Consider the following 71061-nt stretch of genomic DNA (forward strand, 5'->3'; position numbering starts at 1 on the left):
ACTCGGGCAATAGGAACGGCTTGAAAAAACGAGAGGAAAGGAGGCCTCTGCCCTCCACCGTCTTCCAATCTGGTAGAGGAGGCGAGGCTGGTTTAAGAAACCGAATTAACCCCCAAAGCAGTGTGCCACACGCAGGGCAGAGGCCAGGGCAGTGGACGCAGACTAAGGGGACAGCCGTGCGGGGTGGGGGTGTTTGAGAAGTACGTGTTTGTGCAGTAGACGGAGGAAAACGCTTGCCCCGGATTCCTCTCGAGGACGTCCTTCCCCTGTTTGCACGGCAGAAACGCCCTGAGGAGCCCCTCGGGGTAGCGAGTGAGGCCCAGGTGGCTACAGACGGTCCCTGATTGCGCACGGGCACGGGGCGGCATCTGAGGTCACTAGGCGACCACCGAGGATTCGTCGAGATGGGGACACCAACCAAAGAAGAAGCGAGGGGGACGTGTTCGGGGAGAGCATTGTGTTTGAGGCCCCCTCCTTGTGACGATGCAAATCTCCAGAACAGAAACACACAAACCACAAAGCAATCGCGGCAGCGGATCACACGTGACCTGGAGCACGGGCGCGTCACGCCTGTGAGCCCTGACAGCCTCCCGCTGTGCCGTATCACAGCAATGCCTGTCAAACACGCTGCCGTCAAAGCCATCGCCTCCCCTGACACGTGACACTGCTCTGAGAGTTATCTTCCCGACACTTGGGGGTGAGGCATGTCAGGGGTGTACCATCCCCGCTTACAAATCTTTAGTGGCTCCCTGAACCCCCTCATCTGGAGTGTGTGACGTCGGCAGCCCGGCCCTTACTCATTCTGCAGGTGCCTGGCGTGGCCCTTCTGTCTGGTTCCCAAACTCCCGGCACAGACTCCATGCCAAGTGCCCGGGCGGCCCTCCTGGCCAGAGCCAAATATCGTGTGCCCCTCCCAGCGCGTTACTCGCCACTGACCGCCCAGCACGCTACGTCACGAGACGACCACGCTGCTGTGTCCCCCCGTCCCCCTGGATTTCTTCCCTCTCCTTTGTTTTAAGCCCCAGCGGACTTTCTAATTGGCGTAGTGCTGGGGTTCAGAACTGTGAGACACAGTTGCCTGGCTCTGACCCCCAGCTTCACTGTTTGTGGGCTGTGTGACTTCGGGAAGGTCACTTAAACTCTCTGTGCCTTGATTTGCTCATTTGTAAAGTGGCCCCCTCCCCCAGAGGCTTGAGAGGATCGAATGGGATAACGAGAGGTTCCGAGGTCCCGGCGGGCACTTCGCGACCGCTCTGTGGATGTTGGCTCTCGCTCGTCTCCACTCTCAGCGGTTCCTGGGTCCAAAGTCTCTTTCGTCTTTCTTGCTGGTGAACTCTGTCAGGGCCCAGCTCGAGAATCACCTCCTCCAGGAAGCCTGCCTCGATCCTCCACTCCCAGAGCAGCTCAGTCCTACGAGAACTCCCCGACTCTACCTCACGGCACGTGTGGGCAACAGAAGCACCTGAGGGTCACTTGGGTGCTAGACGAGGACTTCTGGAGGCCACAGGCTCTGGGCAGGCCCCACCGAGCTGCCCAATGCTGAAGGCTCGGTAGCTTAGACCCTGTCCCCGCTGGGGCACCCCGTGGGGAGCTTGTGGCCGTCAAGGCCCATCGTGGTCTATTTCTGTCCCCTCCTCTCTCCGTGAAGAGACTCTGTCTCCCATCCCTAACTGAGCACCATCTGGTTCTCTGCCCGCACCTCTGGGTGAAGTCACCGGTCCTTCCCCCTGGGAATTTGGAACCCGATTTGCAAACTTCACTGCAGCCCTTGCAGCCCGTCTACCGGGCTGTCGTGGCCATCGGATAGGGCTCTGTGCCCCCCTGTACCCCTCTTAGGACAAAGACCCGACCTTTCCCATCGTTTTAATTCATGCGCTCAGACACGTGAACTTGCTGGGTCTGGACGTGATGCTAAGCCCATCCTCGGGGGGCCTGACTGTCTACGGGGAGAGCCAAGTTCAAGATGGTTGCAGTTCTGAGTCGCTATGGGCTCCGGTGGGAACTTCACTGCAGAACTCCAGGGAGCAGGCAGAGGGGGTCCCAGCCGAGCCCTGGAGGAGGGGCAGGAAGGCACCCCAGAACCAGCCCGAGTGATAGAGAGGACTAATTGCAGGGAGCTGGGGTGGGTGCTGGAGGGAAAGGGAACACACATGGGCGGGGAGGCGAGCACACAGGCTTGATCCTGCTCCCCTGGGTGCAAGGGACGCTGAACACCTGCATCTGTGCCTGGCAAGGAGCCCGCACTCACACATCGTTAGCTGTTGGATCTGTCGGTCACTTAGTAACTTCGTTAAGCATTTCACATGGATTATCCTGTGACATTCGCCCTCATATGGCAGGAAAGATTGTGCCAGGAAAACTGAAATCGAGCCGAAAGCCCCTAGGAAGTCCTCCTTATACAGGTAAAGAGGACGGGGTTTCCGGCCGGGCCGCGGGGAGCCCATGCAGTGGGGGGCATCGAGGCACGTGTTGGGAGCTATAAAAACAATACTTTTTCTCCCACCTTCTAAGTTCTTCTAGCCGGGCTAAGAATCAAATTGACAGAGAGAAACTAACGGGTGAAATCAAATTTAATACCCACACATGGGGAATTCACACAGGCATGAAAATTCTGAAAACACTGGAGTAAAATTGGGTACGTATGTGCCATTCTGGACAGAGAAGGGGAAGGCAGTGGTGGGATCTCAGAGGAAGCAGGAAATGACAGGCAGCTGAAGAAGAGAGGATCGTAAACTCCTGCCTCAAACCCAGAAACAGTGGGGCCCAAGGGGGCCTCGAATGCAGGCCGCTCACCGCCTTCCGGCCCGCCATGCTCAATTCCAGGCGGGCTAACGAGAGCGCGCCCCGTTTCCCTCCCGGAGCTGGTCTTTCCCTCTGACTCTCTTGGGCGGGAACGCGGAGGGTCAAGATTCTTTCTGAGTCTTTTGTTTCTTAATGACCGGCTTAAAATCGATATCTCAAAGGGCACAGTCTGGGCGGTGGCACAGCTTCAGTCCGCTTCATGCATCTTCGACGGCCCCTTTCCCCCTCAGCCCCGACGTGCATTCTTCACACGATCGAGGGCTTGCTTTTATTTTATTTTATTTTTTATTTTATTTATTTTTTAACTTTAAAAGAAAGCAAAAGAGACATAGCTCCCAGATTAAGAGCGTTAGTAGTTTCGTCTTTTGTTTTTGTTGGTTTGCTTAGTGCTGAGGTCGGGGAACAGCGTTTGCTGTTCCCCCTCATGCGGTGGAAAGGGAAGTGCCCTGTGCTGGTTTTGCTGCTATTAAGTCTCTGCAAAAGGACCATCGATGTTGCCAGTGATGCTGGGAAGCCTGAGTCTCCAGGACCAGCTCAGGCCGGCTGCCGGCTACCCGCTCCTGGCCGGTGAGAAGGGAGGCGACTGCTCCGTCTCCTCCGCTCCCCACTCTGCCCCCAGGCTGCTCCTGGCAAGTGGCTCTGATGTCTAGTCAATTTTTCTCGGAGATGAGTGACGAATAAAGGACAGAGCTTCCGCCTCCCCTGTCCTCCGGCCAAGTCTCCCAGTCCTGGGTCCTCGGCAACACCACTGCAAAGCTCCCCATGCCACCCCCTCCCCCGCCCCCGCTCCCTCGCTTCACCCTAATGCGCAGCCCGCGGATTATTCCAGAAATGGGTTTCCTTTCAAGCCCGCTGTCAGTTTCTTTCAGGTGGCTCAGGCGACGTGTGGATCCTTCAGTCAGCCACTGTGCCTTCAGTGACCCAGAACTGAAGATGCCGGGGGCTCCCTGGCTCCGGGGCAGGGACACGAGGCGGGCGAGGGGGCTTCTGCACACCCCCTTGTCTTTCTCCGACAGCCCACCTCCCCAGGAAGGCCCAGGCATCCCTGCCCCCACTCCACCCCCCATCTAAGCCCCAGGCTTTGACCCCACTGTCCTTGGAGTGTCTGGGGTGGGGCAGGGAACGCATTCCACACGAGGGTTGTTATCCAGCCAGGAGGGCGAGTTCCTGTCCACTCCTGGGAGCTCTCTGCGTCCCAGCCCCCCAATCCCAGGTTCAGGTCCCAGGTTTATGAGCTTTCCTCTTCGGATCCTTCTGGAACGAAATGGCACACGTTCTCTCTCTGTTAAACAGAGAGGAGGCGTTCCTGCTCAGACCTGGAGTGCCTTTGACCTGGAGGAAGCTTTCGAGCTGGGAGGAGGGAAGCCAGAGTCACTTTCATCAAGCCTCCGCTGTCACCACTGTACCCAGCGCGCCGGGGGATTAATTCCCCGTATGTCACCTTCTCAAAGAACACAGAGCCGCCACGGGTGAGACGGATCCCTAAATGCCCCTCATTAGAGAAAGGACACGTGGAACTAAATCATCGCCCAGCCTGTCCCCTCTGAAACACTTGTGTTTCGCGACTCCCTGAATAAAGGAAGGTGATCTCGCCTTTGGTCAGAGCATTGGTGGACCTTCTCTTCCCGGTCATTTGGGTCGCTTTGAGTCGATTTCTGGGAATGTGACAGGGATGAGAGGACAAATATGAATTATGAGTGGTGACGATTTTCTTCCGCCTTGCTGGCTGCCCCGCCTCCGGAGGAGGAGAGATTGTGGCTCGGTTCGCAGGGCCACCTCTCGTGGTGGGATGATGAGGGAAAGACAGGGCAGGCACGTGGAAAGGACGCAGGAGGCCTGGCTGGCTGGATTTGAGAGAATTCTTGGAGAGTGGAGACTTCGGATCCTGCCCTGCGTGCGTGTGTCCATGTGTGTGCGCACGTGTGTATGTGTGTGCATGTGTCTGTGTGTGCACGTGTATGCGTAGAACCATGTGTGTGTGTTAACATCATAAAAGACATGTGCACGCGTGCACGCCGCTGCGTGCACGTGTATGTGTGTGCTGCCATGCGAATGTGTGTGCATGCGCGCCGCAGGTATGCTGCAAAGCGACGCAGGCATGTGCGCAGGTAGACCGCATAAGGTAACATGTGTAATATGACACAAACTGCCTGGAGACTCCCTTCCCTATTTTCCTGTGCTACCCACTTTCAGCTTCTCCAAGAGTGGCCATTTAGATTTGTCAGTACCTCAGAGACTTAGTCTTCTTTTTGCCTCCTGATTCTTGCACGGCCTGCCTCAAGGCGCCGCCTCCAGCTTCCCTTCCACCCCCCCCAGCTCCTTGCGCCAGACCCCCGCCCAAGCCTCCCGCCTTTCCTTCCCCACTGCAGCTACAAGGCGCTGTTCTTTGTCTTCAGGCCATCCTGCCTTGCTTACAAATATTTCTCCCCGCGAGATCCCGAAGCTTTAAAGGATCACGCGAAAGGCATCTCCGCTTTACCCGGCTCCTCTCAGCGATACTTCCCCATGGGAGGGCGTCGCACTGCCAGGCTCTTCCGGTCCAGCGCCCCAAATACAAAACCTCCGCCGGTCTCTCCATCCCCTGGGCTCGTCTCCTCCCAGCGCCGTCCGAGATCCGAAGTCGCTCGCTCGCTGCTTAGCCTCCCCCAGGCCGCTCAGCCCGCACTCCCCACGAAGCTCCCCATCCTGCGGTCACCAAGGAGACGGCTTCGCATCCCGTGGCGGTTGCCAGTCCTCAGCCAGCTCCACGCTGGATGGCTTCCTTCTTCCTCTCTTCTCCCGGCGTCGAGGAAACCGCGGTCTGGTTTTCTTCATGCCTCTGACGGCGACTTCGCAACCCGTCCTGCTCCACGAATGTGGCTTTCTTAGGGCTCCATCCCAGGCCCTCCCCTCGTGGCTCCCTGGGTCCTGTCGCGGCTTCCCTTACCAGGTGAGGTCGGGTCCCAGCGCCGTAGCTCCCGCCCGCTTCCCCACCTGAGCTCCTCACCTGCCTGTCCGGCGGCCTAGCGAGCACCTCTACCCACGCTCGCTGATGCTTCTGCCCGTCATGCCGCCAGAAATCCTGGCGTCGCCCTCGATGCCCCGTTTCCCCTCACTTCATATCCCGTCAGAGGTGGCCCCTAAATATCTCCTAAGTCTAAGCACCCTCTTCTCCTCCACTGCGACCACCCTCGGTTTGTCTTCTGCGACAGCCACGGTTTGCTTTGCCTGGATCAGCGTAGATCCTGTCCGCCTTGTCACCGCCTCTAAACTTCTCCACCTCGGGGCCAAGGCGGGTGATGTCTTCCCGGTCGGAAACCTGGTCATGGGACAGTCTTATGTATCTCCCCCACCCCTCAGTGGCTTCCTGTCGCTTCCGCATAATGACCACGGTTGCTAACAGACGGCAGGGCGCGGCCTGCTCTGCTCTGACTTGGCCCCGTGGCCCCCTCCCACCCCCACGCCCACCCTCCTTGAGCTCAGATCCCCTCCGTTCCTCACAGGGCACCGTTGAGAGGGAAAAGGGGTGAAACAGGACTGTTTGGGGAAAGCTGTGTGATCCCCCCACGCCGGGGTGACTCACTGCGACCTGCCCCGGGGCCTTTGCTCGTCCGTCTCATCGTCCCAGGATGCTCCGGCCAGTTCCAGCCCAGCCTCCAGCTCTCCTTTCCTTCTCAGGAAAGCCGTTCTTGACTCCCTACCTGCCATGCCGCTGCGGCACGCCTTCACAGCACCGCCTATGAAGCAGCCTCTGTGGTGTCACCAAGCCCGCCCCTGAGGGTCCTCGCCACTGCAGTCATGTGGCTGATGAGTAAGCGCCCCGGAGTCAGGATCTGCGTCAGGGTGTGGCCCCTCGGGTGTGTCTCCAGCAGGCAGCTCGGACCGACATGTCACAGCTAAACAGTGTGAGTGAGTGGACACGGCAGGTCACCGTCGGGAGACGCTTATCCATCGGAGCCTCACGTTTCCGCACGTCCGCCTCGTTTCTGTCGATTCGAGGGTTTCCATACGCGAACAGTCTTGGAAGATAGAGATGATGCCTTCCCAGCAAAGGACAGCGTGCCAGTGACCCGCCGCAGTGAAGACAATGCCTCCCTCTGGGGGACCGGCCGGGCGCCTCCCACCTGTCCTCTGAGGTGGACGCCTGCTTCTGTGACATAACGGACTGTGTGTGCAGGTGTGACCTGGCTCTTCCCAGATCGCCCCATGCGGACTGGGGCTCGGGTACCCAGTGGCGAAGATGCCGCCATCTGGCTGTGACTGTGAGTGACGAGCTGTCCTTCACCTCTGGCACAGGACTGTGGGTCTTCTGCCAGCATCCGTGATCGTCGCGTCTTGGCTAGAACCTCAGACCTGTCACGGTTCTGGATGTTAATCAGAGTACTTGTATTTCATTCACCCTGCGTATTTTTTGGATGTCGGTGTCAAGAACGGAAGCGCGTGACGGCCTCCGGCACCAGGCCCCGTTATTCCTGCCACACGAACTGCATCCCTGTGGTCGATCGCTGCTGGGAGGTGATCGGGAGCACGTGACGGTCTTGTCGACCGTCTCTCCTATGTCCTCTCTTGTCTGTTCTCTTTTATTCCTTCGAATTTTGTGATTTTCCCCGCTCCGAGATCAAAATCCACGTTCTATTCCCTCTCCAGTGGTCAAACTAATCTCTTCTGCAGTGTTAACTGAATTTTATAGGGGGCTCTTAACGAGGAAAAGCATTCAAGATTTAGTAACGTATAGTAGAAAAGCTGTGGATCAGAAACGAGGAGACGTCACTTTTAGATCTGTCCGGGCGTAACGAGTCGCCGGAACCTGGGCAGCTCGTGAAACTCCAGTTCCCTCACTCTTCATTCATTCATTCATTCATTCATTCATTCATTCACTCAACAGTCACTCTTCGAGTAGTTTGAACTAAGCGACGTTGTTTATGCAGTGGCCTTCGATGGGACCCAGGCCCTGATGAGGGTGAGGGGAGAACTAGAGGTGCCAACACAGCGTGAACGGCGTGACGGCAGAGGAACGCCTGGAGTGCCACGCAGGGCCTTGGGGGCGGGCACAAGGGCGAGAGCGGCAGAGTCAGCTGCTCCCGCAGCCAGGGCCTGAGCTGAGTCTGGTGGGGCAAGGGATTGGCCACAAAGGGGTTTTAATCAAAAGGAGAAAGTCCCGACAGTTCCTGGTGGCCCTTCCCCAAGCTCTGCCTCTGCAGGAAATTTCCCCCAAAGCTTTAGCAGAGAGTCCTTATCGCTTCCGGGGCCACAGCGAGTGTACCTGGCAGGAAGCCGGAGAGCGACACAGGGAGGGGCCCAGGGATCCACCTCCGCCCACAGTGCAGACTTCCTGTCTGCCAAGAGGGGATCACGTTAGGGTCCCCGGCAGGGTGGAGGTGGGAAGGAGAGTGCTCGGCACAGCCCTTGGCACGTGGCAAACATCCAAGTGACTGTGTCGAAACCGAGGGAATGATTTGGAAGTTATTTAGGCACTTTGTGTTTCGCCTCTTTGAGTACATGACCTTCTGCCCAGTTGGCCCAGGACGCCCATCTGCCTGGGGTGGGAGGAGGGAGGGGGGCTAGGAACATCTCAGGCTCTTGTAGGGAGGCACAGGTCACTCTCAGTGTGTAACGTGCATGATCGGGTTGGGCAGCGGGAGGTTAGCCTTGAAAGGCAGGATAGTATCTCGAGTTAGGAGGACAAATTCTTTCTTTCCCCATCTCGAATCTTCTCCCATTGACACTCTCATCACAGCCTCCAGAAGAAGACCAGGGCAGTTCAGGACATCTGGTGAGAAGATGCAAGGCTGTCATCGTTATTTACGTCTATGTGCGTCAATAAAAAGAGTTTAAAAGCCTCAGTGGCGGGGGGTTGGCTTCCCCACCCGGAAGCCTGAAGGAAGACAGCTATGCCGCCCCCAAACATCCCCCCTGCTCCTGTTCTTCAAAGAAGCATATGCTGGAAAATGACCGTTTTGAAAATATCCATATCTTACCAGGTAGAAAAAAATATTTACTATCTCTTACTAATTTCAGAGAGGTACAAAGCAATCCCAAGAATTTGGAAGCATTCCAGAAGCTTTTAGATGAATCTTTGGAGCCCATAGGGGCTGAGCTCACGAACAGGTCCACCGACCTACATCTTTAAAAGGAAAGTGTATCGTTTTAAAATTAGCCGGATTCCAGCCTCATCGAAATAGTATTGTGCTTCCGAGGAGATGGCACAGGGCTAGACGTGATTATTGGAAGTGTACAAGTCTGCCAATCATCCCTCCATGGGCGTTAAGGCATTCTTTCGTGTTCTTTGCTTATTTGTTGGTTGTGCAAATGGAAACGGACTCAGGTCTGAGCACCCGGAGTTGAGTGGCAAAGACCCGACGAGGCATCTCATCTTATTCCTCTGTTTTCCTCCTAAGGGGATGACATGTGGCCGTGGTGTGCATTCAGAAGATAAGGAGACGATCAGCATTAAATATATGAGGCATTTCCTCCTAGCCTGGAAATTTGAAATGTCATTTCTTTTCTTTCCAAAATAATATTTGACATATTTCGAAAAGCCAAAAATCACCACCAGGCTTAAACTGAAAAATAACAGTGTTGCCCCATCCAACCTTAACTAAGAACAGAGGCAAACGCTTAGAAGTCTTTGCCCGTTTGTTCTGCCTTTTTTTTTTTTTTTTAATTTTCATATTTCTGAATCATAGGTTGTAAATGTAATTTTTTGAGTTGGGAAGATGAGGACTCAGTGCTTTTATGCCCTACACCCACCTCCACCCCCATGCAGTAAACACTTCTCAGAACATTCCCCCAGCTCTCTCTCTCTCTCTTTTTTTTACATTTTAAAACATTTTATTAAATTTATTGGGGTGAAATTATGTAATCACAACAATGTAAATGTCGCTCACAGAAACACCATGTTTCCTTTTGTGATTGCCAGGAGTGCTCCGTGTCGAATATTTGGGATTCTCCCTTCGGGGTACATGGTAGGACTTCTTTCCTGCTCCCTGTGAATTTAGGGGGAGTCATGTAACAAGATCTGGCCCACAAACTCCAGAGCACTTCGCCGCTGGCGTGAAATTCTCCGGAGCTCTCTGTGCATCTGGCTGGGCTCGCCTCCGAAGTTTGAGAAGTAGAACGCTCCACCAGCCTGGGTCCTTTGGGGACTGTCATGAGAAGAGCCCCTTGACAACTGATAGTGAACACGCTGCATAAGCAAAAAGTAGAATTGTATTGTTTTAGGCTCCTGCAGGTTGAGGGATGTTCGTTACCACACTGTAACCAGAGTTTTTCTAACTGATAATGCCTTCTAGAACAGATGTTTATTTTTCCTGGCAATAACAATGCTTTGTTTAAAAAGTTTGCTTAATTTTCTCTGTACTCATCAGAAATGCAACTCAGACTCTCCACTAAAAGCAGAAATATCTTCTCCGTATTCTTTATCAGTGACTCTATTAATTTCATCTTTTTTTCTGGATCTCTTCATGCAAGGGTTGATCTCTAGCCTCCTGCACAATTGCCTTCCTGGGGGTCCACTCTCGCCCTCTACTGTGGAGCGTAAGTCCCCTGCTTTCTACAACTCAGGTTGGTAAAGACTATGAGTCACTACCCCAACTTCCAGTCTCCCAGCTAATGGGTCACATTTCCTAGTCTCCCTTGTAGTAAGGTAGCTTTGTAACTTACTTTCGGCCAATGAGATGTAAGCAGTAATTTGTATGTGACCTTTCAAAAGTGTCCTTAAAGAGAAGAGGCTCCTCCTTCTTCGCCCTTTCCTTCATTAAGCTCCATGGACTAGACTGTGAGGGCTGGAGCTCTAGCAGCCATTTTGGACATAATAACAAGGATATCTTGAAAGAGTCTATGTCCCTGACAGTGGGGGCCACCAAAGAAGCCCTGGACCTCTTATCACGACACTTTTTTTTTTTTTTAATGTGAGAAATAAACTTCTATCTTATTTAACTGATATTGAATTTTTGGTCAAGTGAAGATGAAGCTGATTCAAACCGACCCTTCTATTCATTTAGCTAATCCCTTCGTTTTGGTGAAGCACATCCTCTTATCATGGCTTGGTCAGGAAATAGAAGTGACTCTATATTTTAGGCATAAAGGGTTTTATACAATAAAGAAATTGTTAAGTCATTACTTTGTGACTTTTATCAAAATTAATTCCCAATGCATCGAATAAGTCAAGTGTAAAAGGGAATCATAATACATAGGTAAATATTTATATGATTTTAAACTGGAGGAAGATCTTCTAAAGATGGCACTAGCAGAGACCAAAGACAAGTTGAGCGGGTTTAAAACAAAAATCAAATCTTTTATAGGACACAAAACACCGAAAACAAAGTTGAAAGAATAAAAACGAATAGGAAGCCGTAACTGAAACTCAGGGCTGCTGATCGAAGCTTCTCCTCGTTAACTAGGGCTTCTCACCCTTGGCACCGCTGGCATTTTGAGTGGGATAATTCTTTGTGTTGGGGACTGTCCTGTGCACTGTGAGGTGTTCAGAAGCATCCCCGGCCTCCACCCACTAGATGCTCAGTAGCGCCGTCTCCCCTGGCTGCTGACAACTGAAAATGTCTCCGGACATTGCCACATGTCCTTGAGGGCAAGCTCACCCTCGGCTGAGGACCAGTGGGTGTCACACTGGAGTGTGCATCAGAATCACCTGGAGGACTCAAAAAACCCAGGCGGCTGGATCTTCTCCCCAGGGTTTCTGATGTGGTAGGTCTGGGATGGGTTTGACAGTTTGCATTTTCAGTAAGTTCCCGGCTGCAGCTGCTGGTCTGGGCGTCACACTTTGAGAACCTCTGATCTGTACGACTTTGCTTGCAAATAAACATGTCATCCCCCTGGAAAAAAAAGTAACAATACTATTGACATTTCCAGGACATGGAAGGGTTGTGACTGCAGGCAGTCAAGGTACATCTTAACAGGAGAGTTTAGGAGTTTAGAAAGCCTGTTATCACAAAAAATTGGATGATAGCCACAAAATTTGTGGTTTATTCATCAGATAAAGATTTGGGTTACATTTGCTCTAAACTTAGTGATTTTCCCACAAAATATTACTCTAGAGATAACCAAATGAAAGAAAACAAATTCAAGAGAGGTGATAAAGATGATAACAATAAATCTTAGTCTATGATATTCATGCCCACCCATCTTTATTCAGCCTTCCTCAATTGCTTCTTAAGCTTCCTGTGATGAATTTTACATAAATTTCCATGGGCTACATATATATAAAAAGCTATGAGACGCTCTTCACTTAGTGCCACATGATTTTTAATACCTCGACTAAAGAATTTTTGTTGGAATAGCAGAAAGCGGCCGGAGTTAATGCTGTACAATTCCCGCAGATAGCAGAAAGAATGATGGACGAAATCATTACGGCCTGGATATCAGTGGATGGCTTATATTTAATCTTAGGGTTTATTAGACATGACGGAACTCTGCAGAGGCATTTTTAGATCATCACTTTTTAGTGCTAATCAGCGCCTGCTCTGCATGCCCGTTGCCAATGTTTATTGTAGGCAAGTGAATCTGAGAAATAGCAGGATCTCTGAAGGCACCGGCAGGCTCCAAGCAGATCGATAGTCCTATGCTGGCAACGTTGTTTTATTGCTGTCTCCTTAAATCTTCTCCACTCTTTCGCAATTACTTTTATTATTACCGCTCACTTAATGAGACCCTGGAGTGTGGAGCCAGATGGTGCCGATAGTTAAATCCGGAAGACTCTAATGGAACCGAGTTCAAACCGGGTTAAGAGCAATAGAATTCGAAATTTTCGTGGTCGCCATCTCACGGCATCCCGCTGTTCACCTCTTCTGCACCAGAGACGACGGCAGGCTCCCGACAGAAAGACTTGGATTAAGGTTCAGAGAGACCAAGTGTGCTCGCTCGCTCGCTCATTCATTCATGCATTGATTCATTCCCTTGTTCCTTCGGCAAAGATTTAATTATGTTCCTATCTGGGGGTCGCAGGGTCGCGTAAACGAGGCAGCCACGGTCTCGCCTCACAGAGCTCGCGGTTTCCTAGAAGAGAAAGACAACATCAAACAGAAAAGCAAGGTCACAGCGCGCTGCGACCGGTGCCAGGAGGGAAGAAGCGGAGAGCCGACATCGCGAGAGAGGATCACGGGTTGGGGTGGGCGGCGAGGGAAGCTCTCGAGGGCGCTCTTTACGCTAAGACCCAAATGATGGAAGGAGCCGATTGGAGGAAAGCAAGGGGATTGTCCTTGTTGTTGGAAGGAATAGCATGTGCCAAAGCCAATGAATGGAAGCCACTTGGTGTCCCCGAGGAACTGTAAGGACACCTGGACAGCTGCAACCCACTGAGGGGAGGAGGGGGCCTGAAATGAGGCCAGAAGCTTCTAGATGCAGAGGTGTCGCGTGGCGCCAATGGGCATTTAGACACTGAGGTTACGCGGAGATTTTAAGACACCTTCATGCCGGTGTGCCGATGCGCGGGACTTGCAGAAAGAACACTTTCTGGGCCCAGGAGGGAAACACCCACGAGCTGGATCGCACGTGAGGTCAGAAGCGTGATTCTAAACCTTTGTGCAGAGAGCAGACAGAACAGAGGCAATATTTTCATTAATAAAGTGGCCTGACGTAGTAGCGATCATTTAAAATTTTCATCACGGCATTTCCGGTAAGGCACATCCGCCGTGTTAAGTCCACCTGCCTCTCTCCTCCTCCCACTCAGGGCGGTAGCGATTCCCGGCCTCTGGCGAGCATCCTCTCTGACACTGCATCCTTCGGTCGATGGCTGCAATCCCCTCCCCACGGGTTTCCTTTCTGCTCTTTCTTCCCGGCCCGGGGCTCTTTCTTTCCTGCTGAACGCTTCTGCATCTGTCAAAGCCCAGTTCAAGACACCACCACCTGGGGACCGAGGTCAGGAGGAGTGCGTGAACTGCCAACGTCCCCGTCATCTCCAAGAAATCTTAAAGCAATTACACATCCCTTGTTGGCACTTACGTTTGCCGCGTTTAAGCAGGTGAGCTGGATGATTAGTCCATTCAGAGGTCCCTGGACCTGTGGCCTTATTCACAGCAGACGCTAAAAATTACTTATCGAATCGAATTCTTGTTAGCAGTTACCATTTATTGAGCAATTCATTTTCCAAGCGCTCTTTCAAGGCTTTGTGATTTAATCTTTATGTGATGATTAATTTTACGTGTCAGCCTGGCCGTGGTGTCCTGATATTTGGTCAAATATTATTCCGGATGTTTCTCGGAAGAGATTTTAAAGATGAGACTAACATTTAAATCAATAGACTTTGAATAAAGCATGTTACTCCCTACAACATGGATGGGCTTCATCCAATCAGTCAAAGACCTTCATAGGCAACTTAGTAGGTCTTAGTAGGCCCGAGCAGGAGGGGATTCTGCCAGCAGACTGCATCTCTTCCCTGGGTCTCCAGCCTACAGGCCCATTCTCTGAAGATTTTGGACTTGCCAGAGCTCTGGCACTGCGTTGGCCAATTCCTTAAAATAAATCTCTATCTATCTGTATATATATCTATCAGAGTATAAATTTATATATAAATACCTATAATATATATCTATCACATCTATAAGCATATAAATGTATGAAACATAAACATATAAACCTAATATATGTTATAATGTATAACATATTTAAACACGATACGTATGCAAACATCCTGTTGGTTCTGTCTCTCTGGGGAACCCTGACATCGTACCATTTACATCGTACCATTTACGCCCCCTTTACAGGTGGGGGGGTTGAGGTTCAGAGAGGCCGAGTGCCGTGACCGAGGGCGCACTCCCAGAGACGATGGCGCCAAGAATGGCCAGGTCTTTCTGAGCCACAGCACAGTACAGCTTCCGACGCGTGAATTCGAAGAATGAGAACAGAATGACCTGCATGTAACACAAACTGTATTTACCGTAAAGTATCTCTGTGTTTTGATGATTCGCGAACTACCTCGGGATTTTATGGTCCGTGAGAATCATCATATGCAAATGCCCTATTATCCAGGCGAAATGCGAAACTACCCTTAGCAGAGAAGGTTGGGAGACAGGACGGCGTGTCACAGTGTTTTATTGTATACGCCCCTGCTAGGTGTATGGAAGCCTCCTCTAGATTAAATTATCTCCTTTGCAGTTATAATTTCCAGAAAGATCTTGACATAGCCACACGCTTTTCATAAACAGTCGATTGCAAGATCTTTAGGAACACGAGCGGGAACTAACAGACAGCAAAAATTAATCATTTTGTTGAAAAGAAAATTAAAATGGAGAGAATTCAGCTGTACGTGAGGATAAACTTAAGACCGAGGAAAAACAAACTGTGCTCAGGAGTCCCCGAGTCTCTCAATATCTTTGCCGTGGGCTAAAGTCCCATGTCGAGGTCAAAACTTCAAACTTGGCCTCAAACTGGCATGCGTCCACAGGAAAGGGCCCCAGTAAACATTTGCCGTGGGATCAATCGTTTCTGGTAAAGCTGCAGACTGCGCCAGAGAGAGCAAAGCAGGTCACATTGGCTGAAGACCTGCCTCAGGAGGACCTGTCACCCCCGAGCGCACAGGTGCAGTCTCCCTGGCTCTGAACTACACTCACTCTTCCCAGAATGGAGCAGGTAGTGCTGAGGATGGTGCTAGTGTTTGTCCTTGGAACACACCGCTGGCCCTGCACAGGTAAGGGACTCAACGACAAGGCCCCCGCCCTCAACCCACGTCGCCGTCCCTCCTCGTGAACCCGGGCTCACTGTGCCCCGTGTGCTTGTGTGTCCAGCTTTCCCGGTGTATGACTACGACCTGTCCTCCCTGCGGGAAGCGCTCAACGCCTCTGTGGCCAAGGTGAACTCTCAGGCCCTGAGCCCGTACCTGTTCCGGGCGTTCAGAAGCTCCCTCAGAAGAGTAAGTAGACATGCTCCCTTCGCCATGAATCCGCCCTGCCTTCCGGCTTGCTTTCCCTTTGGTTTGTTTGTTGGGTGCACTTTTTAATTTATTTTTCCAGTGTAAACCGATGACAGCTAGTCGTCTCCTTTATAGATTTTTTTTTTTTTTTTTGGGCAGAGAAAGGATTTCATTTCCATTCTTGTCGTAAGGCCCTCCAAGCTCCTTTGGAGGCCTGATTCTTCTGCCATATTCTTCCCTCTGGCCCCATTTCCCGTTGCCAGATGTTTCTCCTCGCGCATCCTGCGTTTACAGCCAAAGTCCCCGTGGTTCCTCTTGAGATGCTTTATTAAGAACTACTCGTTTATTAGAAATGAGGCTTTTTTCAGTTCGGCAGTTCTGCTTCTAATATTTCTAGGAAATAAATTCTGGCTTTTGAGCTAAAGAAATCCACCCTCCTTTGTCAATTTAGCAATAGTCTGTTTCCTGTTCACTTTGGGAAACGGAAAGATGGATTTTCTTGAGCTTCCAGTGACTCCATCTGTGACAGGCGAAGAAAGAGACGCAGAACTATCCTTCAAAGGAAGTGGGAAGTGTAGACAGCTAGTCGCCTCCCCGTCCAGATCTCCAGGCGTTTTTACCGCCTAATGGCTCCAGCAGTGAGGGGCAGAAACGCCCTCAAAATGCCCTCAAGCTAGTTCAGGTCAAGACGGGAGGTAGGGATGTTCTATTAAGTGACAGGTCCTACAGATGGAAAATCTGTGTGGCCGGCCACGTGGGACGGGAGCAGGGGCCTGGCCAGGAGCCCCTGTCCGAGGCCCGGGGGTCAGTGCTTTCTCTGTCTGCCAGCTCACGTCGCCCGTCCCGGCCGGGTGCCACCTTAGCTAGCACTTACCTCGCTCCCTCTCTCACTGCGAAGAACACCTGGCTCGTGTCTCCAAATACAGCACGTTCATCACGACCCTTTGCTGCAGAAAATGGCTCAGCGTCCAATTTCCAGAGTCCTAGGAAATTAATTGAATTTTATGATTGGGTCATACATAGATCCTGAGGATGGTGGGCTTTCGTTAGGTGCCCAGCCCATAACCAGGCCATCGTGGTTCGGAGTGGGGCCTGGGCATTGTGGTGTGGCGGCAATGTGACATGCCAGCGGTCGGCTGCCAAGCCGAGGTGTGACTTTTTTTCTCGCAGATATGGGGCCAGATAGAGAACGCCATTCCTTGAGTCCTGCCGTATTGGTTTCTGTCTTTTGCATTTCACGAAATCCACTTGCGGTGTGGATAAATCAGCGTCCTCTTGCGGAGCTGGCAGATGAATAGTTCAAATTTACAATTGTAATTTAGCCAGTGCTCACCAAGGAAGAAATTGAGTAGTTAATTAAATGAATAAGAACAAGAGGATAGGTCCTGGGAGAGCCCATTACCGACACCTTGGCAGTCTGGCCCGGGAGGTGAGCTGGTGCGAGGCATCACCACCCAGGCCACGTTCCAGCTCGTGTGCCGCCTTGGCACCGCAGACCGGAGCCCGGATACACGTGCACCTGCAAATAAACACACTTAGGTAGGCGTGCGCGTGAGCCTTAATGAGCGTGTCCATACAAGAGAGCTCTCCGCCTGGCGTGTGCTGCTGGTCTAGCGGGAAGCCTGCCTCGTCTCGCTCCTCTCCGGCCTTTTCCGATCTCAGGCGACGTTCACCAGGCTCCTACTATGCACACTTCGTTTCCTCGCCTTTCAGAAGGAAAACTCCTTTGATCTCTCCCCGTGACATGTCTTTTCTCTTAGGAGCGGGTCGCACTTGCTCTACGGTACATAGTAGTCATGTATTTTACAAACGCTCTAAAAATGGCCCCAAATACACAGTTCCCTCCACACGAGTAGCTGCGAGAGACACACTCAGAGGCAGCAGAGTCCTCAGGAGAGAGATGAAGGCAGAGATCTCTGGCTCTTGGAAGAAGAAATGCAAATCGGCATGAAAAATGTTCCATCCCCCGATAGCCAAACAAATCAGAATTAAAATAACATGGCGAAATGGAAAAGTAACGTGAAAAAGAACTCACACTTGCACGAGAGAGCGTAATTAGGGAAATTTATCTCTGGGAAGCGATTCGGAAATGCGCGTTAAGCATATTTATAAGCACGTTAAATAAAGACATAACTTTCGATGGCATAGTTTCACTTCTAGGAATACGTCCAAAGGAGTCACGTGGTTTAGTCATGTTTATAGACGTGCGGGAGTTCGGGGGCAGAGTTCAGTGGCCTTAGGGCGAAGGGTCGGCCCTGCTACTTTATTCCTGAGCTTGCTGAGTCAGCCCGCCGGCTCCAACCCCACTGCACAGCAGACTCACCCGGGAGCTTGAAATGCTCCCTACGTCGGGAGCGGCGGTGCCTGGTTACATATCTGTCTCCCAGGGCAGGGCTCGTATTCCTACCTGTTTGTCCTCCGGGTCCTTCTACTCTGTGGCCCACTGGGTCTTACCTGTGAACCGGGATCAAATTCTCTTGCTATTGGTTTTAATTTACTTACCTCTCGGGCGCCACCTGTGAAAAAGGATGAGGAAAAATGAGGCAGCGTGACTTCGGCAACGACGGTTTCCTCGCTCCGCTGTAGCCGTCAGGGTCACTCCGACTGTTCCCTCAGGGGACACCAGCGGACAAAGGAAAGGTGGACATAGGCCTCGTGCCGAGGACAGGAAGAGAAGCGGACGGACCAGGCTGTGCTTTCGTAGAGCTCAGATTCCACCGGGCAGAGAGAGAGAGAGAGAAGGGCGAGGGGGCAGGGAGAAGGGAGAAAGGTGCCCGGTTACGCACACGAATGAAGCGACTTCAGAGACCGGGAGACACTGCACAGGACACAGATCACGTAGGCGGACGAATGGGCTGGGGCTGGGACAGCCGTCCGATGGGGCGGAAGTGTCCTTACGTGAGCTAAGACTCACCCAGTGACAAGAACGTCCAGTGAGGAGAAGACCACTGGGAGGCCCCTGATGGACCACGAGAGAGAGTCTGGCTAGAACCAAGTGAGCAGAGCTGAGGGCAGAGAAATGGGCCTGAGCTGGGAGAGTGGGCAGCCGCTGGCGGGGGCCGGGACGGCTTCAAACAAAGGAAGGCCTTGAAGGTCTTTGCATGTGTGGAAGATCTCTGGAGTTGCCGTGTGGGGTGGGCTGCGAGGGAAGAATCCGAGACAGCGCCCTCAGGAAGCCAGCAGCGATGAAAGGCAGCTGAGCCTCACGTGGGAGCAGGGAGCGGGGGGTGGGTGGGCTCGGGGACATTTGGGGGCAAAGTCACGGAGGCTTTGGGGCTCTTTGTGTCTATGCCCACTTCTGTCCATTTTTCCTTTCATATTCTTTGCGTTTCTTGCTTTTTGGCTTTCTAAATTATTCTTTATTTGCTATAGTTGATCTGATCTTTACTTTTTATCCAATAATAAGAGATTAACTTGAAAAACCTAAATCACGTGTTAGTTAGGCTTCACCAGATAGAACCGATAGAGTGTATATTCTATCATCTATCTATCTATCTATCTATCTATCTATCTATCTATCTATCTATCTATCTATCTATCCATCTATCTATTTATCTATCTATTATCTATCTTCCATCTACTTATCTATCTGAGAGTGTTTGTTTGATTGACTGACTTGGCAGGCCAGTAGGCTGGAGACCCAGGGAAGTGTTTTAGTTCAAATCTCAAAGGTCATCTACTGGTAGAATTCCTCTTTGCTTGAGGGAGGTCAGTTTTTGTTCTATTCAGGCTTTCAACTGATTGGACGAGGCCCACCCAAATTATGGCGGGTAATCTGCCTTACTCTAGCTCCACTAATTTAAACGTTAATCTCATCCAAAAACACTTTCACAGAAATATCCACAATCATGTTTGACCAAATATCTGGGCACTGTAGCCCAGTCATGATGACACATAAAATTAAGCATTACGACCATCAAAAAAGAACTGTTATGGGTCTTTCATTGCTTATATGTTTTTATTTCTCTTTGAAATAAAGAACCGAAACCTGCTCACTATGAAAAGTCAGAAAGTACAACAAAAAAGAAACGCTAAAAGTAACATCCATTATCCATTCCTCTGAGATACTCACCATGAATATGTCAGAGGATACCTTTCGGTCTCTTCATCTGTAGGTATAAAATCTATCTTTTAAGGAAAACAGGACTGTACTGAACACCAATTGTAAAGTACTATGATTCGTTTCAGCAGCCATGCTGGGTTTGGGATTTTCTCCAGCTGATTCCTTTTTGCTGAGCAGTTGCTTCGTTCTACCTTTTTTCAAACAACACAGAGCAGAAATTCACTGGCCCAATGTGAGTCCAAATGAAAAAGCGAAGCTATTAGGCTTTTGAAATCTATTTTAGAAAAAGTGCTTGAAAGTGCTTAAAGATGCAAAAATAGTTTGCAGAATCATCTTATAGTTCAATAAAATGATCTCAAAAACTCAGTTTCAGTTTTTTAAGCTCAGCTTTGGGGTCGCTGTTCGCTTTCATCGAATCGCTCTAAGGGAAATTCCTGAAGCGTGATCAAAGCTGAAGAGCTGAAAACGCTCTCCTGCTTGTGGGAGAACTTCTTATTTTTTATGAGGTTCAGATTTAATATTCAGTCTTCTAAAATTATACACGCACGTGGGAGTAACTGATGGCGAGGTTGTCTTTGTCCTACTTGTTTTCAGAAAACTCCACTTGTCCTGTGTCCTCACTCCTCATTTTGTCTTAGAAAGAGACATGACAACCCCCTTCTTGAGCATGGAGTTTGCCACTTATTTCCTAAACACATGCCCATTATTCCCACCCATAAGTGGTCTGCGCTTCTCACGGAATGTTGTCACCGACTCTCTCCTCGCTGGGCAGTAGGGTGAATGTGTCACTGCCTGAGATTTGCCAAGAGGTGAGCTGATGAACTCGAGGAAAGAGGTTTTGGAGCCTGGCGGGGGGGTGTTGTCGGTACTGGACCACGGCGGGCTCCCACCTGGTCCCCCTGTCGCTATCTTGTCCCTGCCCCAATGTGTTCTTGAAGCAGCCGTGGTGACTCAGCTCTGATCTCTTAAAACCCTCCGAGGACTTCTCATTGCAGTGAGAATGAACTCTATACATCTTACGGGCTGCAATATCGTAAGTTGCCTGGCACAGCCGCCTCTGCCACGCCCACCTTTGCCACGCCGTGCGTGATTCTGCACACCTGCCTCTGCCACCCCACGCATGCTTCTCGTCTTGCCCATTCTGCTCCGGCCACACCAGCCACTTTCCTTCTGCCACGAGACGCTGCCTCTGCTTCTCCTCACATGTGAGCTTTTACCTAGCCTTTAAGTCTCAGCTGAAACACACCTTCCTCAGGAGGATTCCTCTGGCACGTTCTCTAGAGTAGCCGCTTCCTCCCGGCCACCCCCGTTAGCATATTGTTCTTCATAGCACCATAATCTTCTGGAATGATCTCATTTGGTTTCCTTACTGTGTTCATTGTGGGGCACCCCCACTAGGATCTAAGCTGCCTGGAGCCTTTCCCGCTCTGCCTCTCGTGCTGGGCACACAGTGGGCGCTCAGTAAGTCACGAGGCTTCCGTGTCATCAGAACGCCACAGGTTCATTGGGAAGCATCCCATCCTTGGAGGAAGGGAGTTGAACATCGAGTAAAGTCATTCATAAATCAGAACCGATGAAGCAGGAAGAGGGGCTGGGTAACACTGGACCGCAGAGATATACTTACCACTTAATGACTTATGAAAGGAATTAAGAGATTCTGAAGCATTCTTTTAGGAAAAAGATACTTAAAAATACATAGAGTTGATTCTCATTCGTGGATGTTATATTCTGTGAGGTCGCTGTGAGGACTGGCTTCATAAATCCTGAATGCTTGCTTCTACGGGAATAACAGTGAGGTTCCTGCAAGTCTCCGGGCACGATATTTTCATCAAGTGGTCAAAATATAACCATGTCTTATGTGTGTTTCTGTTTAAAGACACCTTATTTATTAGCATTGAACTCACAACCAGCAGCACTGCAATTCATGCCTGACAAAGCTTATGTGACACATGGATTTTCTCCATAAGACACGTCATAGCCTTTTGCACGTAGAAACACTAGATAGCACTTCGGCAGTCACTACGCTCGGGGGCCATTTTAAACAGAAAATCACAGCACAAAAAGCAAAAAGCATGGCACACACGGGACCCTGAAAATGACCCTTGACCACATACAGCGTGAAAGCCGAAACCAGAAGGCAGAGTGTCACCTTATTTGAACTCAGTTAGGAACCTGTGCATCGAGTGACAAGGTTTTGCCATTCTGTGTGTGTCCATGAATGACCATGAAGAGACCTCAAGAATTGAAATTTGGGGTTACAAATAAATTTTAGCTAGTAGGCAGCATGGAACTTGCGAAAAATGAGGATCAATTGTAAACGTAAGTCATTAGATGCGACGCTTCCCTTGGAGGCAGGACATGAACATTCCGGTTCCATCTTCTCCCTGAAGCTTTGTGTGCCTTTGGTAAAAAGCACCTTTTCCTCTGGGCTTCGGCATGAGGGAGGGCATGGAACCAGGCGACTGGTTGCTTTATTGGTGGATGAGTCAATAACGTTTTCTCATCACACAGCATCGTGAACTTCAGAAACACATCGATGGCAAACTGATGCTTTGTTTTCCTGAAGGTCAATGTCCTGGATGAGGACAGCTTGAGCATGGACCTAGAATTCAGCATTCGAGAGACGACGTGCAGGAGCAGTTCTGGAGAGGACCCTGCTACCTGTGACTTCCAGAGGGGCTATTACATGGTAAGCGTGCTGGGAAAAGCCGCCATGCCAGAAACCTACGCGAGGAAGCGCCTCGTCTACTTCCGTGACCTGTTTCCAAGTCACACCGAGAGCTGGACCACTGGCTGGGGTGTGGCCACACTGGAGGCACCGACCGTGTCCGCCCTGTGTTGCCTGGGTGGGGACAGTGTGGCCCAGTGGTTGCAGACTCGAGCTCTGGGGTCCTGAGTGATCCCGGCAAATTATTTAACCCCTATTGCTTCAGTTTCTTGCTCTTTAAAATGGGGATGATGATGGCTCCAGGCAAAATGAATACAAAGAGGCTGACACCAAAGAAAAGTCCCAGAGACATTTCAAATTCTACTTTCAATAGTTTAAAACATCAGCTATGAGATTCGCATTATTTTGTGGTCGAGTGCTGTGTAATATCTGTCTCCCCCACTAGCTCCGGCTCACTGGGGTCGGGAATGTGGTATATTCAGTTTTCTATCCCCAGTGACCAGAACACGGTCCGATGCTCGGTCAGCACCCACCCACGGGCGGCACCGTCAGCCCAGCATTTGCTTCCCGAGGTGTTTGCGTTCCGATGTGTGAGTTCTGGGGTTTTGTCACACTATCTTACACTATCAGCTTGATTATGTCAGGGTTGCTTCCCGATGATGTAAATCCTGAAAAGAAATCCTTTGTTTTGTTATTTGTTTCATGAAACTTTCCTCTGTGACTGGTTTACAAAGGACCCAAGTGTCAATAAGCGTCTGTTTCTCATGAAATCTGAGGCTGAAGAAGAGGAAAGCAGAGTCCTTTGAGTTCTTTCCATTTCTTTCTTTCTTTTTATTTTATTTTATTTTTTTTTTTGAGCGGGAAAGGAGTCAGCACAGCCCGCTCACTGCTCATGAAGAGAGTGCTTGCTTTCCCTGGGGACTTGTAGCAAACACCTAAGGGATATTTAAATATTTCATTTGTTTCTGCTTAAGGTCTGGAGAAATTTTCATTTTGGAAAAAGCGAAATGCCTCTGTGAGTTTTTCCTTTCTGTCTGCACCATTTTGTCAGGCCCCACAGGACCGCCTGATTTCTCGAGCGGGTCCTAACCTTTCTGTGGGCTGCTGGAGATGTGACTCATTGTTTTGCATTTTCCAGCCAGCAGCTGTTTGCAGAAGCACTGTGCGGATGTCTGCCCAGCGGGTGCAGGACGTGTGGGTTTACTGCCGCTGGTCCTCCAGCTCCGAGTCTAACAGCAGTGAAGAGGTATGACCAGGGGCTTGATATCCTCCAGGACAGCCCCCCTTAGGGTCTGTGTGTCTGTGACAAGCAGACTGGTGTGACAGAGTAGCCAGAACCTCTCCCGGCCGTGGGCGAGCGTAGCGATGCTTCCTCACTTTGAATCCTCTAAGATCTTCCTTTCGACATTCCTTACTTCCTCCCGCGTGTTCTCCCTCTCCCTCTCTCTCTCCCTCCCTCCCTCTCTCTCCCTCCTCCTCTCCCCTCTAGTTCTCTCTCGATCCCTCACCTCCCCACACCCAGATTAGGAAAACAGCTTAAGGTACCAATTAGCAAACCTTCAAAGTTTTAGATCTAGGCATGTAGCTCGATGCCACTGTGGTTTGCTGGAAAACTAAGAGGGGCATTTTTGGACCCATGTTCAAAACTCTTTGCCTTCAACTTCATGATCTGTAGCTTCTTCATCTGTTAAATGCCAGGACCAAGGCCACCTGCTAGGCTGTTGAGAGAACTGAGTTGGTGAATATGACAGACCTGCGCTAGCATCCTCAGATAACAGATGGGCAGTGAATGGCAGGACATGTCTTGCCTCTTTCAATGAAAATGATTTGTGATAATTCTATAAAATTAATAAGAGTTACGTTTCTGACTTGAAATTGTATTACATATTTATTTGTCTGTCTGTTCGTTGTTTGTCTGCTTTTCTTACTAGAAGGTCTGGCTCATGAGGGCGGGGCTTATTTTTTTGTTGGTCTAGAACGGCGTTTGATTCGGGCTAGGTGTTTGGTAAGCGCTTGTTGAATGAATATAAAAAACCGAGGAGGGGATGGTCAGGAGTCCAATAGAAGGAGGAGGGAGCCTCTTGACTCTAGGGATCGAAATGTAACCGTTAAGTTATTCGTTTATTCATAACGGGGTAATATTCTCGACAGGTATTTTAAAAATGTTTTTTACCATTATACAGCCAAATCTGTCCAAGGACACCTTTCCCTACCCATATTTTTATTTCATTTTTCAAGATTTAAGTCTGTAGTGAAAATTACATTAAAAGAGCATACAATTTCAACTTCGAGAATTACACATAAAAGTTACTATCCTATATTATTAACATATCCACATTTTAAATATTTTATATGGAAGCCCATTTTATTTTTTAAATGTATTTTTCAGTTACAGTTGACATACAATATTATATGAGTTTCAGGTGGAAACATAGTGACTAGACATTTGCATAACTCATGAAGTGATCACCCCATAAGTCTAGTATTCTGGAAGCCCACTTTAGAATCGGGAAGTAATAAATCTAGAGTCCCCTGTTACAGGGGACAGGGTTATCAGTGCAGGGGGAACTTTGCACAGGCTGCTAGGACCTTCTTCACACGAAGTGAAGAACATAACCAATTGCTTGATCTCGTCCACACTGGCAACTTTGGAGGATCAACCCCCAAGTGATTTCCGGGGTGCTCTCCCCAGGATCCAATTTTCTTGGTCCCAAGGCATATATGAAGGGCCTCCTTTTCTAGATGCCATTAAAATATCTAGAAGGTCAGATGTGGTTCACAGCTAACGCATTCGCATGCCCATTACTCAGCTAGCCCAGATAGGACAAGGACCTAGCGTGTCATTTCAGAAGCATTTTGTTGGTACTGATTTTGTGGTTTCTATGGGAAAAGCTCGGGAGGCAGTGAGGAGCAAGGCAAACATAGTCCTGGGCCTGTGGCATTTATAGATGAGCCTGAGTGATGTCTGCTAAGCCAGGGCAAGCATTTGGGAGCACGTAGGAGAGGACAGAATATTGTGTGGGGGGCAGGGGTGCTTTCCTGGAACACCAAAGTTCAAACTGAGAACTAGAGGGTGGTGGATGTCAGGACAGAGGGGACGAGGGGAGGTGGGGGGGAGGAATTCCAAGCACGAGGGAGTTCGCTAAAGTGTGAGAAGCTGGCGGTTGAAATGAACAGAAACCCATTATGACTGGAATGAGCAAATTACAGAGAGAGGCGTAGGGGTGAGCCTGGAGAGGATGACGGACAGCTCAAGATAAGCTTCATGGGTCATGTCGAGCACCACTGGTTGATCCTAATGGCAAAAGGGCTTTGAAGGGTTCTAATTAGGTCAGTAGCGGAATAGGTGAAGGGTAGATGGGAACTAGGCAGGAGCGGATGGGGACGCTAGTAGGACAGGGGCAAGACAGTGCTGACTGGGGCCAGGAGTCAGGAGTGAACGTTGAAAGAAATGGATTCTGGTTCATTCTATGACCTTTAACGCAATTGGAATTAATTTAATAAAGGGTTCACTCAATGAACTCCTCTGCCACGTCCGATTTGGGAAGTTGATTCTGGGCAACCCATAAATCTATTGCAACTTTCTCATTGCAATGTGAAGGCCACTCGCTGTTCTTCCAATCCCAAATTTTTGAAGAAGACTCTGACATGAAGTTAAGTTAGCCCCCGAAGCAAACAAGATTTTAGCATAAACTCTCAGGTCACTTTTTATCAGCGATCAGGAGTTCATAAAGAATGGTGCGCAAATTAATGCAAATGATTTCTGAAATTAAAGAATTCTGCAATTCATAAGAATGAGAAGAAAGCAGAAGGAGATTGAAGGTAAATCCTGGAAACCCGAAAACAGATTTCTTACAAGAAACAGAAAACAAATTAGAAAATAGTCGTTAACCATTTTCAGTGAAATAAATGGTGACTCTACAAACACAAAAGACAGTAGATGGGTGAATTCCAACGCAGAACAAATACATTATTGTTGGAAGTCAAAAATAGAAGAAATAAAACTGAAAAAAAAAAAATCCCCGAGTCATGAAAATAAAGATCATTTGAAAAACGTGCAAAATATAGAAGAATTTCCAGGAAAAGGCATACAATGTAAAGAGAGATGTAAGTCATGCAGAATAAGACAAAAAAGTCAAATGACGGTGAGTAGGGATTTAGATTAAATGGAAAACATCCGGTAAAGACATAATGAGAGAAATCGTCTTGAACGTAAGAAACTTGGATTTTCCACTACGTAATTTTAAAAGGCATAAAAGCTATAAAGAAATTTGAGAAAATAAATTTCTGAATTGGCTAATAGTCTCCTCTCCTTAACCAAATAGATCTTTGAATTATGGGTAGTGAGTATTTTTTTTTTCATTTTGAAGGAGGAATGTGTAGAGGAGAAAAGGTTTCTATAGAGTGCACGAACTCTCAGGCAACCACGTGACGCCGCAGTCACCACCAAGAGCGCCATCCTAACACCCGTAGGTTGATGATTGAACTTGACTTTAGATGAATCCTTCTGAATTGGAGTGGGTAGGGTTTCAGTCAAGAGACCCCAAAACAGTTCAAAAGGGAGAACCTGAGGAAGAATAACTGAACAGAAATTCTGCGCTCAGGGTGGGAGAGGTGCCAAGTATTTCATTTATTTACTGCCTTCCATTTTAAGAGATGGAAATTTGACCACAGGTAGCCCACGCCCAAACGGGACAATGCCCTGCATCACATTCCCAGAAAGGCAGGGAAGCGTTGGCTGATGGACAACTCGGTTTAGGACCCTTCGGCACTGTCTGGGCCCCATTCATTTTCTTCTTCTCCTTGTCCCTGTCCCTCTCCTCCTCCCTCCCCCTCCCCTCCTTCTCTACCTCCCTCTCTTATTGCAGGTGACTTTTCTTTCTGTTTGCAGCAGGAAGCAAGATTAAGGGCGACACCAGGCTCATATTCTCTAAACTTAGGAGGAAGAGGGAGGGTTTCTCTCTAGTTCCGGCTGGAGATATGTCTCGGCATTACTCCCATGGGCCTGACCTAGACACGTGTCCCTATTATTTTTTAAATAACACTTTTATTGAGACATAATTCCGTACCATAAAAGTCACCCTTTTAATGTGTGCGGTTCAGGGGTTTTAGTGTATTCATCATGTTGTACAACGGTCATCACGATATGAATCCAGAACTTTTCATCATCTCTGAAAGAAACTTCATACCCATTCGCAGTCATTCTCTGCTCCCCATCCTTCCGGCTCCTGGCAACCACTCATCTACTTTCTGTGTCTATAAATTTGCCTCTTCCGGACGTTTCATATAACTAGAATCATACAACCTATGTTCTTCTGTGGCTGGCTTATTTCACCTAGCATCATCGGAGGTCCATGAAGCGTGTGTCAATACTTCGTTCCTTCATATTATTGAATAGTATTCCAACATATAGATGCTCTACGTTTGATTTATCCATTTATTAGTCAATCGACTTTTCGGTTATTTCCCTTTTTAACTATTGTAAATAATGAGCATTCAAGTGCAAGTTTTTGTGTGCACATATATTTTTATGTAATCTTTCACCTAACTGAACACATATGAAGACTTCATAGAAAATTCCAAATTCTGACCTAAACACAGTCTGTTTGCAAGTCCATAGAACAAGCTTCCATCATTCTGGTCCACAGTATCTGGGGGTAATTCTGAGTCTAGTGGAAAGCGTTTTAGTTAATTTAAACTTCATGTAAATTGCTTTTCGCCATGTGCTCTTAGACATACATGCTCGATATCATATACAGTTATTTAATATCATATATTGCCTTATTTTATTAAAAATGAATTACATGATACATCAACGTCCTCCAGCGTCCTTTGCCTTTTTTACAGTGTCTTTCCTTTTTCTCTCTTTCATGTACCGATACGTACTGGTGCCTAAATTAACGTAGATGGTTTTTGGAGATATACTGGGATCTTCCAGATGGAGAAACAGTTATCTACTCGGTAAGTTGAGATCTGTTCTTTTTAATGTTTTTCTCTCGAGACAACTTCCTATGAAACTTTCTGTTAGTGAGTCATTTAAAACTATATCTATACACAACCTTCGAACAATTACAGTAATTACATAAAATAAACATTTCCTTTTATTCCTGTTTTTTTTTTTTTTTCTTAACATTAGATGATAGCGATACAACTTCCCATTTAGGTGTCCCTTTATATCTGCACAGAGCTTTTCCATATATGATTTCATTTGATGGCCCGACGTCTCTGTCGAACAGGCAAGGGAGATGTTGGTTTTGACCTTAAGAGGGTTTCTAAGCTTAAATGCGCTTGCTCCCTCCTGGATGCACAGCCTGAGGTACAGGGTCGAGGTATGCACTACCCTGTAGCTGGCAGTTCTGGATGAAACATCATCTGACTGGCTGAGACTGAGTTCGGTAATTCTCCAGCCATGTGGCCAGAGCTCTGTGAGCCTTGGATGGGGGAGGAGGGCTCTCTTTTCTTTCCTTCTGTCACCTCTTTTGAAGTGGGATTGGTTAATGTTCTGTGTGAGGCTCAAGAGCCATTTTTTTTTTGTTGTTCCCAAGGCTTTTTCCTATTGGTGCTGACGATGGCAAAACCCTGGTGACCTCCCACTGCCTCCCTTGCTTACGAGGCATATATGGGGCATCAGTAATAGAATCACAGAACATTCTGGAAGTGGGTGGAGGGGCCTTGCCTTATAACTGGCTGTGTTGCAGGTCTCGTTCCTGACATACCCAGAAATGAGCAGTTTCATGAACGATCCCTTGGTAAGTGGTCCTGCTTTCTTCAGGACAGAAACAGGCTCTGCTTCATGAAGCCATTTCTTAGGAGATAAATCCCTGAAATACAAACTATTTTAAGTGAAAACAGAAAAATAGTACAATACTGCATAAACCCGCTTTGCAAATTATTTAAAAAGGTAATCTTGAGGTGTTAAAATGCACTTAAGAGTTGCCAGGAATCAAAGGGTCACCTCCGGCTCTGGACGTCGGCACTGACCTCTTCCCCTGCTCCGCTTGGGTGTTTTCTGCGTAGCCCACACCCTTTCGATCTCTTCTTTGCCCTCCATCCTCTACTGGACTTTGTGGTGAGCAGAGGAATTGAACGGTTAATTAGCTTCTCCCTTTTACAGATCAGTTTCTTCATTTAATCTTTGTGATAGCTCTGTCAACCAGGTGTGTCACCTGCTCATAGAGAAGAAATGACTACTAACGCGTGGCATTAATTGTATAGACAAAATGCTCACTCTGCACTACCTGCTTGACTCGGTTTCTCCTTCAGCCTTCGCCATCATCCTATGAGGCGCCACCAGCTTCCTCCCCATCCTGCAGAAGAGCAAACTGAGGCTCCGTGGGGTTCTGTAACTTGTCAGAGGCCACATGGCCAGCATAGGACTTTGATCCAGTTAGTGAGTGGCAGAGATAGGACTTTGATATAGATCTGTCAGACACTAAAGCCTCGATTTTTTCCATGCTGCTTTCCAGAAGAATTGTGAAATTCACCTTATGTTCAGAGATCTCTAGTACCATGAATAACACAGATTAAAATGCCATCGAGTTCAGCGTCTGGTCCTCATTAGAGATCCTCCAGTTCATTTGAAGTGCTAGGGCTTACGATCTGAGGCTTGATTAAAAAGTAATGCCCAAGTTTTCAACCTTTTCTAAATTGTCACTCGGGAGAATATACAGTTATTCCAACGATGTGAACACTGTTGAACATTTTTTGAACATTTCTTTTGGAGTTGCCTCCAGAATCTATAGCCCATTCTTTTGAATCTCTGTAGTGTTGGAAAATATTTGCCATTAAATTTGATTTTGGAAATACCCAAAAGATATTTAGAAAGAGATCTGATTAATCAAATCGATAAGTAACTTGGGTACATTAGTTATTTATCGCTGTGTCAAATTACCTCAGCTTAAATCAACAAAAGTTTATTATCTCACAGTTTTTGAGAGTTAGGAACCCAGAAGCGGCTTCGCTGGGTGTTTCTGGCTCAGGGTCTCTAATAAGGTTTGCGACAAGATGTTGACTGAGGCCGCGATCTCAATCGAAGGCCTGCCTGGCGCGGAAGAATTCACTTCCGAGGTTACACGGTTGTTGGCAGGTGTCAGTTCTTCATGGGCTGTTGGACTGAGGACTTCCGTTTCTCATCATATGGGCCATCCCACAGGGCTGTCTGAATGTCCTTGAAAGGTGACAGCTGGCTTTCCACAGATAAAATTACCACACACACACACACACACAGAGAGAGAGAAAGAGAGAGAAAGAGAGAGAGAGAGTAAGCACAGAGCACCCAAGACAAAAGGCATAGTCTTTTATTACCAATTTTGGAAGTGATATTCCATCGCTTCCGCATTATTTTATTAATCACACAGACCAACTCTGGTTCAGTGTGGGAGGGAAATACCCAAGAGTGTGAATATTTGGAGGCCATCTTGGAGGCAGGCTACCACATTGGAAAAATACCACATAAAATAATGTGACTGATCCTTTTTGTATGTCTCAGGAGCAAATTCCAGAGCCAAATTCTAAATAAACATTTTTTGGCCTCAAAAGCATCACTGATGCAGATGTGCAGCTATCTCAGAGACTGCTTTGAACATGACATCTTAATTCAATTCAACAAATCTCTGTGACAAGCACTGGGAAGACCCACAGAGGACTGAAAGATACATGTGACCGTCCCCGTGCTTGAGGGCTTGCGGTGGTGGCCGAGACGGATCGCACGTGGTAACAGAGTAGAGAGAAGTAAGCGTTGGGTGTGGCTGTAACACCACGCAGGGGAGAGTGTAGCAGAGCTTGACATGGGAGACGAAGTTGCCACGTCCTCGGGTGTTCTTGTGGCAGTACACGTTCTGGTTGTGCCTGTCACAATCCTTCACATTGATTTGTAGCCACGTGGTCCATGTCGTCTTAGATCTTGATGTGATTGACAGAACCTACACATCCTTTTCTATTTTTAGAGATCATGAGAAGGGTCTTTCCTCCCGGAAACGGAAGGCACTCAAACCAGTGGCACAGAGCGAGACTAAACACGGGCTTCGAGTAACGGCCTCGAGGTAAGGGGACACGGGACAAAAACATGTGTATTTACGTGGAGTGACCGCCTCCAGACTGCTGGCCCACACCTCCGAACGTCCGTGCCTCTCCACCCCCCACGGCTCTCTCCTCCCAGATCCTGCTTCCCAGCTGTCTCTTCGCTCTCGCGCCCTCAATCTTCCTCCCGTGGCTTTCGTATTTGTCGCCATCGACGTGGTCAAGGCTCCCTGCTTCGGGAGCAAACAGATGACAGATAACAAACGGAACAGCCCTCCCCTCGGGGCCGCCTCCCCTCCCAGCAGCTGCCCCTACCACCCGACCTCTGCTCAGCCTCTGGAGGCCGCTGTGGTCTAGGTTCCTGATACACCTCCTCACCCGCCTTCCCTTTTCTGTCTTTGTGCAAACTGGGTTTGAATCCTTCAGGTCTGTGACATCTGATCTGCCTTCCTTTTCTTAATCAATAATTTAAATCCTGGCGACCGTTTATATCATCTCTTAGCCGCATTCTTTCCTTCCTCTGTAGAGAACTCTGTCATCTCTTCCATTTGCCTGGCTTTGTCACTGACGTGAAATTATTTCCAAACGTACATCTCTTGCCATGCTCCACCTGGGATCCAGGCCCTGATGTCAGCTGCCCACTAGGCGCAGTTGCTGTGGCCACCCCTGGGAGTGACCACAACGCCACCAGCCTCCTCTCCAGCTCTTTCTAATTTGAAGGTATCACCCTTCACCTAACTTCTCACACGCTCAAAATGCTGGAGCATCACTGCTTCTCCTTTCCACCCGTCTCCTTCCGACATCGCCAGGTGTTCGGTCTCCCTGGTTTGGCCCACGCTTTTCCTCTGGCAATGGCCCAACCCTCCATGACCATCGCCGCGAGCTGTCGCTTGACCTCTTGCCTCTGGTCGTGGTCTCACACCATCCACCTCGCACGCTGTCCTCAGGTGTATCTGGAAATACAGAGGAGACTCTGGTCCTTCTTCTCGCTGGCCCCACATGCTCGCTTCACTTCTGGGGTAGAGCCGGGGTGTACCAAAGGCAGACCTTGAGCCAAGAGGAAGAGCAGCGTCTCGGCCCCAGGGCTGTGGGGAGGTGGAAACTCAGCCCTGGTTTTCCAGACCCCCACTGAGCGTCACTGAGTCTCTCATGGGTATAGAAATTCTTAGTTATTAGGGATTGGAGCAAACGTAGCAATGTAGTTTTGAAGGCTCCTAAGTGGTAAAGGGACATCAGAAAGGACACACTTAAAAAGAATCTTCGGAGGTATCACTTCACGTTCAGCACACACACACACACACACACACACACACACACACACCGTGCGTTAATAAGAGAGCTTGAGCTTTTGTGGGTTTTGCAGCTGCCATAGCACTGTATGCTTTAAGGAAAAAGTCTGGACTCCCTAGCGTGGCCCACGAAAACCTTGGTGACCTGGCCCTGCCCGGGCCCCTAGCTTCCTTCTCGAAGGTCTGCTGTTTTACTGGCTAATTCCTCCTCCCCATCCAGGTCTCACTCAGCTCAGTGGCGCCTCCCAAGTCGGAAGTGCGTCCCTTTGCGGGCCTCCCTAAGTCCTAATCACAGGGCGCTACCCTCGCCGGTCTCCTCTCTGCCCCACCTGTCCCCACCAGACGGCCTGGACTCGGGGCTCGGGGAACTTCCCACACCATCAGCTCCCAGTTCCCTGCACAGAGCGTGGCACACAGCAAGCACACAGGAAGTTGTTTTTTTTTTTTTTTTTGAGTGAATGATAAAATCCTTCACTTTGGATTTTTGAGATCTTTGTATCCACCCCTCCCCCAAACCAGCTAAACATAGTGTAATTAATTTTTAACTGCCGGAATTTAAAAGAAATCAACTGACTTTTTTACTAAAATAGAAGGAAAATTTGTCAGTGAGGTCATACTGGATGAAAGATGCAAATGGTAGGCTTTCTTTTGAATCTATGCGCACCCTAAAAATAAAAACCAGCTTCGTACCGAGATCAAGAAACGACTCATTATGAAAAAACGGACTCATCATATTCCTTTTTCATAAACTTAAATTATTTCTTTTTTTTTTTTTTTTTTTTTTGGTTTACAGAGCATCCTTAAGGGTAAAAAACAGACTTCTCAATGGATTGGATGTATTTCGTTTGTGAATTGTAAGCCTATATGGGGCATGAACACATATATGTATCACAATATGTATTTGTGGTCTGGTGTCTATAAAAACCGATCACATCAAAAATGTCTCTTTAAAGGCAGCCTAGACAGAAGGGTGAAGGCTGCCACCTGGCCTGGCCACTGACTGTGACTTCGGTCCTGCCTGTGTCCCCACCCTCCCGTGACCTTCAGCAGGGCAAGTGTCCGCACTGTGCTCCCAAGTTTCCTATAAGGACAGCAGGGGCTGGCAAGGCCAGCGCAGGGGTCCGGCGGGGAGGCGGGGCTGCGGGGCTGGGGTAGGCAGGCCTGGCTGCCGGCTGCTCTGCCACTTACGAGCGGGGACAGTGATCCAGCCCCTTAACCTCTCGGGCTCTGTTTCTTCAAAGGTTTATTATTATTATTATTATTATTATTATTATTATTATTAATTTTACTTGTTTTTGTCTCTACTGGACCACGCACTCCTGGGGGATGCTTTACCTTGTTATTCCTATTAATCATTTTAGTTTAACGAGAAGAATATGATTAATGATGTCTACTTTAAATTATTGATAATATCTTTTGTTTCACAATGCTAAAAATAGTGTCTAGAACGTAATAAGGTTCAGTCAGGTTGGAAGGAAGGCAGGCACGAAGTCAGGGTGGCTTCATCCTGGGAGTGACATGTTCCCCGTGGCGAGCTTCCTGGAGGAGGAGACTTTGGCTCGTGTACCCCGGAATCCTCAGAGCCTGGCTCCGTTTCTGGAACAAAACAGGAGCTGAGTAAGTGATTTTGTAGTTTAATACGCGCTGTTCCAGGATTCCTTCAGGTTGCTAGGAGGTCATTTTGCACAGCGAGGTGGCTAGTGGAAGTGACTATTTAAACAAAGAGCTCTGGATTGGTTTTCTTATTTGCTATTCTAAGGTAGGAAGCATGGCACGTCAGGTCCCAGCTCTCACGTCGCAAAGACTCTGTTTGAGGGTCTCGCGCTTTCTTGACTTTTACGGCTGGAATAGTCCAGACATTTTAGTTTCGTAGTGGCCGGAAGACCGCAAGCCACGCCGAGTGCCCCCAAAGCACAGCAGCGTGAGTGATGCGTTCTCCTTCAGGTTGGTTGTCAGTTAGTACAGACTTCTCGGACTCTTCCGCCCGAGAGCCAGGAAGGAAGCGATTCTCAGCGAGGCCCGTCGTCAATCGCTGCATGGTGAAGAGAACCGGAGTCGTGATTTTAACGATTTGTTCGACGCATGTTCACCGAATGCCCGGTTCGTGCCTGTCCCCTGCACCGGTGAAGATCAGAACTCCCAAGGGGCCTGGGTCTGTGTGGACCCTGCACGCACTTTGATAACGTAAATCTTGCAACGGTCCCGATGATGCTGTGGCATTGTTACCTCTGTTTCGAAGATGGGGAAGCTGGGGCATTGCTCTCAGGGGCGGTGTGGGCGCTGGGATGTAGCTCTGTGATGTTTGTCTGTCTCCGAGGCCCTCCTTTCCTTGCTGGTGAGGCTCTACCCCATGACAACATCTCCGTGTCTGGAAAATGGCACGAGAGGGCAAAGCGAGGGTGGTTTGTTGAAGGTGTTATGTGTCGGGTGAGGCTCGGTGTATAGTTGCCGTCTAGAAGGCAAAGCTTTTCCTCGGCCGGAAGTGTTAACGACATACGTACCTATCATCGCCTTCGTGGGAAGGGCGACTTCAAAACACTGGGCCTCTTAACGAGCTTGCTGATTTCCATGCCAGGTGTCAGACCCGTTCCTGACTTCTTGTCACGATCCCCCATGATCACCCACCTAGTGGGGGAGCCAGACCCCCCACATGAGATAGAGAAGCCCCAGCCGGTGCTCAGGACGGGGGTGGAAACCTGGCTGTGCGAGACTCTGTTCCCCGACCCTGTGCTCTGAGGCTTGCTCACGGCCCATGCCTGCCGACTACGCCACCGAGTGCAGGCCCTTCTCGTCACCGCGCTGTTCTACAGAGTCGCTGCAAAGCCTCGTTAGTGAACACCGACGGCCCATCGCTGCTCCTACGGGAGATACAGGGGGAGGTTCCCGGCGGCCTCTGGTCACAATTTACGTGAGTTTCTGTTTAAAGACACCTCATTTAATATATGTAGTTGATTTATTAATGTCGAAAGCGCTGCCACCAGCACGTAGCTCAGGCCTGAACGAAGCTCGTCTCCACGCGTTTTCTCCACGGGGCGCCTCGCGGCCTTTTGTACCTGAAACCCTGGGGACCATTTTAAACAGCAAAACCGCCAACGAAGGGGACGAAAGTACAAAAACGGGGGCACTAAGCGGACTGCAAGAAGGACACCGGTTTGCAGAATGTCGTCACTCTGCCCCACTTCAGCCGGGACACACGCGTGTTAGAAGACGCAGCATTTTCTTCTCTCTGAGCTCGTCCCGGAATGAATGTGCAAGCGCCGGGGGCACCGATTCGGGGTGACGGAGAACTGTTAGTGACTCGGCGACTTTCTGAGAATACCGAGGATCTCCGCACAGCGGGTCCCGACCCCCGGTTTATCCCGAGCTCCTCCCCAATCTCTCTCGTGTCCTGCTGATCGGGACTTTAAAGAAAAGCCGTCTGCACTTGCCGCCTCCAGTCCCTGTCAGCCCTGGCCGTCCCTGCTCTGCATCCGCTCCCATGCCGCCTCCTGGGCACTGTCTCCCCCTCTTCCCGCCGAGACACACGGCCGCATGCGACGCCGACGACAGCTCCCTTCTTTCCTGGAAGCCTCTGGCCTCCGAGGCTTTGCGTCCCCAGCCAAGACGTCCCTCTGCCCCTCACGGACCTCTCCTCTCCTCCCGCTCCCTGGCAGCGATGCGCCCCCAGCTCCGGCTGCGTCTCTCTCTCCACTCACCGTCCCCCGTCTCCAGGTGACCCCCGGCACCCCCGGGACTTTGATGCCCGCCTGTCTGGGGGTGGCACCGACCTCTACTTTCACTGGCTTCTAGGCTAGAGCTCGATTAGGGGCGGGGTGCCACATACCGCCATCGGCTCTTCTGCCGCATGCTCCAAGGACAATTCTTCCCTTCCCAACCTATTCCAACTCACCTTCCCGGGTACCCAGACCCCAAACAAAGCCATCCCGGCCCTCGTCCCTGGCCTCAGCCGACCAGCCGCCGAGTTCTGCTAGCCCTTCCTCTGGGATGTTTCCAGCTCCGCGCCCTCCTCTTCATGGCCCGGCCTCCTCATCCTCTCTAGCCTGCTGAGGTCGGCATCTTCCCGACAGTCTCATCTTGGCCCCCTCGAAGTCACCTCTGCCCTGTCGCCAGAGCACGTTAACACCAGTCCTCACAGGTCAAGGCCCTGCCCACCCGGAGGGAGGAGTCTAGACTCCCCAGCGAGTGAGACAGTTAGAGCGGGGCCCTCCTCACACGGGCGTGGTCCCTGTCTGTGTCCCCTGCTCTCTCTCCTCTGCTTCACATGGGGGAGTCACATGGCTGACTAATCCTCCGGTCCCCCGGTCTGGGGCTGACCCACATTGCCAGGTCCCCGCCCCCAGCCCACCTGCAGAGTCTAGCCGACCCGTCTTCTCCAGGCATCCTCCTCCATGGGGCTCCGTACACATGGGCCTCCCTGCAGTTGCATTTGATGTACTGTACTCGACTGTCTTCCCACTGGTTCGTGATTCCCTCCCTCAATCCCTCCCTTCCTCCCTCCTTTCCTTCCTTCCTTCCTTCCTTCCTTCCTTCCTTCCTTCTTTTCCATTCTCCCTCCTTTTCTTCCTTCCTCCCTTCCTTCCCTCCTTCTTCCCTTCCCTTTGGAGATCAGGGCTGTATCTTACTGATCTTTGTAACCCCGCAATAGACACTCAATGCAGACATGTTCATTGAGCGGATGGATGGATGAAAGCATGACTATCCCTACCTCCAGCTGCCCGTCCTCGGATGACCACAGCTGAGGCCACCTGACTCCTTTACTGGCTTGACCGGTCCCGTCCTCTCGCCCTCCCACCAGCTGGCTCAGGTCGACTCGAGTCCCAGCGCCTGGCCGTAGCCTTTCTTCAGGGCCTCTCGGGCCCTTCCCTTTCTGAGACTGATCTTCCTTTCTGGGGCCACGTCTCTGTGTCCTGGACCCAGATCACCGCCTCTCCTCCCCATGGATGTCTCTCACCCCCTTTTTATTTGCTGTTCAAGGAGCTGGCCGTGTTGCCTAGTCGCTCTGGTGTCTGGTGCCATCTTGGATTCCTCGTTGAACGGCGCCCAGGAATCTGGGTCCTGCGGCTCTACCGCAGAAATGTGAATCGCACACCGCAAGGTCTAACCTCTTCTCTTTCTCTCTCTTAACAGCAAAATGCGTTGGAAGGAACAGAAGTTCCAGTGAAGAAAGAGTCGTAATTTTCCCTTTGATCCGTTCCAGTCCTTAATAAATGTCTTACTTTTCCTCTTTCATTGCCTGATTTTTTTAAAAAAAAAATAGGAATCACTAACAAATTTTAAATAAGAAGCTCATATCATGAGATTAGCATTAGCTAAGAATTTTAGGAGTGAAGACTCACAAAGCGGCCATGTTTAGCGCAATGATGTCAAATGGATGTTTTAGATCGATAGTCATTGATCGTAAAATCTTTTTTTCTTAAAAAAGAAATCAGTCCCAGGTGGCTCAGTGTCAAAGAGTGTCTTTCCTTTTGTGACTAATTTTAATTTTTAAAAGAAATTATCTGGTGAGTAAGAGATGAGAAGCCAGCCTCTCCCCACCCACCAAAATGCTGTCCTTGCTTGTTTAGCTTTGGATGTCTCAGTGTAGGAAATCGATAGCCAAAGCTGGCTTTTTGTCAAAGCAGACACCGCCAGGAAAGTACCCAAGAACTGAGGTCTGTGTCCCCAAGCCACACGCTTAGAACTTTGCTCCAATCTGGTGCCATACCTGGAGCCAGGACTTTAAGTGGCCAGCCCGCTGCAATTGGAAGATGTGAGAATCACCACATTGGAAGGCGGTCAGTCCCTCAGCAGCGAGGCTGAAGCCCACATCACTTTCTACGGTTTTCCACAAAGATGTCGGGAGTCCTTGAGAACTCCTTTCTGGATGGTGATACAGTAAGACGTTACAGGTCATTTGCACTTTGATTTAGATTTGGCTATTTATTCCCGCTCTATTTATGACAGCTTTTAAATGTCTGACACGGCTAGTGACCTCACTCCCCGTTGTCCATAAGTTTTAGAACTTTCCTGGATAGTCCCAAAAATGCTTATTTTATTTTGACTTTAAGATCAATTTGTCAAGTTACGAAAAAAAAATTATGTTGGTATTTTAAATCGAATTAGTTATTTAAAATTTGTAGATTTATTTAGAAAACATCTTTAGACTTTTGAGTTTTGCTCTATAGGATATGACTTTGGGTGGCGAACATACAAAGCAATATACAGATGATGTGTTGTAGAATCGTACACTAGAAAGCTATATAATTTTATTAACCAATGGCACCCCAATCAATTTAATAAAATAAAAAAAAATAAGATATACATTTCCATTTACTGAAGACTTCTTTTATGTCCCTTAACAGAGTTTAAGAGGTGTGTGTGTGTGTGTGTGTGTGTGTGTGTGTGTGTGTGTGTGTGTTTGGCATAGTTCTTTTAAAATTTATTTACTAGTATATACTGGTATATTATTTTTGTTGTCATAAATGAGATCCTTTGTTATTATGTCTTATAATATAAAGCTAATATATATAAGGTTTTTGGCCTGTCTTCCTACTAAATTCTCATATTGTTTTTAATAGGTTTTCAGCTGATATTCTAGCGTAGTCCATGGATATGTATAACTTTTGCAAATAATATTAATTTTGCCTTCTCCTCCTCAGTTTTCGAATGTCACATCTTTCTTTTTCCTATTTTTTTTTTAAAATATATTCCAGCGAGGGTAGATAATAGTACAATGATATGTCTCTCTGTCTCGTTCCTTATTTAACATTCTAAGAAGCATTTTCATGCTTCACCATCAAGTACAATGCTGGCTTCCGGTTTGGCGTAAGGGGCGTTTATATATTCAGTCCCTTTAAGATTGTATCTCTCCTTTCCCTGTTATGAGTTTATCACATAAATATATACGGAGCTGTATCAAACATCTTTTGCAATTTGTCTCTTTTGAATTTCAGTTTTGGAATTTGGAATTTGTCTTTCTTCTTCGACAACAAAATATGGCAAATTATGTTACAATGTTGCTTATACTGAATCATTTTTGCTTTCTCGGAACAACCCCCCTGGGTTATGATTTACTATTCTTTAAATATGCTGCTGAGTCTAGTGGTCGCTGTTTCATTTAGGATGTTTATACCAACATTCATAAGTGAGAGTGACCTGTAGTTTATTTTTGTGCTGTCTTCATCTGGTTTTGGTATCAATGGTGTGACACCCAACATATGTTTACAATCTCTACATAGCATCTCTCCCTGCCCTCCCAATCCCCTGGTTTAATAAAGGAGCATCCACAGAAGGCAAGTGGGATTTCTTCTGTGGTCAGAATAGGATATCGACCACATGTAAAGTAAATGATATATTTCTGTCACGTGCCAGTCTCTGAGTTTGCTAGCCTTTCCCAAGCCTTTTTGCCAGCACGTTTCTTCCTCCTTCTTCAGGAGAGAGGGAATAGCGATAAACTATGTCCAATCCCTGTTTAGCAATAGTCATTGGTCCAGGACAGGAGTCGGCTGGATCATGTATCTGGCCAAGGAACTGTCTGGTTTGGTCTGTAACTTTGTACATCTGGGCGTTTGCGCGTCAGCAGAAAGACAAACTCTCTTAGTGGGGACATGGGCTCGTTGGCTGTGGGCAGCAAGAGGCCTCACAAAAGATGCAAACTGAGGGTACAGTTCCCACACACCCCGTATGCTCAGCGGCGTTTGTTCTAAGAACAGACGTGATCCGATTCCTCCAGGCAAGAATTCAAGTGAATAATTTTCTGTTCCAAAAGAGACCTTGTGGCTTTCCTTTGGACAATGCATACCTGTCTTCCCAACTGCCACCTCTTTAGAAATCACCCAAGACAAACATCTGCAACCTCTCCATAAAAATGTCACCATGCCACTTGGAGGCATGCAACCCAACAATTCTGGCCTCTCTCCAGAGGCAGGTGTGACTGGAGCCAAGCTGTAGGGAGTGACTTTTTATGAGAGAATCAGCAGCAACTTGTCAAGCACAGCGATGTAGCATTACTGGGTGCCCCTGGGGACGAGCACACATCTCTGAGCATTTACCTTCCCTGTCCCTTCGCAACTTGGATTAAAAATTGCCCAGAGTTCAAATATTTAATGTTCTTCCTTATTTCCCATTCCTGGCGTGTCTCGGGGTAGTGTGGCTTCTTGCCGACCTGTCCCATGCCTCCCTCATCCAGGGTCACGTGCGAGGAGGGCTGTGCTTGCTGTCAGGTCCTGCTTCAGCCTGAGAATCCACCGACGTCCTCTGTGCATTTGGGCAGCTCTCTAGAACAGTCCGCTTTGTGTTATTTTCCTTTCTGGATTGCAGCAGGAGATCGTGAGATCGATTTCATACATATTTCATGATACGTGGTCTGATTTGTTCAGTGATGATGGGATTTTAGTGGCTCGGGGAAGAATCCTTCTACAGAGTGTTCTGCTCTGCAGATGCCAAGCCGCGGTCTTGCGAAGCGAAGCCGAGATCCATCAGCTCTGCATTCCTGGAACGCGGGCTTCCTCCCTGCTCCATTTTCTTCCTATCTTCCTCCGTGGTCCGCCACGCGGTCAGCCTTCTGCAATCCAAGGAAGGCAACACTGAGGATTTGCCATCGCGGTCAAGTGTCCTGTGTGAAGAGCCCTGTTTCATGTGAGCAGTGGATTTGAGGGGTGTGCGGGGTCCACGGTGGGTGAGTGTGAGCGGGGTGAGCGGGAGACCAAAGGGGCTGCAGAGGTAGCAGGCAGCGGTGGGGGCTGGATGGGTGAGTTCAGGGTCTAGAGACCCCAGGGGCCTAGAACACGGTGGCAGCTGGAGCCCCCTGGGCTTCCTGGAGGTGGTTGGCTACACTGGCCCAGAGTGAGAGTCCAACACCCTTGCTGTACTTTACAGTTTCCCTAGCTGTGCCCATGGGCAAGGGGCCTACAAATTATGTTGCATGGTCACGAGCCCAGCCACTGTCGCCATGGTAACAGCTGGGGTTACTGGTCTATGCAGCACACGGAGTCTCTAACTGGGCTCAGGCGGCGAGCTGCGGGGGCTACCGGAGTCATACGCACACAGGTCAGCAATGGTGGTCAAGAGGCATTAGACACATTGGAGAGGTTATGACTTCAACCCCTCCTGGGAACTTTGAGAGACAGAGTCACAGATTTAACGTGAGACAACCTCCACTCCCACCCCACGTTCCCTGGCCAGAGCCGTCTCAGCCGAAGACCAGCAGGATGGTTCTGCCTCATCCCTGGACTCTTGTGGCTGCTCGTCCCGAATCCACCCACGCACCGGCTCACCCCGGCAAGGGGTGGGCTCCCCAGTGTGGGAACCGGTCCTTCCGGAGACGCCGGTTGGCAGAGGCAGAGAAGCCCTCCACACCTGCTCGCTCTGGTGGGTTTCCCACCCCTGCTTGTTGACGCGGAACAGCGAGAGGTCGATGAGAAGCCGCAGGTCCTGGACCCTCAGATTTCTCGAACCCGCCTGCCTCAGTCTGCGTGTTTGCGCCCCCTCCCCCCAGCTGTCGCCCTTCCCCCCTTCGACTCCACCGTCATCCTCTCTCTTCACATCGCGAGGTCTTCTACACCAGCCCTGGGCGGGGCCCGTTTTGTCCCTTGCCCAGCTCAGTCTGTCCCTGTCCCTCCTGCGTTCTTGTGCCCTTGGGAGGCGGGAGGCGGGAGGTGGTGTGGTGTTCGTCTTAACATCCGTGTCGGCTCCCATGCCCCCTTGCCTTGGTAGGAGGTGGCTTTGGCCATCCTCGTTCCATAATCCAAATCATGCAAAGTATCGACCATCTATTTTCTCTTATATCTTCAGTCGGTGTTCGCGTGAGCTGAGCTGTTCCCTCATTTGTCTCTAGCGTTTTGTTCTGTTTGAGAGGTCGGCCTTTTTTATTTCAAACGCCGTCAACTCATTTCTAAACTACGATGTGAACTTGACTGTGTGTATCGTGAATCGTCGGTTTTTTAATCAATATTTTTCTCACTAATAAGTTTGCCCCAACTGAACCCTTGGGGCCGTGACGAAAAGGAAATCCCTTTTATAAAAAGATCCTGAACCGATGTCGTGGGGCCGGCCATTTTGGGAGGATTTTGGTTTTTATAAATATAGTAGTTTCCTATGGCTGCTGGAGTGCAGACTGAGCATCTTAGAACAGCACTAATATATTACCTTACAGTTCTGAAGGTTAGAAGTTCAAAATGGGTCTCCCGGGGCAAAATCAAGGAGTTGGCAGGGCCGCGTTCCCTCTGCAGGCTCTGAGGAGAAGTCGCTCCCTGGCCTTCTCCAGGATCGGGTCATCCCTAGGCTCATGCCACCTTCCGCCGCCTTCAAAGTGGTATCTTCACCTCGAGATCTTTAACTCAATCACAGCTGCAAACCCCTTTTAGCTCATAAGGTAACATGTTCACAGATTCTGGCGATTTGGGTGTGGACACATTTGGGGGTCCGTTGCTCAGCCCACCACAGTGACCAAATCAAAACGCCAAATAGCGCACGTTGACTGAGCAGTGCAGATTGGTCAGGCACTCTGCATGTGTTTCGTCATTTAATTCTTAAAATGACCCCTCTGGGTAGCTGCTGCTACTACCCCAACTGGACCGACGAAGGGACGATGGTTTAGAGAAAACTCGTCCCGGTGCTCGTAAGGGGCAAACCGGTGGCCTATATCTCAGCTCTCTGAATTCTGCCTTCGGTTCCTTAAAAATAAAATATAAAATATAAAATAATAAAATAAAATAAAATAAAATAAAATAAAATAAAATAAAATAAAATAAAATAAAATAAAATAAAATAAAATAAAATAAAATAAAATAAAATAAAATAAAAAACATAACATAACATAAAATAAAATAAAATAAGCAATAATTAAATCTTTAGAAAGGTAATCGATAGGTCTGAAGTTCTCTCAGGAGACATGAGGCAAAGAGGCCGAGAGCCAAACTGTTGGCTGGCTGGATCCCTCTGGCCACCAGATGTCACCATGCGTGCTTCCTACAAAACCATCCCAAGCCCCCTCTGAGGTCCCACCTGCCCTCTGACACCTGTGCACTGGGCGAGTCCATGACAGATTCCCTGAGCTGGGTTCTCTGAATTGGCAGCGGGGACACCCTGAGGGTGGAGGGTTGGAGGAGGATTGTTTTACCCCAAAGGACCTTGTTAAACACACATGCTATTATCCATCTCCCTTCTTCCCTGACTGAAGGCCTGGACTCCTCGGCTCACGACAACAGACAGCAGCTGGGGCTCCTTCCTAGTTGTCCTTTGCCCGTGACCCTGGCATTTTTTGCTTTCGTGTCCAAGTAGACACTCCCTTGGCTACCACTCAACAGAAAACTGGCATCTCTAAAAGCCAAACAAAACCAGCTTGAAAGAAGAAACAAAATCAGTGAACGGACAAGAGTCCGAGCCTTTCATCCTCTCAGCAAGGCGCCTGCAGGTCACGGCTGTGTGGACGGAGTGGGGGAGTGGGGAGAAGCCGCTGTCTCTGGGCTCCCGGGCTTGGGGCTCCCGGGGCTTGGGGTTCCGAGCCGTGGACACCAGGTGCCAGAATTTGCTCTGTGCGCCTCTGTGGGCTGGTGGCACGGAGAGCAGGCTTCCTGCTCTCTCCAGGTCGCAGTCCCTGGGTCTCGGTCACACTGGGAAACGGTGTCATTTGCTGCTGCTTCAAAGGCAGAGCTGGCGCGGTGGCAGCCAGTGCCGAAGGCTGCCCGCTCTCTCCGCCTTTCCTCCCTCTCCTGTGTCCCCTCTCTGGGCCAGGTCTGCCGGGACATCAGATGGCTCAGAGGGTAGGTGCGGTCACTGCGTCCCATTCCAAGGCATGGATCCGGTTACGGACATTCTGTTCTCAACTCTAAAAGTTAGCTTTTGTGGAAGCAAACCCTGCATTTTCAAAAAGCATTATAAAAGGAAGCATTACGTTAAAAAAAGAGATAAAAGTCACCCCAAATCCCGCCACGTACATTAGTCTCTCGAGTGCCCTTTAGAATGTATCATGCAAAACTTCCTCTGCCCAGGAATGAGTTGCTGGCCGCCTCTCCTTCCTCTCTGATCGCTCTCAGATAATAAGAGGCTCTCCGGTTAGTTTCAGTCCTAAAACAGAATCACGCCTTTGATTAGAACAATGCCAGGTTACAGAGCATGCGTGCACGTTACACGCTGTTGCACACGTATGGGCATACGTCCTATGACACAGGCAAAGCTCTGAGGTGAGAATCGTCGTCTACTCTCCTGTCCCAGACACATTCAGCGCTGTCTGTTGTCACAAGCAGAGAGAGGGGACTGCACAGTTCTTTGGGGTCTGGGTAGATTTGTGCCCTGGAGCCGGACTCACGGTAAGGCTGCTTCCTCCGCTCAGGTTCTTTTAGAAATGCCCTCTGCTCTCTTCTCGTTTGTGTTCCTTTGGCCCTGGGCCCTGAGCAGACTCATTGCAAATGGTCCCTGTGACTCCGTGCTCAGCCCATCTCCCTTCTCCAGGCTTCTCACCCTGCCCCGCAGCCACACTGGATTGACTTAAGAGCACCCCATGCCAGCTGCCCTGGGTTGAACAGCATCCCCTAAAAATTCGCGTCTCCCCAGAACTTTGGAGCGTGACCTTATCTGGAAATAGGGTCTTTGCAGATGTAATTAGTTAAGATGGGGCGGGCCCTAATCCAGTGACTGGCATCCTCCCACGAAAACAATGACAGAGGCAGAGGGAATGAGTCCGTGTCACATGCAGGCGGAGACTACAAGCCAAGCAAGGCCCCCAGCCGCCGGGAGCAAGGCGTGGACCGGATTCCCCCTCAGAGCCTCCAGAAGGAGCCGACCCCGCTGACATTTCTAGAATGGCGAAGGACAAGTGTCGTTGTTTTAAGCCGCCCATTCGTGGTACTTCATTATGGCAGCCGCGGGAAACGAATGCACAGACTTTTCCTCTATTAACTCACAGGGTCCCAGGACACACCCGGGCATCGTCTGCCTCGATGAATTCTGGAAGGCAGGCTGGTCCCCAAGGGTGGCCCTCGCCTGGCCCTGCCCGGTCAGCTCTTCCCTTACCCTCTCCATTCCCTGGTGGACTCGATCTGCAGTCCATTTTCTCCCTCTTTGTGGACGAAACACCAGTTCTCAGTGTAACCCAACTTCATCTTGACCGTTCTCTGGGAAGAGAATGGAACCTTGCAGCCCCAAGTGAGCAGACACCTGGAGCCAACAGCAGCTGGAAGAGGCAAGAAAGAGGTCCCCTCTAGAGCCGTGGGTGCGGCCGTCCCCGCCGACACCCTGGCTGGCACCTTGATTTTGGACTTCTGGCCTCCACAAGGGCGAGAGAATAAATTCTGTGGTTTAAAGTCACCCAGTCGTGGTAATTTGTCATGACGCCCTGGAAACTACCACACTAATTATATTATAAACGTTTCCCCATGTTATTAGACGCCGTGGTAATTATTTTTAATGATAGCACACCATTCTGTAGTATAAGAAAGCCAATCAACACTCTATTGTAAATGTTTAATATTTGAAAATTGAACTAACTAAATAATAAGGAATTAGACGCACTCGAACGTACATTTTGAGATCCGGTAATTTCCTTAGGAGGGTTTCCTAGTGGCGGAGCTACTGGGTTGAGGGCCGTACCCTCTGGTCTACCTGTGCTCTCCCTGCTGGAAGCTTATTGCTCAGAGCCTGTAATTTCCGTAAATATTATTTTCTGCTAGCTGGTACAAGACGTGTAATAACCCTATGACTCATTTCTGTAACAATACTTACAAATGCCATTCTCGTGAGAGTGAGAAGCTCTTCTGAAAACCAGGCCGCCCGGTACTTAGCCTGTCTGGGTTGCCCGTCTGACAGATTTTCGTCCCAATTAGCTCATGCCCCTCAATTTTGGGGCCGGTTGTGTATGAAAGGTGCGTTTCTTTGTGCTTGTTCTTTTATGGGTCTCAGCTCTAAAACCAAGTCCTGAACAGCAGCAGCCTGCCATCCTCAAGCACCGAGAACAAACGTGCTTTGGGTCAGTGCCCCCTCTCTCTCCAGTACTTAGCAACCTAAACGCCAGAGCTGCTGGAAGTCCTGTCAGCCCAAGGCATCTCTGGGCATCTTTGTTCTAAAGAAATCAGCATAGAAGAAGTTACTGAAAACTATTTGTATCTAGAGTCGCAGGATCTGGGGTTCAACTTGTATGTGGCCAATATCTAATTATTTTTACCTGGGGAATGTTTGTATCACTTGACCCTGGTGACGTATTCTGGGCAGAGAGAGTAGTGGGCTAAATGAACTCTAGCAGTTTTAACATTCTCTCCTCCTGCAAGTGTTCGAATAGCCCATTCGAAGGGCCTCGGCGGGTTCGTTTCTAAGAGACGGGGCAAACGTGTGTGAACGCCATCAAGCTCTCCTGTGTGCATCACTCGAAGGTGGCATCTGAAGTTAAGACTTTGCCAAAATAGCAGTCACAGAGAAGATCTTGACCCTATTAAACCGATGCGATTGTATCAGGAGCCTACTGCATTTACTCAGTCGAATAAAACATTTGATTGTTATACAAACTACTATCTTGATACACAGGTTATAATTAGAGACGATAACATAAATCATGGAAATATCACCTAGCTAGCTATCATGTCTCATTTGTAAGTTTATAAGAGACCGTGGCCTGCCATAAACTTATAAAAGATGCCTGTGTAATTCTGACCTGGAACCTGAAAATGATTTAAAAAACTTAGTCTAGAAAAAAGCTGATGAGTACAACCAAATAGGAGATTCATTATTAGTTTGGCCAATTCCTATTGAATAATACGCCTTGATTCTAAGAGAGAAACCCAAACATACACACACACACACACACACTAAAAAGTACGAAACAGACGCAAAGTAGCATCTCCGTCCTCGTCCTCTTGGCGTGTTTAAGCCAGTGCTGCTCCTTCAGGAAGAGAGAATGGCAGGTGCACCAGGAGGAACGGCCGTAGCATAAAACCATCACAAAGAAGATGATGTTTCCACGTAACACCTTTTTGCGGTTCACGAAGAGCCAACGGACACCGGTCTCAAGTTACGCACAGCGTCGCCAGGAGACCCAGGGACAATTTAGTTAAACTGTACAGAATTATTTGTCTTCGGTATCGTGTGGCTATTTTGGCTTCCTTGATATTTCTGTTGTGATCCGTTTTTGTGATTTCGTAAAACTCGTCGAGTCTTTAGAATTAGGTGGAACTTCAGAGAGCAGCTGCAGCAGAGGCAGGGGAGTGTCCCCTCTCTCTGGAAGGCCGGCTCAGGGACACCTCAGCCATCTCTCCCAGGGACCGGTTGACCAGCAGGCTTGTGACCTCACTCTGGCCGGGGCTGAGTGAGGGAGAGTCAGCGGGAGGATGCCTGACACATTTTCTTGCTTTACGGGTATATCTTTCTTCTGCAAAGGTGAAGTCGACACGTTGCAGAGGGCAGAGCTGAGAGAATCTGAGACATGGCACGGAGCCGGTGGGTTTAACTAAGCCTCGACCCTGTCTTATACCTGGGCTTCCAGAGCCAATCCATTCCGTATAGGTTAAGGCGTTTGGGGCAGGCTGTATGGCAAGGGTCCCAAGTGTGGCATGCTGTCTCATTGGGATCATCTCATCTTATCCTGGAAACCAGAGGCCTTCAGGCCACGGTGAAGGGCTTGTCTGAGATCCTCGGCTACTTACAGAAAGACTGGAAACCGGGCTCAGCTTCCCAACAACCTGCCCGTAGCTCCCCATCCCACAGTCTGCTTAAGGTCGAGAGGGCCTTCTACATGCCTTTCCAGATGCACCATGCTTTGCGGGGATCAGTGGACTTCTCAGGGGCGTGGCTCTTTAATGTTCAGAGAAGATGGATAACATCAGAGGAACAGTGTTTGTCTGGGAGACCAGAGCCTGGTGACCCCACTTACTGAGATCCTTCTTGGTTCTCGCTCAGGCACCACGGTGCCTGCCTGGGAGGTAACACTGTTGAGTGTTGCGATCGACGGGCCTGGTTCTCGAAATGCCTCCAACGAGGTGTTCTCCAGTGAGACTTTGCCTCTTGATTAGAACATTTCTGCTCACTGCTGTCGTGACATTCAGAAAGGGCTTCGGTTTCCTGAGGACACCTAGCACACAAACGCCTCCTAGCTGTGCCTCTAAAGGAAGAACAGGGGAGGTCTGCTCTCTGCCCCTGTGTCTGGACTTTTTCAGAGAGCGTGGACCTTCTTTGTCTCTCTCTTCTTCATGGCTTCCACGATCTGACTCCTGACTCCACCCCCGTGAGGACACCTTTTTGTGCTACTGTTCTAGGTATTATATTAAGGACAAAGGTACTAGACCACGAATCGGACAGCCTGGCTCTAACTCCTGGAAATGACCTTGAGTAGGCCATTTCAATGACACTCTGCAAAACTTAGTGTCCCCAGGCCCTAGCTCATCTGAAAATAAAGATAACAATGCCCACGAGCACATGTCCCACCCGAGCTGCCCCTCCAGCCTGTCCCACCTGCACCAGCTGGGCACCCACTCGGCGAAAGGCACAGCACCAGGGAGGAAATACGGATGTACGTTGTGACGCGTCATCTAGATGTAAGGTCTTGTCGCCACCATAAAAACGTTCGCCTGGAAACGATATCAAACATTCGATTACTTCTTCAACTCCTGTAGCCTTCCACGTCCATACACCTCGCGTAACTGGCATTAGTGGTAGAAACAAAATGCCATCCTTTTGTGCCCTGCCACCTTCCTCCACTGGAGAAGAACCATGGGGACAGGAAACATTATAAAGGTCATCTGGCTGAAGCATTTTTTTCTACGGTCGTGCGTCACTGGGTTTTCTGAGTGCTGGTTAAACATTATGGATGATTGATGTCCCTGACAAGTCTCGCTTTTGTTTCCTATTTAATCAGTCACACATGAATCAGGGACAACACAAACCTTTACTCTCTGGGAAAGATCTTCGTCAAAACAGATTAAATTGTTTCTGAGTTGTTTAACTCATCATGCAGTTAAAAGCGCCCTTGTGTATATTATGGGTTGAATTCCACCCCCAACCAAAAATAAATAAATAAATTAAAAGATAGGTAAGGTCCAAACCCCCAGCACCTCAGGCTGTAGCCTTGCTTGGGTGATAGATGTGACTCTTTAAGCCGTGATGAGCTCATACCAGAGTACGGTGGGTTTTCATCTAATGGCCAAGTGGCGAAGGCACAGATTGGAGCAACACAGCTGTGAGCGAAGGACCAGCAGGGAGTCGGAAGGCAGGAAGAGGCGGGGAGGGTCTCTCAGGTGTCAGCGTGAGCGTGACCCTGCCGACACGTTGGTTTCAGACTTCCAGCCTCCGGATCTGTGAGAGGGTACCTCTCCATTGTCTCATGTGCCCCCGTTTGTGCAGCTTTGTTATGGCAACTCTAGAAAACGAATGGAGTGTATAAGAATGTTGGGAAGAGGAGGTTTTCCAAGTGATGCTGGATTAGTTGTCTGTTTCTGTGGAACAAATCACCTCAACTTTGCAGCTTACACGTAATTTTTATCTCAGTTTCCATGGGTCGGGAACCGGAGGGTGGCTTAGCTGGGCCCTCTGCCTCACTGTCCCTTACAGGTTGCATCCAGGTGCTGGCCAGGGCCGAGGTCTGATCTGAAGGCTTGACTGGGGCATGAATCACCAGCTGTAGGTGGTGTGAAGGTACCTGGCACCTGGTCTCAGCTGTAGGTGGTGTGAAGGTAACTGAGGAGGCCCATGGGTGGGCCCCGGACACCAGCGGTGCAGGCTCGTCTGTCCCCAGGTACTAAGGAGAGAATGCTCTTCTTGGTCTAACAAGCTAAGTCTTTAGAGATAAAAGGATTGAGTATATTTCTTGATATCAATGGCTGCCTCCATTAAGACTACACGTTCTGTCGTCTTTTTTGGAGCTCATATATTTTTGAAAATGTGATGTTTTCGATGATGCCAAAATAGGTTGGATCGAGGATTGAAGAAATTAAGCTATCTGATCATGCTTTTTGGTAGTATCTTAGGGAAATCAGTGGTGACATCTCTATCTCATCAAATACTGGGATTGATAAGAGCCACATACTGACACTTAGGACAAGTTTATTATGTGACTGACACTGGGTTACATACTTTTATTTACATACTCGATTGCTGTCCAGAGAAAGCCTATTAATGCATATATTTATACACTCTTTTAAATATTTATTGAGCATCTACTATATGCCAGTTACTGGCTGTGCTCGGCACTGGGAATGCGGCAGATAACAAAACAACTGTCCAGATGGGCTTTAAAGGGCATAAATAACCTCATCTCCTGTGCTCAGAGTTCTGAACGGTTTCGCTTGGAAACACAAGTGTTGGCTACACATCAAAATTCCTGCTTTGTTACTAATGGATTAGGAACTATAGTTTGATCCCGAGTCCAAAATTATCGTCTTACTCGTCCATCACGTTGTAGTGGAGACCGGCCGACCGTTTCCGGCCAGGCCTAGCAGAAGAGGAGGGCCCTGAGGTGTGTGGGCAGGAGCGGTCAGCGTTGGCGAGAGACGGGGGCGGGGGACGGTGCTTGCTCACAGTCTCTTCTCTCATGCCCTCCAGGGAGCGGGTGCGGTAGGAATGGCCGAGGTGGGAGCTGTTACAGAGTCGGCATGCATTTCGTGGGAGGAAGAAGTTCTTGAGAGACTTTTCATACTCAAAGGACTTTTCCGCCTCGTGGTTTTCCATGCCTGTGAGCCTTCTGTTTGCTCTGGCCAGACTTACCCATCATTCTCTGGATGGTTCTGTCCTGATCCTGGATCCAGAATGCTTCAGCAAACCGCAGTTTAGATGACTTTTGTGTCCCTGTAAATGCTCCGGTGCAGAAATGCAGTCGAATCCGTCAGCCGGTCTCCGATCACTGAGCCAACTCTGGGCTCTGCGTTTACTTCTTTGTTCCTTCTCGCCCCACACGAGGGTGACTAAGTGGCTCTAACCAATCAGCTGTTTTCTGTTTTTTTTTTTTCCTTGTCCTTTATTCTTTATTCTATAAAAGCTTCCTGCCTTCTGCCCCATTTTGCAGTTTTCCGAATGAAGACTGTCCACATTACGAAATGTTAACTAAAGTTTGTAGCATCTAAGTTGTTTCCTTTCATCCTTCAATACGAACTGGAGTTTTCTGAGACAGCGTGAGAGGACATGCAGTATTTTAAAGGGGAGCAAAATATGTCATCCCAACATATGCCTCTTTAGCATAAGGATTATTTTAAACTGATTATTTTGAGAAACAGCAGACGCAGACAGAGAGCTCTGAAAATGAAGTGGAAGCTGCCCTTTAAAAGGGACATTTCCATGTGATGAAGGAAATCCCCACTGGTGAGGGCGTCTCTCCGTGTGTACCGGGAAGAGAAGGGTGGCTCTAAATCGCAGGAAACTCCTCTCAGTGGGGCAGGCAGGGGCTGGAATCCATATGACAACCTCACCCCCATTCAGCATGGCTTTCCCAGCGGCCGCCCCGTACTACCCAAGCACCTTCTTTAGCTAAAGATGGATTTAAGCTGGTGGTGTTGGCTACCTAAGGGAGTCTCTCATTCTCCCCTGAGCATCTCCCATGCAATCGTGAAGCAGACATGTTAATAAACTCAGTTTGTTTTTCCTCTTGTTAATCTGTCTTTTATTATGGGAATCTCAACTAATAACTCAGAAGCGTAGAAGGAAAATTATTTTTCCTTCTCTAAAATTTCCTAAGTTTATTTGATCAGATTTTTTCTCTCCCTCTCCTTTTTCTTTGGGTCGGGGGGAGGCTGGAGGAGCTTCCCGAGGGATTCTTTGGGAAGTATTAACCTAGTGTTATACTTCACTAAATAAAATTTAAACCCACTGCTGTTGCCTGTTCTTAGCATTGCAACTTGGGATTCATAATTCGTTTCCCACAACACAATGCAGTGAGTGGAAACAGTACAATTAGGGCTGTAATCTGGGCGTATGCAGGTGAGACGAGCTCTCGTGGAACAGTCTGGAAAACAAAGCACCAAGGATAGCGCTGTCTCCAGAAGAGCATCTGCTTGGGGTTGCAAGCAGATTAGGGACATACTCGTGGAGTTCAACCCAGGCTTAACTGGGGAGCTCGCTTTGCCGGAATTCTCGAAGCAAAGCTTTTTAGCAAGCTTAAAATATGTACTCACTTTTTGAATGACCGACCCTAACGTGCATGTTGTTACTTGTTGCCAACTTGTGCCTTAAATCCTGAGTCTTTCTTTCATGTTGACTTTTTCTTAAGAATTAGGAAAAAAAAAAAAAGCCCTGAGTACATGTCTTACAATTATAATCAACTTTAATTACTTGTTGCTATGGAGTTTTGCTTGGTTACAAATTCATCTGCTGCTCCTGTTCAAAAAAAAAATTCAACTGAATAAATTTTAAATCTTATTGGCTTTATTCTATGATTCATGTCAGACAGCATCCCATCTAGCAGACAGAAAGGAACTCTGAAGAGCCGTAGAGCATGGAAGACTATTTATTATAGGCAAGAGAGGTGAGACAAGGAAGTTACTAGCAAAGAATGAATTGTTTCAGGCAAGGCCACCTTCCTTCAGGGGACAACAGGTGTCTGTCAAGCCGATGACCATGGTCATTCCAGATTGACTGGTTTAAGATTCCGCTCCTGGGAGAGGTTGAAATCGTGAAAAAATTAGGTATTAAGTCTCAGTTTGGGGATGTGGGGCTTAGCAGAAGTGACCCCATTTTGGGCCTGTTGTCTCTTTTTAAACACTCTTACGTCAGCTCAAGATTCAGCAGCTGAACAAATATTCTGACTCTAATGAGAGACAATACACATATTTTTTAATAGTTTCAGTCTTTATTCTAGCTACGCCTACCCTAGAAGTGCAAAACAGAACAAAACAAAACAAAACAAAAAACAAACAAAAAAAAACAAAAAAAATCCAACAACAACAAAAAACAAAAACAAACGAACAAACAAAAATCGAGGAGAGAGAGAGATTTTATATGCGTTCTAATACAGATCTTCAAGAAGAAAGATTTGGAATGCTTGCTTTTTTTTCAGGATGGAAATTTTGCCGAAACAGCTTGAAAATGAGAAAAGCCATTTGTCAAAAGACTCGTTTTTCAGATTCATTTAAAACCCAAGATGTTGGTTTGGAAGCAGGCTCCCCACTGGAAATTTTATACCAACTTGTTTTTCCTGAAGAAAACATGCTGAATATTTGTCAAAATGATTTTGAGGATTTTAGTCTACATTTGATGGAGCAAAACAAAAATCAATGCTATACCAGCCAGGCAGATTCAACAAAATCTTTTGTAAAAAGAAGAAATTATATTAAATGAGAGTAAAATCAAACCACCATGATGCACAGGCCTTGTCCCAAACACTCACATCTTGGCTACCCATGGAAGCCAAGCGCTTGCCACTGTAAGTTCTGCAGGCGGCCGTCCTCCTCTGCCATTTAAGAATGGAAGCTTCAGATGAAAGTCGAAGTATTTAGAGACAAAATGGCAAAGTTTTCGAGGCTTAATTTGAAATGGTGGCTTTGTAATCTGTCACCTTGGCCATACTGAACTACGTTTCCCAGAATCCCCTTTCTTGTGTGTTTTGGTTAGGGTGGGCCCCAAAAGACGTTCTTGGAGATTCTGAAGGCAGAAGGGATGCAGCAGCCATTTTGTAAGCCTTGCCCATTGCCACTGCGCAGCTGGCTCACCTGTCACATTGTTGGCACAGGTAAGCCTCACTTGACCAGCCCACTTTCCCCGGGGTCCCCTTTCAGCTGCTCCCACTCCTGGGCCAGGTGTGTGTATTTAGCCCCATGAGGGACGGTTCCAGCTTCTGCAGGACACCTGCTTCATCAAGGTCACTGGTGGCAAGAGTGACATGAAGTCTAGCAGTCGCAGACTTCGCTGCTCTCTGAAGATGCGTCATCCGTCCATCCTTGTGGGGTTCCAGCCTTGAGCGCCTCCATTTCATAATAATCTTCCCTTCTGATTCCTGCCCTGTGGAGTTCGACCTCCAGCGTCAGACACGAACATACCAGCCTTACAGATATATGGGAACAAATATGGATATGCAGCTAGGTGCACATGCGTTGGCTTTGCCTGTCTGCACTGTTACACACATCTGCCTACACAAATCAAGATACACGTACTATTGAAAAGATAAATACCATAAACTGTTAACAATGATTGAACCTAGATAGCAGGTATATGAATGTTTATTTTACTCTTCTTTCGACGTTTTTGTATGCTTGAACTTTTCTATATAAATAATTTGGGGAAAGAAAGAATGAGTCTTAGTAATGAGTAAAGTTCACAGATTCTCAGTCCAAAGAGCTATGGAGAAATGTCTCAGCCAATACTTTTTTTAAGTGAAATTAAGTAATACACTCATTCGGCGAGTACTGAAATTCCCACCAGGTGCCAGGTACTGTTCCAGGTGCTGAGGATTCTGTGGTGAACCCTCCAGCGTTCATGCCCTCACAGAGTTTACACTCTAGTGATATTTTAAACACCTGCAATTCACTGGACATCTTACATTTTGGCCCCTTATGGCCACCCCCGATATTAATCAATGCCAATGGCAGCCACCAAATGCAGATTTCCTCTGCTCTCTGAAGACTTAACTGACCTTCCTTGTTTACCAGTTGGACCCAATTACACACTTGGCCTGATGGACGGATAAGATACCGGGGACTATTTTGGGTTATGGTCTTCCAGTTGTGCACAAACAGTAAAACTGACCTGAGCAAAGGAACCTTCGGAGTTGCCAAGGTCCCTTTTCCTCAGGGGGGCCTCAAAGTTGCACATCTGGGCAGTGGTTTGGTTGAGACTGGGGGAGGGGTGATGCTGGATCACGGAGACCTTGGCATGGAGACAAGAGGATGAGGTACAGAGAGATGCCGACGACCTGCCTGGCTTCACGGCTTGGCACCCGCCTCTGTTAAGGAGACCCAGAAGAACACATCTTTCACGTAAGGATTTTAACTCAGACGACGGTATTTTTGGATCGCTCCTTTTGCCCTTTGGTGGATCCGAAATAGGAAAAGCAAACCTGTATTGTTTGGAAGGGAAGAAATAAATGAAAGATTAAAATCCGAATATAATTTTTAAGAAACCAGTTCAGTTTCTGTAAGCTCAAAACCAGAGGAAAATTTGCCAGTTGTAGTACCATTGTCGACCAATGAGTCGTCTCCAGTTCAGCAGCGTTGTCTCGAGTATCTAACCTGTTTGGGGGAGGGGACGAGATTAAGACAATAATTCACTAACAGACTGTGCTTAGGGCGAGAAAGACAAAGAAATGAAGTCGTCAACTGAAAATCTGGAGGAAAAAGCTGAGTGCCTGTTTTGGGCGTGTTTTCTCTAAGATCCACTCCTTTCCCACCTTTTCTATATCTGACCCCCGCAGGTGACACTTTCCAGTCTCCTTTACTATGATAGACAGAAAAATGGCCCCCCAAAGATGTCCATGCACTAAGCTCCAGAACCTGCAAACATGTATTTCTTTTACACAGCAAAAGGGACTTTGCAGGTGTGATTAAGCTAGAGATTTTGAGATGGAACTATTATCCTGAGTTTTCCAGGTGAGTCTGATGTAAGAGGTCAAGTCAGAGAAAGAGTGGTGATAACGGAAGCAGAGAGTAGAAACGGAAGTCAGAGAAATTTAAAGCTGCTACTTTGCTGCCTCTGAAGGCAGAGGAAGGGGCTGCGAGCCAAGGGATGCAAAGCAGGCTTTCGTAGAACTGGAAAAGCAAGGGAACAGATTCTCCCCTAGAACTTCCAGAAGGAGCCAGTCCCGCCGACACTCAGATTCAGCCCAGCAAAACTCATTCTGGACTTCTCCACTTCCGAACGGCAAGATAATAAATTTGCGTCATTGTGCGTTGGATGTTTGTACTGATTTGTTGCAGCAGCAATAATAGGAATCTAATATACTTCACAGCTGGCTCCCAGGTAGACTCGTTGGGAGATCGGAGGGCGAGCGAAGGGAAAACCAGAGCATTGACTTTCCTCTCTCTCCGCCTCTGGTGGTGTCACCCGCAGGGGCTCTGTCTCAGCCTCAGACCCAGCTCAGACCAGACGCACCCGCCTGTGAGCACATGACCCCATCTCTGTGCCGGGCCCACTGTCTTCCCCCTTTATTCCTCCACCCGGTGGTGGCATCAGCTTCCGGCTGCTATAAATGTCTGGGTTGCCTCGCTGACTCTTGTTGGACTTGTCTACAAAAAATTCTCATGAGTTGTATGAAAAAGCATGTTTGTAGTGATTGTACATATATAGTGATGAACATGTACTTCAGCAAGTTCGTTAGGGTCCCCGCCTCCTACGGGTTGCTGCCATCGCAGGCCATGCCACCATTTTATTAAAGCAATTTTGATCTGTTGTAGAAATGTTTTTATAATCGACGTGCATTGATTCCAGTTATCTCTTTATTAATGAGAAAAATGCAATAAAAACCTTGCTTTAAGATGTTCATAAAATGATCAGCTATTAGATGGTCTATTGTTCTTTTTATTGCATTAACAAGTATATTACTATATAACATTTTATAATCTCAGGTAAAGATCATTTCACCTGTCACTTTTTACCTCGTGTTATTCTGTAATAGCCAGTCTCTAAAATGCTCAGAAGTGATTCTCATCTCCCAGTATTTATATGCTACACGTGGATCGGTCCTGGCCCTGTGTGCTCAGTACAATGTAGCAGAAGCGACAGGAGACTTCTGAGACGAGGTCGTAAAAGCTATTTTAATTTCTACTTTGGTCTTTTGTTCGTCTTTTATATCTTTGCTGATTTTCTTACCTTTTACTGAGTACAGAAGGACTGACATCTCAAACTGTAATTGTAAATGTATCAATTTCTCTTTTCATTTCTATCAGTTTTTGTACTTTGAAGCTCTGTTGTTGGACGCATACATATTTAAAATTGCCGTCCTCTTGATGAATTGAATCTTTTATTATGATGAAATGTTCCTCCTTATCTATTTTAATGTCGCTTGTTCTAAGGTTTGCTTTGCTCCATCTTTTTTGGGGGGATCAGTATTTGCATGTTATATCTTTTTTTTTTCTATTGTCTCCTTTTAACCTATCCGTGTCTATTTTTAAAGTGGATTTCTTATAGACAGCATGTACTTGCGTTTTGCAGTTTTACTTACGTGGAATATCCCTGCCCTTTAATTATAGGTACGTGAGTCAGGGTTCGACCAGAGGTGAGGAGCTAATAAGAAATATATATTAACAGGTTTTCTACAAAGAGTTGGCTTATGCAAATGTGGGAAGTGGCTGGACAAGTCTGAGATTTCAGAGGAGGCTGTCAGGGAGGGCAGGCTGGACTCTCAGGCACAAGCCGAAGCCGCTGTCCAGGCAGAATTCCTTCTTCATCAAGGAAGCCTCAACTCTGCTCCTAAAGGCCTTTCAACTGATTGGGTCAGGCCCACCAAGAAAAAAAATCTCATTTCCTGACAGTCAACTGATAATGAACTTTAATCATAGCTACAAAATACAGTAACTGGATGACTGTTTTGTAACCTAGCCCAGATGACACATCCAAGACCATCACAGGAAGGTTGAGGCCATTTACATTTAATCATCAACATAGCCGAATTTAAATCTATCATCTTGATGTCTATTTTATATTTGTCCCAACGTTCTCTTGTACTTTTTTCTTCTTTCTCTGACTTCTGTTGAACTGAGTATTTTTTTACGATAGCTATTACTTTTTGTTTTATTCTTTGTTTTCTTTGTCTAGCGGTTCCCCAAGGATTTCCATTATACGTTTTTAACATCAGGATCTGTCTTCCAACGGTATCATATCGCTTTACGTATAATGCAAAAATTCCCCTTTCTCATCCCTCACGCTGTCATTGCCACACATTTTACTTCTACCTCTGCCATAAATCTAACAGTGTACGATTATTATCTTTTATACACAGGTAATTATATTTCAAAAGATTTTAAAGGAAGCAAAACGTCTTATATTTACCCACTTAACGATCATTTCTAGTGCTCTCTCTCCCTTTCTGTGGAATCGAGTTCTTGTCTGGTACCGTCCTCCTTCTGCATGACCAACATCCTTCAATATGTCTTGCAGCGGAGTGTTCTCACGGTGATGCCTTCACTTCGCATTCGTTTACGGGACACGTCTTTGTTTTGAAAATATTTTTTTGCCGAGTAAAAAGAATTCTAGGTGGACAGTTTTTTTGCTGTCAGCGCTTCACAAAAAATTGTTGCTTCACTGTCTTCTGACGTCTGGAACTTCGAATGGGGAGCCCGCTGTTATTCTTATCTCTTCCCTCTTTTCTGCTCTTTTAATATGTTTTTTGCCTGTCGCCAGGTTTTACAGATTTAATTGTTATGTACCTCGGGATGGCTCCCTTTAAGCTAATTTTGCTTGACCTTCTTGGATTTGCGGGTTTATAGATTTCGTCGAATTTGGAAAACATTCAATTTAGTCGTTATTTCTTCAAATATCTTTTCTGTCACTTGCTCTTCTCCTGGGACACCACACATGTGTGTTAGACCAGTCGATACGGTCCCACAGTTACTGACACTCTGGATTTTTTTTTTTTTTGTCCTTTTACCGTTTCATTTTGAGTAGTGTCTCCTGCTTTATATTCACATTAATTTATTCTTTCCTCTGCAGCGCCTCATTTGACGTTCACCCAACCAGTGTCTTTTTTTGTTGTTGTTTCAGATATTTTATTTCTCACCTCTAGGGGCTGCATTTGGATCTCTTGCCTCATCATGCTCATGTTTTCCTATACCTACTCAACATACGGGAGCTATTTATGATAGCCATTTCATGACCCTCATCTCTCATTTATGGCTCCGTTCCTATTGAGTAATCTTCCTCATGCTCCTTTGTTTGTCTGGTAACTTTTGTTGGACAAAGGGCATTGAAAAGTTTTGTTCTCCAGTGCTAGATTTTTGGACTCCATTACTAGTTTTGAATTTTATTCTATTGCTTAGTTAAATTACTTGGAATCAGTTAGATATTTCTGAGGCTTACTCTTAAGATTTGTTAGGGCCGCTTTAGTGCAACTTTTAGCCTAGAGCTAATGTCCAGACAAGTAGCCCCACTACTTATACAATACTCTCTGAGGATGGTGCCCGATGCCCCAAGTGTCACAAGCTCAGGGAATCCTTCTGCCTGCTACTTTCTGGTGACTCCCTTCCTGGACTCAGATACTTTCTTTTCAAATACTCACAAGTCAACACTCAGCCAGAGATTTAAAGGCTCTTCTCCTGCAGTCCTCAGAATTCTCACTCTCTCTTTGTAGCTCTTTCTTCTCTCATGTTTTGTCCTGAAAATTTTAGCCACTTTGGTCTTCCCAAACTTCAGTCTCTTTTTCCTCAACTCGGGAAGACCACTGGGTTCTGTTTGGGTTCACCTTTTTGTCCCACAGCCTGGAAACTGCTTCCAGTCCATGAGCTGGGGAAAATCGAAGGCAAATTTTGTTTGTTTCCCACCTCTCAAGGAGTGTACACTTTTAGCTCTCCACTTTCTGCAAAATGCTATTTCACATAATTTAACCATCTTCTAGTTATTCAAGGCAGGAGGGTCTTTGCTAATCCGTGTTGGCCAGAAATGTCTGGTTATTTGTTTTGGATACTATAAAATATTTTCATAAAGTCACCTGTTAATTTTTAAAATTTTACTTCATCGAAAGAAGGAAAGAGACACTATTATAACCACAGAAGCAATAGCGGAGTTCTATTTGATATCTCTGACTTTAACTCATAGTAACTGAAGTATAAAATTCTCATGGGGAAATTAAGTTAATAAACCATCACCTTTTCTTAGTGTTACCAGCCAAGTTTTGTAAACCAGCAGTGAGTCCTTCAAGCTCTGTGAATTTGGTTATAATTTCTGCTCAGTAGGAATCTGTTTCAGGTTACTGAGGCTCTAGCTTCTGTTTCCCCTTGAGCTATGTAAGTATAATTTTAGGCAACTTAGAACTGAAAATGAGCTCTCTGATCTCGCTGTAGTGATTGGCTAGGTTAACCCAAAATCTAAAAGTGCTGGCAACCCAGTAACTTTATTTTGGAGACCATATAACAAACAGCCAAGATTACTTAGATCAACAACAACAGGGAAGTGATTTTAGAGTTCTAGGTATATTGAATTTCTGGGATTTGGTTTTGCAATGAACTTGGAAAATTCTCACACACATTTGATTTTTTCATACTTCATATAAGGGTTATTTTCATTTAAATATAATTCTGAATTCTGAATCAGTATCTATTACCAATGTAGCATTATTACTAAGGTAACTGCTACCTTAGCATTATTACTAAGGTAACTGCTACATTAGTAATAATGTTACATTGGTAATAGATACTGATTTCATGTTGTTCTCTTAATCCACTAACTACTACCACAATCATCATGCTTGCATGGCCCCCTTGCATCCCAAATATTGTATTCCTACTAACAAAAAGGCTTTTGTGACATCAAAGTCCTTCAGAAATTAATTTTGGCATAACTCCTTTACTCCTTCCAAGTTACTTTGAAACTTTTATTATTTCTCTCAAATCATAAATGTAGTTTTTTTTTTTTTGGAAAAAAAATTCTCTCATTTCTCTTGGAAGCATTTTTTTTTTTTTGGTTTATAACACTCAGAATTCGCTAAAGACATGACAATATAAATTTATACCAACGTCTACAAATGACTTGACTTAGTGGCCACTTGTATCATTGAAGAATTACTTAATAAACCATCCAACAATTGTTATGTCCATCCAGGAATTAATTACTATTTTCTAGTCATTCGTTGATATTGCTTCAGCTAGCTTTAGGCGCTTTTAATAATACCCATAACACCTCATGCATGTCCCAGTAGCAGCCCTGTTTCCACCAAGTTCCTGAATGATCGTGACCATGTTTCACGATCGCCTTAGTTGGTCCAAATCCACTAGTCTAGCCCTTTACCTCCCAGAGCTCAAGCCTAAGGCTCTGGGTAGAAACCAGTGCTGAGCAGGTGCTGCCCCCTAGTCTGGCCTGGATCTTCGGAGTTGATTGGATGTTATTTTAAAGGGTGGTTTTGAGGTATCTGTAACTTCTTCCTCCCTCTCCTTCCCAGGCACCCCTCCTTTCCACAGATAATGGGGAGATGATTGTGTAAAGAACAGCCTGCCCTACAGCTGTGTGTTTGGATGGAGCCACCGCAAAGGTCGCTATGGAATGCTGTGCTTCCGGTGTCCGGCACACAGTCCCTCACCAAAGGATGACCCGTGCAGCGAATTCTGTTCCAGTTCTCACGCTTACCCACCTCCCGTTCTTATCTCAACTTTTGGCTGAAATCTAAAAGTGTAAAAGTGCCCAGGTTAAGCTTGTTTCAAATATTAAACGGAGAGGGATATGAATTACTTTCAGTAACATCAATATGAAATGCCGAAGGCATAGATACTCTATAATGAATTACACGAGCAATACACAGAGCCAGCTTAATGAAGTAAAAGACAGAGCTATACATCCCTACGAATTTATGCAAGTGAACACATAGCCGTGATTTACAAGTCATGAAAAAAAGATCGAACTTCACAGCTCTGATCGCAGACGTTCCTCAGAGGTCGTTCCTGCGAGACTCAGTAATGCGCGTATTGCAAAGCGATCATGCAGTCATGTAAACGATTATGGAACCTCTGGAAGAAAGGAAAGATAAAAAATCAGACAGTTAAAAAATGGGCAAAGGAATGAGTCTGTAGCTGGAGAAACCTCATCTTGTGTCGTGATGTAGCACGGGCTGCGATTCGTGCAGAAAATTCTTCGTCCCTCCTTCGTCGTACGGAATTGCTCCTGGTTCTGTTGGGTTGATGGTATCAGACTGCTAAACAAACAGACAAACAAAACAAAACAGGGTACGGCCAGGGCCCGGGGAAAGCTCCAGCCCGAAAAGAAGGAGAAAAAAGAAATATCCCAAGCGCCCCTGTGAGTCCTATTCCCATATCATTTCTTCAGTTTCACATTACAGTATGCAGATTTCTATGGCCAAATCTCACGAATTCAAAGGCCCGCAGAGAGATAATTTGAACGAAATGGATTGCGTATTTTTATTTGCAAGCCCGGACTTTTATTAAATGCCTAGTTTATTCATTCGACAAATATATGCCGAGGACCCCTTTCCTCCGGGTGAGGAATGAAAGGACTGAAGCCAGCCTTTTTAGGTTCAGTTAAGAGGAGGAAGGAAACTTAATAATTGTTAACGGGCTTTAAATACTAGTATAGGAGTTAGGTCACTCTCTAAAACGGTGGTCATAGGTATCAAAACTAACTTTTCCACACTGGAAACACCATGTGTTCGAAAATCAGGTGATTCGTGAAGGGGAAGGCTTTGGTTTTTTGGTTGCATGCACCAATGATCACCAAGGTACCACTTTGTGGGAATGCCACATCTATGCTCTGAGCCCACCCCAGCTTGATTGACAGGCACGGCCATGTCTGCCTGGTGTTTTGCGGCCCAATTACTGCTTCTTGGAGTCTGTGGCAGGGGTGTGTGGTGGGGGCGGGGAGGAGGGTTGGTTCTCACATGTCTTTTTGCTGTCCTTAGAGCTGATGTAGGGAGGAGGCAGGAGGATTAAAATGTTAATCAAGCCACAGTCAGAGACTGTGATATTCTGACCAGCCCTGGGGCCAGGCCAGAAGGACCCTGCAGAACAAAGGGAGGTTTCTGCTGGGACTGCTCACAGCCCTTTCCCCACATCTGTGCAGGGGACACAGGAACCAAGAGTCACTCCCTATGGCTAAAACCATGGAAACCTACGGATTAAAGGTTTAGACCGCCAGCAGGCCTTTCGCTCTACACATTCTTCCCTTTCCCTGCTACATACTCTTCCCCTTCCTCACTGTAGGTCCATATCAAAGGAAATGCGAGCTAAAGAATGACATGTAAACTGAATTCCCTCCACACTCAGGGTTCAGCGCCCTTACTCTGTTTCTCTCTCTGCCCCGGAGAGGAGACTACACTGTGTCTGTGGAGTGTGACCCCTTTCCCGACAAACTTTCCTGTTGACGCTGACTTTGGCGTGTGTGCTGAATTCTTTCTACACTCTCTGCCAAAGATCCCTCTTCTCTCTGTACTGGGCTTGGTCTCCAGGCCACTCGCCACTCAAGGAAATTCGCCCTGTCTTGCGTCAGAGCCTTGGGCGGGTGTCCACCGCCTGCCACACCCTGTCCTGTGGTTGGGGGTCCTGTGCTTTAGATGGCTCTCCACGCTGCCAGTCACTTGCTGCTACCCTGCCACTCTCCACCAGCCCCCGCACTGGGGCCCCCCCTGATCCTTCATCATTTTGTTTAGAGCTCAGACAGCAAAGGTTAAATCTGCAAATCACACAGTAGGGGGTCAAAACAGCAGCTCCTGAGCAGCCAGTGGGGCCATGGGGACGGATGTTAATGACGGTATTAAGAGTGACAGGGATGTCTTTGTCCTCTCAGTGAAAGTCATCTCCAGATAGCAATAAATTTATTCTTGAATATCGTGTGCAGCATAAATAAATAAATGGCCCTGAAATGAAATTCTAATAGACTTGATGGGAAGTAATTTGCGAACAAACCTTTCCGCTGCTGGGGACCCAAACGGTGTCTCTAGGAGGTCATCAGGAACTCCAGCACGGTTCCTAATTACTAATGCTAATTACCTCATCAGCATTTGCATACCGTTATGAGGCAGGAGCTACAGAGAGGGGGCGACGGGAGAGGGGGTGGCTCTCGAGTTTTTCTTTTCTCCCTATTCATTCAGGAATGAAGGGACCTCTACCCAGGCTAAGCATTTGCCAACAGACAGGGCGGATGGAGCAGGATTCGCCTCTCTCTCTACATGTTCACTGGGGGCTGGCAGCTTCCAGCTCTCAGATCTAAGCATACATGCAGCCTAATCTATCTCTATATCTATACCTATATCATCTCTATCTCTATCTCTCTATCTATCATCTATCTACACCCATCATCTATCATCTATGTATGTATGTATGTAAGTATGTATGTATCATCTATCGATCATCTATCTATCTATCTATCTATCATCTATCTATCTATCTCTATATCATCTATCTATCTATCATCATCATCATCATCATCTATCTAATACCCTATTCCGACATCTATCATCTATCTATCTATCATCTATCATCTATCATCATCATCATCATCATCATCATCATCATATCTATCATCTATCTATCTATCTATCTATCTATCTATCTATCTATCTATCATCATCATCATCATCTGTCTATCATCTGTCTATGTTGCCCCATGGCCGATTCGCGAAGCTTCTTAGGCACGCCCATTCTCTGCTCCAGCACAGCCATGACCTGCTAGGTTTTTGGCACCAGGCAAGTCAGAGTTTGTTTTCTGAATCTGCCACTTACTAACTGCACATTTATTGCTTAACCCCTGCGCCTCGACTTTCCTACCAGTAGGATGGCTGCCACAAGGGCAGATGACTAAAGTGAGAGGGCGTGTAAAACGCCCATCGTATAGGAAGAGCCCAAGCTATTTAGCTATTTGTATTATTTCCCAAAGAAAAAGTGAATATGTAGACAAACTTTTCTAGGCAATATGTTCATTCGTTTTCAGCGCCACAGGCGTGCTTTCCCTCACATCTAACGTGACCATGTAAGCTCTCGGGCGGCAGCTTCGATTTCTTCTTTGATATTGTGCTAATGGGCTCCCGCTGGAACGTCCCCTCTTCCAAGTGCTGCCCTGGACCTAGGGCACCTGCAACGAGGCTTGTGCGCCTCTTCGGCCGCCCAAAGCCAGAAGTGCAGAGTCTGACGTCCCTCTGGGGACCAGGAGCCATGTCTTTGAATTCTTAGCAACTTGCTCTCACTCGTTTTTAAGGAGAATCAATCTAGGAGTTCTGGGTTTCCTCCAGTTCTGCCGCTCACTCACTCACTCACTCCCCTGAGCAGTGAATTCAAGATCACAGAGCCCTCAGCCCTCCTCATTAGAAGCTAGGAGGTGTGTGGAGGGTAGCAGGCAGGCGAGAAGGGCTGTAAATACTTGCCTAGCAGGTTTTATTTCATCCCCATTCCATTACGAATGACCTTATCACCCACGATGAAGAATGTGAATTTGATTCTAGGCCGTGGGGAGTCATTAAAATGTTTTAAGCAGAGAAATGACATGAGCGGATTTGCATTTTAGAGATCTTTGGCCATGTGGAGACTGGACCGTGCGGGGGTGGGGGCAGGTGGGGAGTCATCATCGAGCTGTTGCCGTCATTCAGAAGAAAGGTAATGCGACCCTGAAATAGTGCGATGATCATGGGGGCGGGCAGAGGACGGCAGAGGGCTCTACGGCATGCGGAGAACACACCGGTGGGTTTGATGACTGACCGCATGTGAAGGGAAGAGAGAGGTCCGGGATGAGGCTGTGGGTTGTGTTTGGCGTCTGGATGGATGGTGAATCCTGGTGGAGAGAGCAGGTCTTCAGGAGAGAGAATGTGAGTCAGGCTTGGCCGTGTGGAGTCGAGACAGGACATCCAGGAGGACGTGTCTGGTGGCCCGTTGGCTGTGAAGAGGGAGGGGCGGTGGCCTCGACGTAGCAGTCGGGAGAGGAAGGGGTGAAGGAGCGCATCGGTCTTCACTCTAGCGACCGCTATGGAGCACCAGCCCAGGGCGCGCCCAGACTCCTGTGAAGCCAAGGGCGGGGAAGTAGCTCATCGTGAAGGCTGGAGTATTAACCATGACGGTTTTCCCCGCTTCGGAGGATGTGGAAATATTTAGGGGGCAGAGGAGGAGGGAAGAGTCCGGTGAGGAGAGAGGAATGAGATGACCAGAAGCGCCGCCCGCTCCGATGGGACCGAGAGCAAGACAGGAGCTCGGCACGAGGCTCCAGAACGACCAGGCGCCGACAGAGGCGGGGGTCCCCGTCTGAGCGTTTTCCTGGTTCCCGTTCACTCGTTCTCAGACCTGCCCCGTCGACATAGGGTCATGAGCCCCTGTGCTGCCCGTGAGAGAGCTTCATGCCCAAGCCAGGCCACGGGCCCTGCTTCCCGGGCGCTCGGTGCGCGCTCAGGGCCTGGGCTCATGTTCTCCATCTCCGAGGCTTTTTGTGGGCGCCTCTTCCACGTCTGGGCTACCCCTGTTCCCAGTCTCTTCTTCTTCTAATTATGCCCAGTGTCAATGATTCTTAGCGCAAAGTCTCAGGGTGAGGATTTGGGGAAATAGAAAAGAAATTGAGGGTGAACTGGTAAAAAAAAAAAAAAAAAATCTGAGACTGGGAACCCAGAAGATAAGTGAACGGAAACCGCAGGATGTCCCGGGGGAGAATCGGAGGCCCCTCGGCTGCGACGCTGAAATGCAAGTCAGCTGGAGATAAAACCCGAAAGCAGGGCCTCGAACGGACCGAGGGCGTCCTGCGCCGGGCGCGAAAGAAGGCCTCGGAAACAGAGGCGAAGAGGGAGCCCCCACCGCTTCGCAGTTAACGCCCCAAAGTATTTACTAGGTGCTCAGCACTTGGAGTATTCGCCATACGACCAGCATCAGGCACAGCATGACTTCCGGGGGCCACGCCCTTTGCATCCAGCAGAAATTTATTACGATCCATTTATGTAACGTTTCACAGAGTTTTTAAAAAACGAGCCGCGTTCTCAACGTTCGGGCAATGAACTGTCCTCAGAAGTCCTTTGCGATAAGTCAGAATTCTTCGCCTTGTCCTCGGCGAGACACTTCTGTGTGCCCCTCTGGAAAGAATGCACTTAATTACACGAGGACGAGCTCTGTCAGCACGATCCCTTTGAAATCTGACAGCCCCCCAAAACCTCTGCAGAGAGTGGAGAGGTATTAGCAGAGAAACTCTCCAAAATGCAATGTTCATGGCAGAGGGACAGTGCCGGAGACGCTGAAAATGGTGGCTGCTTTGGAGGAGCGATTGTGGGGTACGACGGCGGGGGGGGTGCAGTGTAAGGACAGAGATTGAGGGGTGACAAGACCTGAGTTGTGTTGCAAGGAGTTTGCTGTGGAACAGAACGTCCAGTGGGTTGGGCCGGCTGTGGTCGCCACCTGGGGAAGAGGTGACAGTCATCTGGACCAAGGAGTGGGCGGTCAGAATGGAGAGGCGGGGTGAGCGCAGAGAAGGAAGAGGAAGAAGACAGCGCCCGAGGTTTGTGACCCCGAGACAGGGGCTGAGGGTGCCGTTAGCCGAGACGTGGTGCTGTGGGCTGAACTGTGTCCCCTTAAAATTCATATGGTTCCCTTCGATCACGCTCTAGTCTGGGGACTCTTCCATCACTCACCCCAACCTCGATCCCTATCCCCATTTTGTTACCCATTTGCAGTGGATGAACTTTTGGGCTGTTTTTCACTGTTTTGGTTGTTACGAATGATGCTGCTATGAACAGTCATGCTCCAGTCTTCGTGTGGACACAGGCTCCATTTCTCTTGGACAGATACTTAGGAGAGGAATTCCTGGGTCACGTGACCAAGGCACGCCTAACTGTTTAAGAAATTGCCAAACTGTTCTCAGAAGTGGCCGTGCAGCCCAACTGGATTTTCACTCCTTTTCAATACGAGCTGTGTCGTGGTCCTTATTTTTCAGCCATTGTCCTCCCCTCCCGTGCACTGCCCGAGACCGGGTGCCAGGTCGTCGGGAGCTCGCGGGCCTATCGACCACCCGGAGTCGTAGGCTCCTGAGAAGTAAGGAGCTTGCTCCTGGGCTGAGGAGTGGGTCCCATCACAGGGCCTTGTCCTACAAGAGTGTGTGTGAAGCACTTGATTCAGTGCCAGATGCGCTCTGTGTGAAGAGGGGCCGAATTACAAGCATAAGCTCTGCTCCCTCACGTGTCCAGGCTGGTGACTACAGGACAGCAGTGTGGCTGGGAAGCTCATGTGGACAGTGTCCACTTCCTTTGCTCACTGTCATAGGAGTCTCAGCCAGTTTTTTGCGCTCATCTCTACCAGCTTGAAAATGGCGAGACCTGTAACGCAGAGACCACGGCCCGCCTGGTGCCCGGTGCGAGCTTGGAAGGCCAGGAGCCCCCAGGATAGGGCTGCTGCTGTCCATGGGGCAGTATGACTTCGAAGCCGAGTCTCCAGGCGTTGGACAAGCATCGTGGCTTCCCGAGCCCGTTGATTCTTCTGAGTTTCTGGCTCCTCTTCTGAGAATGAGCATGAGCACCCTCCCTCCCCACCTCATAGCTCCTGCGAAGGTCGAGTGATCGGCTTGTGCAAAATCCTTTGTGGATGGTAAAGGGGCTCACGGCGGAGGTGGCCGTCGGCACCCCTGCAGCCAGTATCTAGCCAGCACCTCTCAGCCCCGCGGGAGGGTGAGCATGCGCTGGACGGAGGCGCGGGTCACCAGCCTCTTCCCTGGCAAGTCGCATGCAGTTGGGCTGGGCTGGGGTTTGGAACCACTGTTTCGACAAGTTCAAATCCTGGCCCACAGGCAGGAGCTTCTAACCTGGGTCACTGCTGACCACAATGAAAACTAAAGCCCCCCCCACCAAGCCCCTTCGCTCAAGCCCCTGTACTGGCTTGCACCCATCTCCATCTCCCCGCAAAGTCCCACTATGTGCGTCATACACCTTGTCACGTCCTCGTGGGCCGGTCTTATCATCTTAACCACCTGGGATGGGGGTTGATCCCGCCGTCTGTGGGACAATTGTGTAAACTCCGTGGAGCTTTAAAGCACGATGCCTTCCCGGAAGAGCTGGTGGGCTTGTCGGTGAGGTGGCCTGGCCACGGCTTCGGGGTCCCCCGGCCGGCCGTGCCGTGCCGTGTGGTGGGGACTGAGGGCCTGGTCTAGTTCCTCCTCATTTCCCCTCAGGTCGACTGCACCGGGGCCCAGCCAGCCGAGGTTCAAGCCCGCGAGGGCAGCGGCCGCGGGCTTTCTGCCACCGTCCTGTTCCCAGGTCTCAGTAGGGAGCATGGACATGGGCGGTGCTCAGTGACCAGGGACGAAGCGTGGAGATAGAACGGAGGCTTGGGGACTGATTCCACACCAGCGACGTGTACCCCGGGAGTCAGGCCTGGCCCTCCCCTAGCCTTCCCACTGGGATTCATTTTTGGAAACTTTGGGGTAAAGAGATGAGTTAAAAAGGTAAGGAATAGGACCCCAAATTGGACTAGGGTCCTAGCATTCGGCGTTGCCCAAAATGCAACACGGAGTCCCCACGTGGGGGAACTTTGAGCAGAGGCCGGATCTGGGGTTCTTCGTGAGAGATTCCCTAACAATGGGGGGCCCGTGGGGGTCAAACAGCATCTGTGGGGGCCCATGGGGGTCAAACAGCGCCCCCCGTTTCCAGAGTTACCGGCGGCCGTGGGAGATTCAGTCACTCTTCTCCCGCACTAGATGGCAATCGGGCGGCACGAAGGCAGAGCAAGGAGGCCTGGGGCCAGCTCCCCTGAGCTTGGTCGGTCCCACCCGCATGGCGGCCCTGAGAGGTGGGCATTGTCATCCTGACGGTGGGCAGCAGGCCAGAGGGCCCGGCGGGGCGGGCAGAGGACTTCAGCCGAGGCCGTGGGCAGCCAGCGGGCAGGGCGGAGGCGGGAGTGGGCGGGGGTGCCGAGGGCGGCCAGGGATGGGGAGCGGGTCTGGGCAGGTGGGTCTGAAGGACGCTTGAACAGGAAACACGCCTGTAAAGCTCTTACCCAGGGCCACGTGCTGTTTTGAGCACTTTCCACCTGTGGACGTGCTTGAGCATCGCGGTGGCACCCTGGGCCAGGCACTGCCGTCCTTGTCATTTTACAGGTGGGGAAACCGAGGTGGAGACATTCGGGAGCTCGTGCAGAGTCACACTGCCGGCGAGTGACGGAGCCGGACGCAGACTCGGTCCTCTGTCGTTTTGCGTTGCGTTTCTAACGACCGGCGTGGACAGGCACGCTGCCCTCAGCCGCTCACGGAGCGGAGGGTGCTCGCCGCGGCCCGGTCCTTCCTGGAGGACTGGGGAGCAGGGCCTGGGGCGAGGCCGAGGCACAGTGGACAAACGGGGCGCTCGCAGCTTCTCCCCCAGGCTCGGGCTGGCACGAATCGGCCACAGCCCTGTCTGGAAGATTCCCTCGTGCATCTGCACAATGAGCCTTAAGACCAGCAAGGTCTTTCTTTTGTGAAGAGTGTGGGGGCCGAAAATAAAGGTACTCTGGGGAGGGACTCGTTGTTCTCCGTCCCTTTTAAGGCCGGGATAAAAACCTCCTCAGACCCCCTAGGGACGAAGCAGCCATTCCCCCCCAGGAAAGTTTCTGGGCACTTTGAACAGAAGCTGCCAAACTGCCTTTGTTCTCTGAGAAATCAGAAGCACCTCACCCCTAAATGTCTGGAGGTTACATCTGCAACTAGTGACTCGCTTGACTGAAGTTAGGGTTGTTGTTTTTTTCTGTAATGATGTCGACTTTTTGACACCAGTCGGGTCTTGGCAGGAATAATGAATGGGAATCACAAAGAATGCCCCAGCCAGGTACGATTAGGTCGAGCCATTTGAAGTCTTTTAACTCTGGGAATAAACCTCAGCAGGTGACATGCCGAATGTGAGTCTACGCAGTCCCTCGGGCCAGCTCAGTGG

The 71061-nt window shown here is 48.6% G+C and overlaps 1 protein-coding gene and 1 long non-coding RNA gene across 3 annotated transcripts; one reads left to right on the forward strand and one right to left on the reverse strand.

Moving 5' to 3' along the window:
- The first annotated feature begins 15238 nt into the window (after positions 1-15238).
- SPP2 (secreted phosphoprotein 2) lies at positions 15239-37910 on the forward strand. 2 transcript variants are annotated; one of them, XM_039859949.1, is made up of 8 exons: positions 15240-15421; positions 15519-15643; positions 22273-22395; positions 23513-23620; positions 28281-28335; positions 29073-29123; positions 31320-31415; positions 37809-37910. In XM_039859949.1, the coding sequence occupies exons 1-7, from the start codon at positions 15355-15357 to the stop codon at positions 31403-31405; spliced, it is 615 nt and encodes a 204-aa protein (XP_039715883.1). In that variant the 5' UTR covers positions 15240-15354; the 3' UTR covers positions 31406-31415; positions 37809-37910. The 2 variants fall into 2 exon arrangements, with proteins under 2 accessions (XP_039715884.1, XP_039715883.1); XM_039859950.1 differs by lacking the exon at positions 29073-29123 and having other exon boundaries at positions 15239-15421.
- A 9722-nt stretch (positions 37911-47632) lies between these two features.
- LOC120600533 (uncharacterized) lies at positions 47633-51569 on the reverse strand. The gene is made up of 2 exons (XR_005652214.1): positions 51342-51569; positions 47633-49998 (listed from the first exon to the last, which is right to left on the reverse strand). It is a non-coding gene; the product is annotated as an uncharacterized LOC120600533 (long non-coding RNA).
- Positions 51570-71061: the final 19492 nt, after the last annotated feature.

This window comes from Pteropus medius, unplaced genomic scaffold, assembly GCF_902729225.1.
Source record: "Pteropus medius unplaced genomic scaffold, Ma_sr-lr_union100, whole genome shotgun sequence".
Classification (NCBI taxonomy): domain Eukaryota; kingdom Metazoa; phylum Chordata; class Mammalia; order Chiroptera; family Pteropodidae; genus Pteropus; species Pteropus medius.

Bases quoted from the DNA above. Each gene is read 5' to 3' on its own strand.
- SPP2 (XM_039859949.1), top strand. From the start codon at position 15,355: ATGGAGCAGGTAGTGCTGAGGATGGTGCTAGTGTTTGTCCTTGGAACA. The intron at 15,422-15,518 runs GTAAGGGACTCA...TTGTGTGTCCAG, and splicing joins ACACCGCTGGCCCTGCACAG to CTTTCCCGGTGTATGACTAC. The intron at 15,644-22,272 runs GTAAGTAGACAT...GTTTTCCTGAAG, and splicing joins TCAGAAGCTCCCTCAGAAGA to GTCAATGTCCTGGATGAGGA.